The 70,324-nt window shown below is 34.1% G+C and overlaps 7 protein-coding genes across 10 annotated transcripts; 3 read left to right on the top strand and 4 right to left on the bottom strand.

Annotated features, from left to right (window-relative positions):
* Positions 1-14,663: 14,663 nt before the first annotated feature.
* Positions 14,664-15,971, bottom strand: LOC106414329 (GTPase Der-like). The gene is made up of 2 exons (XM_048777345.1): positions 15,493-15,971; positions 14,664-15,413 (listed from the first exon to the last, which is right to left on the bottom strand). The coding sequence occupies exons 1-2, from the start codon at positions 15,739-15,741 to the stop codon at positions 15,240-15,242; spliced, it is 423 nt and encodes a 140-aa protein (XP_048633302.1). The 5' UTR covers positions 15,742-15,971; the 3' UTR covers positions 14,664-15,239.
* A 5,013-nt stretch (positions 15,972-20,984) lies between these two features.
* Positions 20,985-23,644, top strand: LOC106407031 (aspartic proteinase 36). The gene is made up of 9 exons (XM_013847806.3): positions 20,985-21,390; positions 21,490-21,619; positions 21,703-22,172; positions 22,284-22,446; positions 22,533-22,603; positions 22,792-22,882; positions 23,000-23,075; positions 23,183-23,254; positions 23,332-23,644. Exons 1-9 carry the CDS (start codon positions 21,164-21,166, stop codon positions 23,481-23,483), a joined length of 1,452 nt encoding a protein of 483 aa, XP_013703260.2. The 5' UTR covers positions 20,985-21,163; the 3' UTR covers positions 23,484-23,644.
* Positions 23,645-24,827: 1,183 nt separating this feature from the next.
* LOC106411313 (probable protein phosphatase 2C 74) lies at positions 24,828-27,525 on the bottom strand. Its single transcript, XM_013852054.3, has 5 exons — positions 26,729-27,525; positions 26,100-26,474; positions 25,882-25,999; positions 25,487-25,710; positions 24,828-25,367 (listed from the first exon to the last, which is right to left on the bottom strand). The coding sequence occupies exons 1-5, from the start codon at positions 26,984-26,986 to the stop codon at positions 25,026-25,028; spliced, it is 1,317 nt and encodes a 438-aa protein (XP_013707508.2). The 5' UTR covers positions 26,987-27,525; the 3' UTR covers positions 24,828-25,025.
* Positions 27,526-29,021: 1,496 nt separating this feature from the next.
* On the bottom strand, positions 29,022-31,645 carry LOC106407603 (putative ubiquitin-like-specific protease 1B). Of its 2 annotated transcripts, none has more exons than XM_013848477.3 (9): positions 31,030-31,645; positions 30,796-30,872; positions 30,634-30,727; positions 30,460-30,558; positions 30,279-30,365; positions 30,067-30,186; positions 29,871-29,974; positions 29,582-29,616; positions 29,022-29,348 (listed from the first exon to the last, which is right to left on the bottom strand). In XM_013848477.3, exons 1-8 carry the CDS (start codon positions 31,447-31,449, stop codon positions 29,610-29,612), a joined length of 1,008 nt encoding a protein of 335 aa, XP_013703931.2. In that variant the 5' UTR covers positions 31,450-31,645; the 3' UTR covers positions 29,022-29,348; positions 29,582-29,609. The 2 variants fall into 2 exon arrangements, with proteins under 2 accessions (XP_013703931.2, XP_013703930.1); XM_013848476.3 differs by lacking the exon at positions 29,582-29,616 and adding an exon at positions 29,509-29,581 and having other exon boundaries at positions 31,030-31,643.
* Positions 31,646-41,873: 10,228 nt separating this feature from the next.
* LOC125607872 (F-box/kelch-repeat protein At3g27150-like) lies at positions 41,874-45,363 on the top strand. Its single transcript, XM_048777344.1, has one exon. It carries the CDS (start codon positions 43,034-43,036, stop codon positions 44,333-44,335), a length of 1,302 nt encoding a protein of 433 aa, XP_048633301.1. The 5' UTR covers positions 41,874-43,033; the 3' UTR covers positions 44,336-45,363.
* Positions 45,364-60,825: 15,462 nt separating this feature from the next.
* Positions 60,826-62,955, top strand: LOC106410487. 3 transcript variants are annotated; one of them, XM_013850991.3, is made up of 4 exons: positions 60,826-61,075; positions 61,307-61,934; positions 62,021-62,085; positions 62,530-62,955. In XM_013850991.3, the coding sequence occupies exons 2-4, from the start codon at positions 61,328-61,330 to the stop codon at positions 62,758-62,760; spliced, it is 903 nt and encodes a 300-aa protein (XP_013706445.2). In that variant the 5' UTR covers positions 60,826-61,075; positions 61,307-61,327; the 3' UTR covers positions 62,761-62,955. The 3 variants fall into 3 exon arrangements, with proteins under 3 accessions (XP_013706445.2, XP_013706444.2, XP_013706446.2); XM_013850990.3 differs by having other exon boundaries at positions 60,846-61,075; positions 61,310-61,934; XM_013850992.3 differs by having other exon boundaries at positions 60,880-61,075; positions 61,288-61,934.
* A 34-nt stretch (positions 62,956-62,989) lies between these two features.
* On the bottom strand, positions 62,990-69,953 carry LOC106410488 (dual specificity protein kinase YAK1 homolog). The gene is made up of 18 exons (XM_013850993.3): positions 69,334-69,953; positions 68,499-68,698; positions 68,221-68,374; positions 68,020-68,129; positions 67,832-67,901; positions 67,658-67,740; positions 67,492-67,570; positions 67,366-67,406; positions 66,929-67,051; positions 66,510-66,660; positions 66,194-66,308; positions 66,017-66,099; positions 65,839-65,913; positions 65,481-65,555; positions 64,690-65,393; positions 64,100-64,252; positions 63,388-63,680; positions 62,990-63,313 (listed from the first exon to the last, which is right to left on the bottom strand). The coding sequence occupies exons 1-18, from the start codon at positions 69,460-69,462 to the stop codon at positions 63,231-63,233; spliced, it is 2,721 nt and encodes a 906-aa protein (XP_013706447.2). The 5' UTR covers positions 69,463-69,953; the 3' UTR covers positions 62,990-63,230.
* Between the last annotated feature and the right edge of the window lie 371 nt (positions 69,954-70,324).

Here is a 70,324-nt window from a genome sequence, read left to right as displayed (position 1 = left end):
TAATTCAGTCGTCCACTGAAATGTAAGTCGTCCAGAAAAGTCAAACTTCTGAAATAATCCAGTCAAATGCAAAACTAACCTATGACGACTGAAATGTATGTCGTCTAGCTTTTTTGGAGTTTTTTTTAACCAAACAATAGTAGACGACTTATTTTTCAGTCGTCCGAAATAACAGATTTCAAAGTCAATTGCAAAAATAACCTCTGCGTTGACCAGACGACGTATAGTTTAGTCGTCTGGACAACTTAGATTGAAGTTGTCCGCGTCTTCTCCGCTAGTTTTTAAGTCTGCTACGTTAGTTTTTGAATAACTTGTATTTTTAAGAGTGATAAGTAACTTCAAGATATATAAAACTCATATTTACAAAATATGTTCTCTCCCTTAGTTTTACTAAATTTGACTAAGTTTTTCAACGCAAACTTATAAAAAATATGATATGCTTTGACTAGTTACTATTGTTTGTTTCCATCTCTTAAGTATTATTGTTATAGACAATAATGATGACTATTGTTATGAGTTGGAAGAAGGGTTAAAATGCTTCTTAAAATGTTGTATCAATATGAAGCTACCAACATTCTTGTTTATTAAGATGAGAAAAAGGCCATTGGAGTTTATTATTGTATATGAGAGATCCAAAGATAAGAAAAAGGCTACTAAAGTCTATTATTTCATTGATTTGTAAATGTGTAAACACATTGTTAGCACATTTAATACATCTTGGAAAACATTATTACTGATTTTACAAAAAAATCACAACTAAAAGAGTAGACATGCAATTCACAAAACAGACCACAAACAAAACTATTATAGATCATTCCTCTACAAAGACAAGCTTGGACTCCACTTGATATGGAAGAAAAATTTGTCAGAAGACTTCCAGGAAGTCCAGACGACTTTTAAGAAGTCCAGACGACTTCCAGGAAGTTCAGATGACTTTGTCAGAAGACTTTTAGGAAGTTCAGACGACTTCCAGATGACTTTACAGGAAGTCCAGACGACTTTTAGGAAGTCCAGACGACTTCCAGGAAGTCCAGACGACTTCGAGGAAGTCCAGATGGCCGTGTGAGCCTGGCCGGTTTGGATCGATTGGCCACTCCTTACTCTGACTTCTTCTACTCTGTTTCTTTATATATGTTGTGCTATGGATTGTTTTATGATGTACAGGGAAGGACCCATTGATCTTAAGGCCTTGGCCTGATCAAATTCCCATGAAAGTCCCTTGCTCTTGTGTGGGCTGTTCATGGCCGAGATCACTATGATCTGAGCCGATTCTTTTGAATCTGATTATGGGAATATTTTTCTTCTGAATTATCATGAGTTTTCATGAATTTTATTTGGTATTTGGATCTCTTTTTAGAGGGGTCAGATTTGACATTTTTGATGATGGTTCTTGATTAGATTGGATCCGACCATGCAATGTGATTGATTCTTGTTTTGTAATCTAACCTTGCGATTGTGTGTTTGTTTGTGTTGGATCCAGGACCAGAAATAGACCGTGGTAAGGGAAAAGCACCATGAGGACCGCGGCCATGGGAAGATGTGTGGTGATTGGGTTGATTCTGAAAATTGTGTGATTATTGTAGCCTATTGTGCAACTTGTGAACTTATGCGATTCTAGTGTGTATTCTATTTATTAGGATGATGAATGATGTATGAACCTTGGTTAATATCTATGAAATATCTATTTGCACTAGTTGTTGCTTGATTGTTTAAGTGTGAATGTTGGAACCTCCAAAACTCTGAAAAAGACTTAGAATTATTTAACACTTGAACTTGAATATGAAAGATGGAACTGGTTGTGTTGTTTAGTGAGGCCGCGGTCTGGTTGGATTGAGGAATCCAGGATCGGGTCTTACAATTTGGTATCAGAGCATTCTTGATTCTAGGATTTGTTGGGGTTATTGGTTCACCACACACTTGGCCGTTTGGACTCATGGTGAGATAGTTGGGTTCTAAGTAATCTTTTGTACTGATTAACTTAAGAGTGATTGAGGTTTGTGTGTTCAGTTTTGGACTAACCTTTTGTTTGTGTTTGTAACTCCTAAGGGTACAAGAAGGTACAAATCTCGGAAAGGAAAGGAGGCAACTGGAGTGTCTGGAGCAGTGGGGCAGGATGGTGCTGAACAGACCGGGGTGTTACCAGCTGGAACCATTCCAACCACGGTGCTACCCGCTCTGGTGGAGCAGGTGGACAATGCAACCGGACTTCCAGTGGGTCCAACTCTTCCTACTGAGGTTAATGAAACTAATGTGGACGAGCAGCAAGAGCAAGTCCATGGAGACGATACTGGGTCGTCCAATGTTGGTGCTGGGAGTGGCTATAATGTTGATGCAAACAATGTTCGGGTCACTGGTGCCGAGGAGGTCATTGAGCCGACCATAAGGGGCTTGGTGGAGGCTATGCAGATCATGGGAGCTCAGATAGCCTCCTTGACACAGGCTTTCACACCATTGGTGAACTCGTCCGTGGGACAGGCTAATCCCCCGGTTCGGGTTGCTGCTGGAGTGGCTGATGTTGGTGCTGGTCGTGTGGCTGAGGTGATTGAGATAGACCCACCGGTCAGGCCAGTGCGTGGTATGGACTACCTGAAGGTGCTGGAGCATATCTCCAAGTTGGGAACCAAACACTTTGCTGGAAGTGTTGATCCTATGGAGGCGGACGAGTGGAGAACCAGGTTGGTTCGAAACTTCAAGTCCACACGATGCCCTGAGGATTACCAGAAGGACATAGCAGTACACTTCCTGGAGGGAGATGCACATAACTGGTGGTTAGCTTTGGACAAGCGTACCAATGGTACCATTGAGCACTTTGCTGACTTTGAGGTTGAGTTCAACCATAAGTACTTTCCTGCTGAGGCGTGGGATCGTTTGGAGTCCAAGTTCCTGGACTTGACTCAGGGACGGAGGACTGTTCGTGAGTATGAAGAAGAGTTCAACCGACTCAGGAGGTATGTGGGAAGAGAACTGGAGGATGAGAAGGTTCAAGTCCGAAGGTTCATCCGAGGCCTAAGGGTAGAACTTCGAACCTACTGTTCTGTTTGTAAGTTCCACACGGTTTCTGAGTTGGTTGAGAGGATGGCCTTGCTGGAGACCAACCTCACCGAGGAGGGTAAGCAGAAGATGAAGAGTGTGGTGGTATCCTCGGGTCAGAGTGGTGACAAGAAGAGGAAGAGGGACTCGACCGAGGAGGGTAAAACCTCAAGTGGTAGGTCAGAGTGCCCTAAGTGTGGACGATACCACGGTGGAGAGTGCTGGAAGGCCATGGGTGCCTGTACTCGATGTGGTAAGATGGATCACTCAGCCAAGGATTGTCCAAGTCCGTTGGGTGAGTCCAGGACCTGTCACCACTGCGGCCAGAAGGGCCACTACCGCAGGGACTGCCCTAAGCTGCAAGGCAACCAAAGTAAGGGACGTGGGGAGGCTAGCAGGCCAGTCCAGGGAAGAGGCCAGACCTCAACACCTCGTGTGTATGAGCTATCCAAGGAGGTGGTTGGGACTCAGCCTTTCCAAGCGATCACTGGTAACATTCTAGACTACTACTTTTACAATTCCAGTAGAATTGCATGGTATGGAATCTAGGATGGATAGATATACTTTGATGGGTCTTGTGTAGGGACCTTAAGTATTGGTGGTGTGGAAACACACACATTATTTGATACTGGAGCTACACATAGTTTTGTGAGTCCAAGTATGATAGGAAAAGGTTTGTTCCAGTATGGAACATGGGATGGTCCTGAACGAGTGAGTGCGGCCGGAGGGCAGGTTATGAACTCACTCGGTCTGGTTAGGGACATCCCTGTGGTGATCTTGGATAGGCCGATGCCTATAGATCTGATTGTTGTCCCCCTCAAGCATCACGAAGTGATCTTGGGCATGGACTGGTTGGGAAAGTATCGGGCAACTCTAGATTGTCACCGGGGAAGGGTGCAACTTGAGAACGAGTTTGGACCCCCGATCAAGTACCAAGGAATCAAGCCAACCTCTTGTAGTTTGGTGGTTTCAGCAGTCCAAGTAGAACGGATGCTTGGAAATGGTTGTGAGGCCTTTTTGGCTACCATTTACACTGATGAGGTTGTAGGGGCCTGTGACCCAGAGGGTATACCGTTGGTTCGGGAATTTCAGGATGTGTTTGGGGCACTACAAGGCATTCCCCCTGATAGGGCTGACCCATTCATCATTGAATTGGAACCTGGAACGGCCCCATTATCAAAAAGTCCATATAGAATGGCACCAGCTGAGATGGCAGAGCTGAAGAAGCAACTTGAGGAGTTGCTTGAGAAGGGGTTCATACGCCCTAGTGTATCACCTTGGGGAGCACCAGTCCTATTTGTAAAGAAAAAGGATGGTAGCTTTAGGTTGTGCATTGATTATAGGGGTTTGAACATGGTGACTGTGAAGAACAAGTACCCTTTACCCAGGATTGATGAGTTGTTAGATCAACTCCGTGGAGCCAAGTGGTTCTCCAAGATTGACCTGGCCTCTGGGTATCATCAGATCCCCATTGCACCAGATGATGTGAGAAAGACAGCGTTCCGGACCAGGTATGGCCACTATGAGTTTGTGGTTATGCCGTTCGGACTGACCAATGCACCTGCTGCATTCATGAAGATGATGAACGGCATCTTCAGGGAATACTTGGACGAGTTTGTGATCATCTTCATTGATGATATACTCGTGTATTCCAAGACAAAGGAGGACCATGAAAGACACCTTAGGGCGGTGTTGGGCCGCCTGAGAGAACAGAAGCTCTTTGCTAAGCTAAGCAAGTGTAGCTTCTGGCAGAAGAGCATTGGGTTCCTTGGACATGTGGTGTCTGATAAAAGAGTCTCAGTGGATCAAGATAAGATCAAATGTATTCAGGAATGGCCACAGCCAAAGAATGCTACGGAAGTTAGAAGATTCTTGGGGTTGGCTGGATATTATAGGAAATATGTCAAGGGGTTCTCGAGCATAGCTCAACCTATGACTAAGCTGACAGGCAAGGACGTGAGGTTCACATGGTCTGAGGAGTGTGAGGAAAGTTTTGCAGCACTCAAGAACATGTTGACTAATGCACCTGTCCTGGTGTTGCCTGAGGCTGATCAGCCTTATGTGGTGTATACGGATGCATCCATAACTGGTCTTGGTTGTGTTTTGACACAACATGGGAAGGTGATAGCCTATGCTTCCAGACAGTTAAGGAAGCATGAGGGTAACTATCCGACTCATGATTTGGAGATGGCTGCTGTAGTATTTGCATTAAAGATATGGAGATCATATCTTTATGGTGCCAAGGTGCAAATACTCACAGACCATAAGAGCTTGAAGTACATATTCACTCAGCCTGAGTTAAACTTAAGGCAGAGGCGATGGATGGAGTTTGTTGCAGATTATGATCTGGACATAGCTTATCATCCTGGGAAAGCTAACCTAGTGGCTGATGCTTTGAGCCGCAGAAGGGCTGAAGTGTCATCTGAGAGGGAGGCGGATGAACTGGAAGGGATGATCAGGTCCTTGAACCTCAACACCTTGGTTGGTTCAGAAGAGCCATTGGGGTTGGAGGCAGTGAACCAGGCCGATCTCCTGACCAGGATCAGACAAGCACAGGGCCTGGATGAAAACCTAAAGAAGGTAGCCGCCAATGACAAGACTGAGTACCAGACAACTGAGAATGGTACCATCTTGGTCAATGGGAGGGTCAGTGTTCCTAATGATAAGGAACTCAAAGAAGAGATTATGAGACAGGCTCATAAGTCTAAGTTTTCAGTTCATCCTGGACTGAACAAGATGTATAGGGATCTGAAAAGGTACTACCATTGGGTGAGGATGAAATCTGATGTTGCAGAGTGGGTGGCTAAGTGTCCCACTTGTCAACTGGTGAAGGCAGAACATCAGGTTCCCAGTGGTCTACTCCAGAACCTACCCATACCAGAATGGAAATGGGATCACATCACAATGGATTTTGTGACTGGGTTTCCCACAACCAGGAATAAGAAAGATGCGGTATGGGTTGTGGTTGATCGGCTGACCAAGTCGGCTCATTTCCTGCCCATCAAGAAAGGGGATGGGGTCGACAGGATTGTGCAAGTGTACATAGACGAGATAGTGAGGTTGCATGGTGTTCCAGCAAGCATTGTCTCGGATAGGGATCCAAGATTTACATCTTATTTCTGGCAGGCTTTCCAAAAGGCCTTGGGAACCAGAGTGAATATGAGCACATCTTATCATCCTCAAACAGACGGGCAGTCTGAAAGGACAATCCAAACCTTGGAGGATATGCTAAGGGCGTGTGTGTTAGACTGGGGAGAGTCTTGGGAAAAACACTTACCCTTAGTGGAGTTTGCTTACAACAACAGCTTCCATACAAGCATTGGTATGTCGCCATATGAGGCTTTGTATGGTAGGCCGTGCAGGACACCCCTATGCTGGACCCAAGTGGGGGAGCGTAGCATGTTGGGTCCTGAGATTGTAGAACAGACCACTGAGAAAATCAGGATGGTCAAAGAGAAGATGAAAGAGGCGCAGGACCGCCAAAAGAGCTATGCAGACAAGCGTAGAAAACATCTTGAGTTTGAGGTCAATGACCTGGTGTATCTCAAGATGATTACCTTTAAGGGTAGGACCAGGGTTTCTGGACGAAAGAAACTGGATCCTAGGTACTTGGGTCCCTTCAGAATCATAGAGAGAGTGGGTGCACTGGCATACAAGTTGGACTTGCCATCAGCAATGGATGCATACCACAATGTGTTCCATGTATCCCAACTCCGAAAATGCTTGTCTGAACAAGACATTGTCTTGCCTGAGGTTCCTGCTGACCTTGGTAAGAACTTGACTTTGGAAACTTTGCCGGTTCGGATTGTGGATCGGTCAGAGAAAGCTATGAGAAAGAAGACAGTTCCCATGATCAAAGTGGTGTGGGATTACAATGGTAAAGACCTCATCACTTGGGAAACGGAAGCAAAAATGAAAAGTATGTATCCGGATTGGTACAAACAATTTCTTCCTGATGAAACACTTAACATGGATTCGAGGACGAATCCCAAGTTAGTGGGGGAGACTTGTCATGTCCCCGATCCTAGATAGGATCGGCCGGACGGGCCATGGTGCGGGAAGACGCACCAGACAGGTCATTAGACCTTGAGACAAGCGTATCATGGCCCTGAATGAAGGTTAAGGGCATCAGTCAGCTGAGACTTAACCAGGATATGATGGAAACAAGGGTAAAGGAGCTGGGTGAGTGTTTAGGCAGCTGGACGAGTGTTGGTTTGAGTTCAATCAGCTCGGTTCAGCTGGTATTCAGTTCACCATGATCTGTCCAGCTCACAGGAGCTGGTGGACTAGCTCACTCAGCTGGGAACAGCTGGAGGTCAGCTCCATCCGGTGAACGGTGCGTTTTGGTTCGGATCAGTGTGGGCGAGTCCGGGACGGTTACTGGGCGAGCCGATGGTCCGGGTGCAGGACGGTTCGACCAAGTGGGTCTTAGGCTTGGGACAGGGAGTGGGCAAGCTTCCAGAGTGTGAGCTGAGGCTCAGTGATCGATTTTCCAAAGAAAGAAAAGGGGAGAAACCGCCAATGGGCGGTTATGGGGCGGTTATGGGACGGTTTTGGGAAGAAGGGATGTGATTGGTTGGTAACTGTTCGCCCAGGCGGTTGGGGACAGTTTAAATCGTCTTCTCCCTCTCATTTCTGCCATTCTGGTCGATTTTTACTCAACTTGACACAGAGAGAAACACAGAGAAAATTCAAGAGAGAAAGAGAGACACAAACCTTGGATTGGCCGATTTGATCCAAGAGATTGCTCTTGAGTGTTCCTGGTGTGTTTGGGCGTGTGATCAAGAGAATGGATTTGAGACAGAAAGACAAGGAGAAGGCAAAGGAGAAAGAGAAGGAAGTCGCCCCTGGAGACCGAACTCCTAAGGTGAGAGGTGTGGCCAAGAGTAACCGGACAAGGCCGCGGATGATGGCCGTGTGAGCCTGGCCGGTTTGGATCGATTGGCCACTCCTTACTCTGACTTCTTCTACTCTGTTTCTTTATATATGTTGTGCTATGGATTGTTTTATGATGTACAGGGAAGGACCCATTGATCTTAAGGCCTTGGCCTGATCAAATTCCCATGAAAGTCCCTTGCTCTTGTGTGGGCTGTTCATGGCCGAGATCACTATGATCTGAGCCGATTCTTTTGAATCTGATTATGGGAATATTTTTCTTCTGAATTATCATGAGTTTTCATGAATTTTATTTGGTATTTGGATCTCTTTTTAGAGGGGTCAGATTTGACATTTTTGATGATGGTTCTTGATTAGATTGGATCCGACCATGCAATGTGATTGATTCTTGTTTTGTAATCTAACCTTGCGATTGTGTGTTTGTTTGTGTTGGATCCAGGACCAGAAATGGACCGTGGTAAGGGAAAAGCACCATGAGGACCGCGGCCATGGGAAGATGTGTGGTGATTGGGTTGATTCTGAAAATTGTGTGATTATTGTAGCCTATTGTGCAACTTGTGAACTTATGCGATTCTAGTGTGTATTCTATTTATTAGGATGATGAATGATGTATGAACCTTGGTTAATATCTATGAAATATCTATTTGCACTAGTTGTTGCTTGATTGTTTAAGTGTGAATGTTGGAACCTCCAAAACTCTGAAAAAGACTTAGAATTATTTAACACTTGAACTTGAATATGAAAGATGGAACTGGTTGTGTTGTTTAGTGAGGCCGCGGTCTGGTTGGATTGAGGAATCCAGGATCGGGTCTTACATAAGTCGTCCTAGAAGTCTTCCAGATCTGAAAAACGTGCATATTAAATCCAGATCTGAAAAACCTGCATATCCAAAAACGTTCAAATGGCTTAAAAACAGAAAAAATGAGTGGAAAATTAGATAAATCTACCTATACAGAACACACAAAAATACATATCTAAAAATAATAGATCTACCTTTAAATTAGTGGAAGATGAGTACCATCTAATTAAAAACCTGAAAAAAGATAGATTAGTAAGAAAGACATGAGACAAAACTGAAAAATTCATATAAAGTTTGGTGTTTTCAAGTCAAAGAGATTAGAGTGGGTTTGGAGAGTTTTAGTTTGGGAAAAAAGTAAGAACTTTATACAACAAGAAGTTACCAAATGAAGAAAAATCAGACATAAGAACTTACCAAAACGCTCAGATCTATTATGAAAGGGAGACTTTGTCAGAAGACTTCCATGAAGTCCAGACGACTTCCTGGAAGTCCAAACGACTTCCTGGAAGTCCAAACGACTTCCTGGAAGTCCAGACGACTTCCTGGAAGTCCAGACGACTTTGTCAGAAGACTTCCAAGAAGTCCAGACGACTTCCAGACGACTAACAGGTAAGTCGTCCCAGAAGTCTTCCAGATCTGAAAAACCTGCATATCAAATCGAGATCTGAAAAACCTGCATATCCAAAAACGTTCAAATGACTTAAAAATTGAGAAAATGAGTGGAAGATTAGATAAATCTACATTTATAGAACACACAAAAATACATATCTAAAATTAATAGATCTACCTTTAAATTAGTGGAAGATGAGTACCATTTGATTAAAAACCTGCAAAAGAGATAGATTATTAAGAAATACATGAGACAAAACTAAAAAATTCATATAAAGTTTGGTGTTTTCAAGTCAAAGAGATTAGAGAGAGGTTGGAAAGTTTTAGAATGATGAACATTACATTTTTGTTGCAGCCATTTGAATGTATAAATTTTTCTTTATATAGGGAGACAAAAAGTTCAATTAGGTTAAATATTTTTGACTCAGACGACTTTCTGGACGACTTATATTTCAGTCGTCTGGTGAAGAAATTAAAACAAACGACTTACATGTAAGTCCTCCAGAAGAGTTTAATATTTTTAGCGGGAAATTAAATATTTTTAGCGGGAAACTAAAATAGAAGACTTTCCAGATGACTTACAAGTAAGTCGTCTGGTTTAAATTATTTAAGCGGGAAAATAATTTTTTTAAAAAATTTTAGGCGGGAATATTTGGACGACTTACATGTAAGTCGTCTGTTTTAATTTCTTCACCAGACGACTGAAATGTAAGTCGTCTAGACCCTAAACATAACCCCTAAACTAGCTTTTATATGTCCGGTAAATGATCCGGTTAGGTTAATACGTACATTGGTAAAATTAAAGGTTCGGTACAATGTGGACGACTGAAATATACGTCGTCCGAGTAAATTATTCAACAGACGACTGAAATATAAGTCGTCCACACCCTAAACATAACCCCTAAACTTAATTATCTAATTAAACACTTCATAAAATCAAATCAAACTTGAAAGGTGTTTACTATACACAGAAATAAACACATATAGGTGAAAACTAATTTTTGAAAAAAACATTTCAGTTTTCCAAAATCTAACCCTAACAATACATACAATACTACAACATATGTTTGCCAAACTCCTAAACCAAAGTATTTCATGATTCACTACTTCCACTCATCTATCTTCAAAACAAATCAATTTTATCATATATTAATTTATATCACTTAAAACTGTTTATAATTACTTGATTTTTATTTTTCACGCATCAAAATATTTTTTTACAAGATTTATAAATTATTTTTAAAATAAATTGGTACCAGACGACTTACACTTCAGTTGTCCAGACGACTTCCAACATCTCAGATGACTCAGACGATTTACTGGGGCTATATTCGTAAAAATGGCTTCTGTTTTTTTTGTTTGGTCACAAGGGGCTGAGCTGTAATTTCACTAGGCTTTTAGGTTAGTTTTGCATTTGATTCAAGTTTGGGTATAGGTTTGGGGTTAAAATCAAGTTGTGGGTTAGTTTTGGCAAAAACCCATTTTATTTATTGTTTAATATGTCTAATATTTTGTTCAACATACTTTAGTGAAAGAAAGGTAAAAGGCCTCTTAACATTTTTGAACAAAATATCAAAATATATAATATTAACTTTGAAAAATAAAAAAATTTCCACTTAAGTTTAAAAATTTAAAATAATTTATATAAGAAAAATGTGTGTAAATAAATTCAAAGTTTTAAGCATATTTAAGATCGTATAATAATAAATATTTTATTATTTATATTTTAGTAAGATATAAGTTTATTAAAGATATGATAAATAAAAAACATGTTAATGTATTTATATAAATCAGAAAAAATTGTCACCAAAATTTTAAATTGGATAAGATGAAGAATAATAGTAGTTTATATAATTTCAAATTTGTAATATTATTTAAAAAGTTACTTTTATCTAGTTGTTAGTGTGCCCATTTGAAAGGGTATCACAGCACGGTTTGAGTTTCGGAATGAATATATACTTTTTGAAAAAATAGATATATATATATATATATATATATATCAAAACGACGTTGTCTTATCTTGTTAACGGTTGACTAACTTATGTTAGAGTCATTGTAGATTTATGCACGTTTTAAGAAGTTCAGGTAGTTTTTCTTAAATTATAATTAAGTTGAGGTCGGTTTTGGCACTGACCATTTGTTTGGGTCCTATTTGGCATGACTAAAAGTGTTGGGGTCAAAACTGGCACTTTTCTTCGTATATCAAAACGATGTCATTTTATCTTGTTAACTATTGACTAACTTATGTTAGAGTCAATGTAGTTTAAGTATATTTTAAGAAGTTTAGGTAGTTTTTTCGAATTATAATTGAATTAAGATCGTATTTGGCACTGATTAATTGTTCGGGCCGTATTTGGCACGACCTAAATTGTTGGGGTCGAAATTGGCACTTGTCCCAAACTAAAACCTACAGCTTTCTTCAACACCTATGAGCACCAATAGCTCATGAACCTGTAAACAGACCAATGGAACATAACTTTAGTTTTTTAAAACAAAAATCATGACTTCGAGTCTTCATTGCTATCATACATATATTAATAACTATTCCTCCACAATTCCAATGTTCAATCACGTTCTAATTGGTATCGTATTATTGTAACCTATAACCGGGATAGATACATATTTGTTTCTTTATGAACGAAATCAAATCATCTATACAAATCGATTTTTTAATCTTTCTAAACAAACCAAATCAATAAGTTCAGAATCAAAACATGATATCTTTTATTAGTCTATCCAAACCTATAATCAATGTCAGAATATTTATTATACCTATAAAATATAGAAACTATAGCCTAAATTATCGCTATCTATTATATTTATGTAAACTAGAGACCTTTTCCGGGCTACGTCCGGTTTTTTGCATATTTTAAATAAATTTTGATGTATTTTTTTGTTTGAGTATTTAAATGTAATATAATTTCCTATATATTAATTATGAAGTATTACAACATTTTTTGGTGACCACGTATCATATATGAGAATTATTCTCAGAATTGTTAAAAAAAAAAAACAGATTGGTCCATTTACACATATATTATGTTTTTTTAAACTAACTATTAAATTAATTAGTAGAGTACCATTCTTTCCTTAAGCAAAAACTATGAAATTACCTAATATGATAATATATATATATATCATAATTAATGATTATAAATAATAAATATTTCATAGCAATTTCTTATCCTCTATTTATTTTGTTTAATTTTATATAATAAATATATAATAAAATTTTATATATTACATTAAATATATAATTAAAAATTATATTTTTTCCTATATGTTATAATTCAAATTTTTTAAAACGACTATAAATTATTAAAAATAGTTAAAAGTCTCACATTTAAAAATTTATGATTATTGGTAACATTTTTTTAGTTCAGCTCATCGTTTTTAATGGGTCTTGAACAATAATGATTAACTAAATAGACCACATACAGAGTATAAAATGTTTTGGTTTAAAAATTGTTGCATACTCAAAATAAATATGAACCATCATCAGTTTCGTTTAAAATTATGTTACAACAAAAAGTATAAGGTTGCGTAAAATTCAGAATCCAAATAACCGAACCAAATCCAATCCAAAAATTCTGGTATCTAAACCCGATCTGAACCGAAATATTTCAGGTATCTGAGTTTATTTGAACCAAATTTATATACTTAAATATATTAAATTATTTTCAATTTTAATATCTAAAAGAATATACAAAATACATAAGATGTTTTTAAATTGTCCAAAATACTTAAAAATATAAAAAATAGTTAAAACTATATGTTTAAAATAGATAAACTTACACAAAATACCAAAAATACTGAAAATATCACTTGATTTTCTATACAAATATTTAAGCTAAACTAATTTTTATGTCAAGTCTAAATATTTTAACATATTTTATTCAAATTTATATGCTATATATTATTTTTATTTTTAGATTTTTAGAAATTTAAAGTATATATGAACTTTACTTTAAAAATAAAAATAAATGAGTTATTCTAACCTAAACCTAAACCGAACATGCAAAAATTTGAACTAAACCCGCAAAGATCCAAACAGTACCTAACCGAACCAAATGATGCCCGAATGCTATCCCTAATCAATTGTAAAAAAAGTGATTAATAACAAAATATGAATTGTTTATAATATTTAAATACAACATATTTAAAACATATATATTATTCCGCACAAAGCGTGGATTATCATCTTGTAATTATTTATTTGTTCATTTGCCTAAAACTCTAGTATGAAGGCTACCGAACATGAAATGGACTGTTGGGGAGAGGAAGACGGTTTTATTTCCTTTGTTACGTTTTCTTTATCAAAAATGTTTTAATTTTTATAATTTTGAAATAGTTCACCAATAAACTAATATGAATAATGTTTAGTTTTTGAATTTTATTAGTTGAATTGATTATTAAGTAACTGAAAATTGTTTTTAGTTACATTGAAGTGATAAAATTTATTTTAAAAATTTTTGTACTTTATTTTCTTTTAATTTAAGTTTGTTCTCTTAAGCTGAAAATATGTGTGTTTGTTAATTTGTTGTCTTTAACACTTTGAGTATTTAAGATTAGTTAATTTTTCTTTGTTGTATATTTTTATATATTCATCTAATGGTATTGGGTAAGGGTGGATGTTTTGCTATCCGTTCGGGTTCGGATCAGATATTTTGAATTTTTGAGTATTTCGGTATAGAAATATAAAATCCGTTCGGTTATTTTTATTCTTTGGATCTGGTTTGGGTTTTTTAGTTCAGATTCTGTTATTTTGGATCGGGTTTGGATATTTAGATTTTTTAAAAGAAAATATTCATTGCTCAAGGTTTTTAGTATTTAAAAATATACCTTTAACTAAACTGGGGTTTTAAAAGTTTAATAGAATAAATGATTAATAATTTTGAAGATAATTTTCTTTTAAAAAGACACTAATTTGGTTATTATAATTGAAATTTTGGATACAATTTTTGTTAATGCACAAAACAAAGCTTGACATGTTTTTAAAGTGAATAACAATCCATAATTATATATATTATCTGATATAAGCTTATATGTAGCATTAATATAATTATTTTGAATAAAATAAAAGAAATAAACTAAAAATATAAGGTTAAATATATATATATATATATATATATATATCTTTGATAATCTTTGGATATCCATTCGGGTTCGGATATTATTCTTTTGGGTTTGGATATCTAATCTCTCCTAACTCAATATCCATTCGAGTTTTGGATCGAATTCGAATGCGGTTTTGGATATCGGATAAAGTACCCAACCTTAGTATTGGGGAAGGTAAATATGATTTCACATATTAGTTCAAACTCGAGTTTTTCATTTTTAATGTTAATAGACTATGAATTTCTATGGGATATGTAAGTTACAATTATTTAACAGGATATTAATGATTGATATAATATCTTTGTGATTCCATCATCCTTAATTAACCAGCGGTTGAGGCGTCCAGTGAAAGTCTAGAGCACCATCTCGTGTATGTGCCAATGACTTCGTTCATTACTTGTAAACGTTCATTACTTGTAAACGTCCTCTTCCCTCTAATGCATAGGTGAACACAACAGGGATTCCTGTCTGTAACCAAAACATTATGTTTCTCATCGCTCAAGAACCTCAAGAGTTCACAAAAGATCGGTTTCTTTCTTTCAATTATTACTAAGGAGTAATGACAGATCAGATAACCTGTGGAATAACTGCCTGAACTTCAATGGGAACAGCTTCTTTGATTTTCTTGTACATCTCAGAGTTTTGTTTCCCTCTTAGACAATCCATTTTGTTAACGATAACGACTAAACCACGTCCTTCTTCTACATCCCGTCTAGCTATAACTACTTCTGAATGTGTCATACTGCGTTGAGATTTTATGATCTGGAACAAAAAACATGTCATCGCTTTAGTTTTGCAACAGAAAGAAGGCAACTATGTTTGAATATGACAGAACCTCTTCAGCATCGAGAACTAAAGCGACAATATGTGCACGCATCAGACTCTTTCTTGACTGCATGATACTTAAAGACGCTGGTCCTTTGTCTCGCTCTGTTCTCTCTAACCAACCAGCAGTGTCAACCTTAACAAACATCCAATATAAACATCAAACGAAGTGAATTAGTGAGGCATGTCCAGCTAATGAGAATCTGTAAATGTACCATATAGACGGTCCTGCCCTGAAACTCGTACTGAACTCTCACAGCATCTCTAGTGAGACCAGCTTCTGGACCCACCAACACACGCTCTTCTTCCAACAATGCATTGAGCAATGTTGATTTCCCAACGTTAGGCCTACCCACAATAGCTAACTGCAATGGCAACTTGGACTCGTCTTCTTCAGAGAGGTTCTCATCACTTGGAACATCATCTTGAGTACATCTATCTGAATATACGACTATGAGGTTCATCACTAAAGAGAGAAAACAAAGAAGCAGCTTCTTCTAGTCAGCAGAGCCTTGCCGTCGGGGTTCTCAGATTTCATAGCCATTGTTTGGTGTCGTTGAAGCTATGTTTGGGCGAAAAAGTTTATTTAAAGAGAGTAAGGAGTGGAGTCGGATTGTGAACGTCTTTGGTGTTGCAAAGATTAATAAAGGGAATTAAATGTAAAAAGGTGGAGATGGAGTTAACTACAGACGGCAGAATGATAACAATTATGGAGACGATGAAGGTGAAGAGTCGGTAATTCCACGTATTTTCGTCCAGTTCAATTGGACACAGTAATTAAGTGACATGGCATGAAAGTGATTCCTGATTGGTAGATTTTATCGTCCGACATGGACGTCCTCTCTAATCAATATATCCTTCTTTTAGTATAGGTTAGATAATATATTATCTATGAATTTTTTCCAAATCAATTCTTCATCCCTTGACTAGCGGAAGAGTCAACAGCAAATTCAAGATTTTTTGAGTAATTTGTATCCCAGCAATAACTTTCTTTTTATAAAATATAAGCCCAAAATAGTTTGTTATATGTTAAATATTTGTTTAACACATACAAACTGATAGTTTTCTATTTCTTATGATTTCAATTCAGTAAAGTGTTTTGGATATCTATCATAATTTCTAAACTCCTATGTAATATTAAATTTAGTAATATTTTTACCATTAGATTCGGAAAATCTTTTTAATATTAGATTTTCAGGTATTTTAATGCTCGAATTAGACACGAGCTTTAAAATTTTGGGCCTTGAACCATTAAAGATTACCCAAACTAATATGTATCTTAATACAAAATTAAGCTCCTAAGTCATTTTATTATTGTTCAAATTGTAATCTAAATGTATATATATATTAATTTTGTTTTTCAAAATTTAAATTATAATCTTTTCTTAGAAATGCTATAACTAATTTATCAATTTTTGTATACTATACTAACTCATTCTTCTTGAGATCTGATATTTTCTTAATTCGAAAAAAAATTGTTTTCTATATATCGTATAAATAAATCTCATTATATATACATGTTTGATTTGTTTATATGATACTAAATATGAGTGATACAATAGATTATGAACACAGAAAAAATAATCAATGTAATACGACTAACTTTTACAAATGCATTATTTTGGTACAAACAAAAAAATAAAACAAAAAATTAATATCCACGCGGTCGCGCGGGTCTAGGTCTAATCTTTATTTAAATAGGGTTATCGATTAGAATTAAGGGTCAAATTTAAGTTTTAATAGGTTTGTCATTAGGAAACATTGATATCACTCAAATTACCCTCAGGAGTGACTTTACTCTCTCAAATAAGAGGTTCAATTGTAGTATTTAGGGATTGAGTCCACAGAGAGCTAGGGCACACAATAGATATAAACAGTTTATGATTAAGCTAGGCAAATAAATAGGAAAGCAGTAAATAAAACAAATAGGATAAACAACGTAGTTGTTCAGTAGATAGATGGAGTTTGATGGAAGGAGGGTTTGCTAGATCTAGATTTTTTATTCAGGTGATCAGGATTATAATAATATAGAGACTAATTGTTGTATGCAAGATATTATAGAGCTCAACAGTTAAGAACAAATCGATCGGCTCTCGCTTTCTAGATTTTTCTATTGGCTAGATCTAATGATCTCAACTATCGTTTGTCGATCAATTAGAAAGTGTCGATCGATGATTCTAGAATATCGATCGATACACCTTTCACGACATCGATCGATTATTCTATTGGAATATCGATCGACACGCTTCTAGCAAGATTTGCGCGCGGATTGATAAAGTGATCACTTGTTTCTAGCAATCCTAGTTCAATGAGGATATATTTAGAGAAAAGACCAAGCTATCACTTGTGCCTAATGATTCTAAAATCAGGGTTCTAGTTCGCGACTCTAGAACACAAGCAGTAAGAACATCCTATTGATGAATATCACAGCCTAGAAATTATATATTTGCGGCTAAGCCCTCATAACCTATTTGAACCCTAAACCTAACAGGTGAATTTATTCAAGCATGAAGTTTGTCACATAAATCAACATAAAATATTAATAAAACCAAAACCAATGGAGTTCCATGAGGACTATGAAGTAGTTCCTATATTCTCTCCTAACCTAGAACTATGAATAAAATAAAGCTTAGCCGTCAACAATGGCTTAGAAAACACATAAACAGGGTTTTAGGTCGTCCAAGGGTGTTCTGGTAATTTGTGGTTACTTCTGGGCTTCAGTCGGTCATAAAATATGCTAAGACCATATTCTGGTATCACCGTCGACCGATGTCAAGGGTTCACCGTTGATAGACACTCCTTCATCTCCTCGACAGCTTCCTCTCGCGAGGCAGACTGACCGCTCTTCAGTAAAACGGGAATAACGTCTGCTATAAGATCCTGATCGACCTCAAACCGGTGGCATTAGAAATCTAACTCAAAGCTCTATCTTGTGTCAAACTATGGGCGCAATCTAACGGTAAGAAGGTCTCCATCCATAGCTAGACATCTGACGCGTCTGTGCAGTTTTGCACCTCAAAAGGCTCCAAAATCACCATATTTCTCCAGAACGTACCTAGTACGGCCCTGGATAGGCTGTAACTCCCTGGATCTCTTGTAGGTGGGTAAACGCTTTGATAATCTTTGCAAACAGAGAATCAAATACTCGATCTGTATCAAGGCGTGTGGATTGATGTGGGACACAAGAGAGATGGCTCGCCTCCTGATACTCCAAGGCTTCTGGGCTGGATATGACACACCAAATCAGAGAACCCAAGCTGGATATTACACCAGTAGAATTTAGAGAAAACTCAAAACAAAGAAGATGATAAAAAAACGTTGACTGATTGATTTCCCAGCTGCATACAATGATAAATTGAAACGACTAACATACCCTAATCCTAAACGAGAATGGTGTAGTTTAATTATAATCCTAATCCAATTCGAAATTGGTTTATTACCTGGTCTAATCCTAATCCTATTAAAACTTGGTTTACATTGATTTTGAATTACAAATAAGAAATTAACCAACAAGCTGGTTCTTCTTTGGTTTCTTCTTGGCCACGACTTGAACTTGATCTTGAAGTGTCTCCTAATGTTCTTTAGATCCTCCACGTCCTGTTGTTCTTGCAAGAGATAAAGTGGATCAAGCTTCTGGTTGCAATTCTCTTTATGGGCCGAAAAAGCATTATTTCGCCAACTTCAAATCTAACCCAATCCATCTCATTCCTGACGTGTTTGCCTTGTTTTTCATGCATATTAGGAAGATAATTGAGGTCTCTAAAGCTCAGCTTGAGTTCAGGTGCATTGCTCTTGATCTCTTCTTTGTTTCTCACCTAACCGGCTCTATCTGAAACAATGATCAGCTTCTCTGCTCCTAGTTTAATCAGCTTCTCTGTTCCTGGTTTGTACAGCTTCTCTACTCCTGGTTTGATCTGATGGTTTAATTCTTCTCTTTCAAGTTGTTGCAAGGCTTTATCAAGAGTTCTCATTCTCTCTATATCCAGAACTTCATAAATCATTCCAATGAGACCTTGAAACTGCCCATTCAGCCAAGCTTTGATCAGTGTATTTGCTAGCCCATTCATTGGATCCCATCCCTTAAGTTTGAGCCTGATCAGGATCGCACCAGTACATGAACCTGTAAATACTCTAAATAGACTCTATATAATAGTAATTAGTTATTAAAACACTTATTAATCATGTCTAAAAGTAGATAAAATCCATGGTCTATCAAACATATTTATACAAAACTAGATAATAATCCACACTACGCACGCTTTGGAGCCTTTCTTATCGCTTAAATTTTTATACTATATGATTTTATACTATCTAATTTTTATGGTTTGATAAATTAAAATTGATAAGATAAATAGTAGGAAAAATAGGAGACTCGGCCCGTTAAACCGGTCCAAAACGCCAGTTTGAGTTGGCGGCTCCCGACCAAATAACCACTACGGCTCCCGACCAAATAACCACTACGGCTCATCTTTTTATTTGGCGCCACATAATTGCATCAGATTGGCCCAAAAAGAGATTGATCGGTCTGACCGTTCGGCCTAGCCATAATAAGCCAATTAGGGCGAACCGACCTAAAATAGGGTGAGAAAGGAGCACCTATATAAGAAAAGAAAGGAGCAAGAGGTGGATCTGAACGTACACATACACGCTTGGGGCTAGAATTAAAGTTTTGCTCTTTTATTTTCTTGTTGATTTGTACTTTCCTCGCCAGCGTTCCGAACACCGGCTTACTTTCCGATCAAACTTTCCTTATTTATAATCGAACATTTCACCGATCTAATAAAACACCTTTGAACTAACCCACCACGAATTTTGTCTCTATTATCGATATCCGACCAAATTCGGTTCAAACAGTTGGTGTCCACCGTTTAAAAATATGATTAATCTTAAAATATATTAGTCTAAATCAAGGTTAAAATATTATAAACTAAGGTTTACAAGTTGACACAAAATTTAGAGATCCGGCAAAATATATGGCTTTTAGAGGATATTCAATATTTTTTCAAGTGGATGTATAGTAAATAAAAGGATTTCGACAGAATAATGAGACTTAAAAATATTTGAACGAATTTATCCATTCTACATGCAAAAATTTAAGGTTTTAATTTGGTAATAAAATATAGAATTATTTTTTGGCAAATCGAAGTAGATTTAAAATTACTCGTAGTTGGTGGAGATATTGTACACCGGTGGAATGACCAGTTGTTCAGTCTATTTGAAGAAATTTCAAAAATGCAAAAGGTCTTTTAATGTTTTCACAAACTCACATGTTCCAAGACAAATACTATATGACATACATGTTCTATACGGAGTACACGAGTTCAGATAACATATGTTGTTGAGTGTTGACATAAATAAAAAGGTTTTTTACCTTTGATTTCGTCATAAGTTAAAGAGTTTTTGTATTGTTGAAAACAAAAATGTTGTTGAGAAAACGAGGAAAACGTTTTGATCCACAAAGAAAAGCGAAGGAATGAAGAGATTCTTGCTGGAATTGAGAGAAACAAGAAAAGCGAAGGAATTTAAGCAATTCTTACTATTACTAATTTTAAAAGTTAATTCCGTTATTTTCTTAATCATTTTTTTAAAAGAAAATAGTATTATTTAAAAAAGGGTGTCACCGTTGGAAAGGCGTGGCTTTCGCTTGCGTTTCCCTCCCATCTCGTTCCCATGTTCCCCCTCCCTCCCTTCCTCTCTTGCTTCCCTTTACTTTATGTTTCATATTCAATTTTAATCTATTAGATACCAAATCAACAAAAATACATTTTTCAGAAAGAAAGAAAAAAAAAATACAAAATTTGAAAATTTCTTGAATTGAATATTGTTGTATTTTTCTTTCGGATTTGATATCGATTTAAATCTCTGAGGTTTACATCAAAGAGGGTAATGGTGGTGGCGATGGATCTGAGTCTAAGTTTACGCATCATAGCGGCCGTTTTAACGATGGTGATCCAGTTTGCTTCCGGCAGTTTCGTGTTCAATGTGACGCATAAGTTCGCAGGAAAAGATAAACAGTTATCGGAGCTCAAATCTCACGACACCTTCCGTCACGCTCGGATGCTCGCCAACGTCGATCTCCCTCTCGGCGGTGATAGCCGAGCTGACTCGATCGGGTTCTCACACTATTTCTACGTACATCTTTGAAAAGCTAGAGTTGAATGTGATCTTTAGATTCAATCTTACATTTTGGGTTGGATCATATTCATATGCAGTTTATACTTCACGAAGATCCAGCTAGGATCACCACCAAAGTACTATCATGTTCAAGTTGATACGGGAAGTGATATACTTTGGGTCAACTGTGCTCCTTGTTCCAAATGTCCTGTCAAAACTGATCTCGGTGTAATGTTTTTTTTTTCAAACTTTTTTTTTTCAGATCATTCTCATTCTCATTCTCAGCTGGTTTGTTTTGCAATGCAATGCAGATACCTCTGTCGTTGTACGACTCAAAAGCTTCCTCCACTTCCAAGAAAGTTTGGTGCGACGACGATTTCTGCTCCTTGATTTCGCAATCAGACACTTGCGAACCCGAGAAGAAGCCCTGTAGTTACCATGTCGTCTATGGAGATGGAAGCACCAGTGACGGTGATTTCGTCAAGGATAACATTACTCTCGATCAAGTCACTGGTAACCTTAGAACCGCACCTCTTGCTCAAGAAGTTGTCTTCGGGTGTGGAAGCAACCAATCAGGGCAACTTGGGCAGACTGACTCAGCCGTTGATGGCATTATGGGATTTGGACAAGCAAACACCTCTATCATTTCACAACTCGCTGCCGCGGGAAGTGTGAAGAGGGTTTTTGCACATTGCCTAGACAATGTTAATGGAGGTGGGATCTTTGCTGTTGGGGAAGTTGAGTCTCCAGTTGTGAAAACAACTCCTTTGGTTCCTAATCAGTAAGTGAGAGACACCATCTTTGAATGTAGAATTCTTCTTTCTTTTAAGGCATTTAAGCTTGTGGTTATTATGTATAACAACAACTTTATCCAAAAATGTTGTTTGTTTAGGGTACATTACAACGTCATTTTAAAGGGAATAGATGTAGATGGCGATCCTGTTGATCTCCCACCAAGCATTGCTAGTTTTGGCGGAAATGGAGGAACCATTATTGACAGTGGTACAACTTTAGCTTACTTACCTGCGAATCTCTACAACTCCCTACTTAAAAAGGTGAAAACTCTTTTACACTCTTTAATTTGTTTCTAGTTTTTAGTCGTCACAACCCTGACTGATGATCTGTGTAAATATAATAATAGATTACTACTAGACAACCGGTGAAACTGCACATGGTACAGGAGACTTTTGCGTGCTTCAGTTTCACTTCAAAGTAAGATGACTTGCTTTGTGTTTCTACACTTTTTGTCTCAACCATTTTTGACACCAACAATGTTATATATATTTGCTTTTAAGTAAAACATTCATCACAGATACTCAAATTGCATGTGTAGAAACAAGAAGATCTATAAGATGCTTTGGCCAAGGATGTGCTAATAATATTCTTTATTGTACCTGCAGCACAGATAAAGCATTTCCGGTAGTCAATCTTCATTTCGAGGACTCACTCAAACTGACTGTTCACCCGCAAGATTATCTTTTCTCACTTCGTGTAAGTCAATTTCTACTTTGATGTGTTTGTATCAGACCGAATATTCAGAGAGTCCCTTCCTCTTGTATACATTTTTGTCTGTCTCGTCCACAAATTGAGCTTTTCCATTTCTTACAGGAAGACATGTACTGCTTTGGTTGGCAATCTGGTGGAATGACGACGCAGGACGGATCCGATGTAATCCTTTTGGGCGGTAAATTTCAAATCTTACTATCTGATATTTCTCATCTTTAAAATCATCTGTGTTTTTATGGTCTCCCATGTGTATCAGTCCTCAAATTGGGTTTTCTTCATATGTAGATTTGGTGCTTTCGAACAAGTTAGTAGTATACGATCTGGATAATGAGGTCATTGGATGGGTAGACCACAACTGTAAGTATCTAGAACCTGAAAACTAAACTAGCTGAAAAGAAGAAATCAAACAAATATGTTTTTTTCTTCTCTCTCAGGTTCTTCAAGCATCAAAGTGAAAGATGGATCAGGAGCTGCTTACTCACTTAAAGCAGATAATCTCGTACAATCTGCTTCTTCGGTGATTAACGGAACACTTGTAACGTTATTATCGATACTAATTTCGATTTTCTATACTTTTACTTTATAGTTTTGCTAAAAGGATATACATTGTTTTTTTATAACTCATTTGAAACTCTTTGTGGTTGCGACTTGGCATTTCGAGTCATGTAAGTTACATAGACAACTGACTTGCTCATTCTTTCGTGTATAACTCTCAAAGATAAATATATATTCTCTTGTTTTGCTCTAGTTTTTGGCCGTAATTTATACAAAAAAGGTTTACTTCTCAAAAATATGTTTTGGGAAAGAAGACACTATTATCTGTTCAAAGAAGTAGGAATGCAATATTGTCATGCGATTAAAAATGACAAGATTTTATTTGTTTGTGTATCGCCTGCTCGGTCACTTAAGGATTTTACACAGAGATTTGATCGACTAGTCAATGGACTAGAGTGATTGATCAAAGGACTATCACCTAATCAGTCTAAACAATTGGAGTTTTTTTTTTCAATCTCTATAGAATTTTTTAAATCTTCAGCAACTTAGCCTCCACCTACAAATGACCAAGAGCTTCGTATATTTCATTGCTTTGTTCTATTTTTTTACCTGGTTCATTGGAAAAACTAGATTGCATACACTTTTCCCAACCAGATCATCATCGAACACAGAGTTTGTGTTCTATGCACTCTAGTTAAGTAAAATAACCACCAGAGCTGCCAAAATTCAGTTGTACTAGCTTAACAAACCACATATATAATGTTTAAGGGTGTCAGCTGACCCCCCTTTCATACAAATGATCATAACTCTTAAACTAAAGTTCTAAATGAAGCTCCGTTTTGGGCTATAGATAGACATATGAGTGAAGAACTTACCCTATAGTTTGACTTCGAAATTCACTGATTTTATCATCCATTCTTCTTTTTCCAAAATATATTTGATGCGTTTCTTATCCTTTTTAGGTGGTTATGATGACTTTTTTTTCATGGTGGCTATTGAAGGTGGTTCGGATGTCATTCCGGTAATAATTCACCACTCCATAAGCCTCTCTTAAAAGTCATCATGAAATTTCTAATTAAATAGAGAAAACTTGTGGTTTCTTACAATTAAACTGGGTCAAAAATTAAAAAAGTCGTTAGAGACACATATCATCTGATTTACAACTATTTGACAAAGATTCCTTGGCATGCCACATTCTAGATTTACTATTTATCTGATCTCCTGAAACGTTGATGTTATCTGAAAAAGGATCAAGGACTCTTGCCTTGGATTTATGTGCCTCAGCATCCCAACCAAAATAAAGCATTAAAGGCACAAAAGCAGAGTAAACACTCTGAACAGTACTTTGGTTCTAAAGAGCAGATGCGGTTTTTTTTTTTTTGGTCAAACGCAGATGCGGTTTATAACGTATAAAAATTGCTCAAACAAACACAAATGCGGCTTCAGAAATTTATTTACAAAAAAGGGGGAAAAAAGAGAGACCGTAGTAAAAGTATTGGCAGAGTTATATACAAACATAGACTTTTGGCGGGAACATAGAGCATAAGAGACATTGAGACTAAAAAAACTGAAATGGAGAGAGATAGACAAAGTCTAATCTCACATTTACACCTCCTGCCTCTGTTCTATCTCTCTACTCTTTGGTTGGCACGTGCATGTGCAGATTCACGATTCTGTCGACTCCATTGAGCTCAGGTGATTCGGTTCCTGAGCCTGGAGTTGACGTTGATGCTGTGTCCGGTTCCGAAAGGCCATTGCTGATGTGTTTATCCACTGAGAAAGAAGCAGTTGATAATTTGTCTGGTTTCGAGTCAAGGAAGAGGCAAACTACAGCGCAGTCATCGACTTTTGAAGTAGGAAACTTCCATCTCCAATTCCTCACTGCAGCTTCCACCAAGGCTCGACCAGCTGTGCAACGTGTTGGTGCTTTCGCTACAATCTCCACTACTTCTTCATTCGTCAATACATCCCAAATCTAGCAAAAATTTCAAGATAGAAAAACACTTACACTTAAAAGACCAAATAGTTTTGCACATCCATTATGCATTTATTCAAAACTACTAACACTATGTCAGACACTGTGATGTCTCTTACCCCATCAGTTGCCAGGACAACAAATTCATCTTTCTCAGTGAGGCGTCGGTAAGACACGTCAGGCACAGAAATGAGACCAAAGTCCTTAAGGCAAAAATCTCCAAAAGCACGCGCCATGGCCAGACCAGGTGAGTTGTGGTTAGGAAGCCAGAGGCGGGCAACCCCAGGTTCATCCCGGAGAGCGAATATACGTCCTCTGCATCTCTTTATCCTTGCTGCTTCAGCTGGGAACAAGAAAACTCCAACTTTAATTGATAAAACCAAATTATCTTTTCAAATGTCTAAATGCTTAAACTAAAGTTTCATCACTAGTAGTTCCGTAAGAAGAACATAACAACGATGGAATTGATCAAGCGTAAACGGTTTCAAAACCTTTATTAAGAGTGGTAAATAACCTGGAACATCTGGTTTGAGATCTTCAGTTAACTGAAAAGGAACAAGTTTATTCTCTTTGTTCCTCGTACCCAATACCGCTCTTGAATCCCCAATGTTTCCAACAACAAGATGTTGACCCTACCCAAAGAAGAAAAAGAAAAAAAAAAGAGTACAAACAATCAAGAATTCGAAACAAAACTCAGAAACAACATGAGATATTTTGGTCCAAACTAACTACCTGCTTAACCATAGTAACTGCAGTAGTTCCACTACAAAAACAATCAACATCCACTTGCATCTTCAATTCCTTGTCCATGAATCTGTAGGCTTTAACAATTGAGGTCAAGAGTGTCTGAACCATATCCTGATCCTTATTGTAGACTCGGGATTCTCCATTAGCAGATATGTGGACAAGGCTTTCAGAGGTCTTTCTGTCAGCAGTGTTGAGGCTGATCTCTTTAAGAACCTCCTCGCAGGAGACATAGGACGACTCCAAGTGAGAGCCTAATTTGAGCGGAAGCAAATCCCTGACTCTCTTTGCTATAACGTGACCATAAGGACCATGTCCATCAAATACACCACAAAAAACAGTGTCCGCCATCGACCCAAAATTCTGAAACATTTCAAAACAAATCAAATATTCAGCTGAGTGACACTAGGCGCTATTCAACTAAGGATCTCGTCAACTAAATCAATAGTTGCTTGGAGTAAAACATTTGATGGCATACTTTTAGAAAGGAAATGAAGATAACAAGAACTATATTGAAGTAATACATTATGATGAGAATGTACACGACATACTAATTACTTTTCTTGGGAAAAAAACAACAAAATTGGTTTTTTTTTTAACAGCACAAACGAACGAACCTCCCAGACAATCATGGCGTCCTGGTTAGGACCTTTCTTGCCCTGTTGGGAGAAGAGAGAGGCATGATCGGTAGAGCCATTCAAGAACATCCTTCCAGGGATCCTGTGGAGAAGCGGCTCATCTTCTCCTCCCGTGTTGTCGAAAGAAGAACTGCAAGATCTCCTCTTGGAACTGCTCTTCCTCCTCCTCCTGTTGGAACCACCAGGAGGAATGGATCTCCTCCTCCTGGTTTCTCCTGAAGATAAGCAGGACCCCATATCAAGGGCCCTGAATACGCTTATCAGGCACTCCAGACCACCAACGCAATCGAAATCGAAACTAGTGGTTTCCGGTGAAGGAATCTTCAACCTCAAGCTACCTTCGCTCAACGCCAGGATTGTATAATTCAACAACAAGACACCGATTTGGTGATGATGAGAAACAAAACAAATTCAAAGTATTGATGATCAAAGGGATCGGCTCTATAGCTCTCTCTCAGATTAATGCAAAAAGTTTGGATAGAATCAGAAGAGGAGTCGTAGTTGAAGGAATAAGAAGAGAATCAGAGAGAAGAGAATGAGTTTGAGCAGTCCAGAAATAGAAGATGGCTTTATCCACAATCTCATCCACAAACACAAATCCAAAAGAGAATCTTTTTCCAAGAACAAGGAGAGATAGATTCGGATCTGAAGGCGATAATCAGAACCTGCTTTCAAGGAACAACCACATACTTCTTACGATTATGCTGCTCTCCTTCTCTCTCTCTCTCTCTCTTATTTTATTATTTAGGATGCCTCTTTTTATTTTAAAAATATGTTTTACGAAATCCTTCACGAAAATACTTCTATTACTATTTTCTTTTTACAAACTTATCTCATGAAAACGGGAGATTAGCAATGAAATTTTTTTATAATCCATTGTGTAATCAAAAATAAATTCCCATGATATTCTTTTTTTAATAATATATACGTTTTATCTTTTCAAATCAATCTTGATTTTTATTTCATTTATTTTGGTTATTTATAATTTCAAATACAATAACCTGAATATATTTATTTTAATAAGATATGTTTCAGATTGTTAAAAAAAACATATGTTCCAACATTTTGATGTACAATTTAAAATAAGAATGTTCCACACAAAATACATTTTTTTTTACAAAAATAAGACAGTTATATTTTGAGAAATACTCTCAAATAGTACTAAAACAGGTTTTTATTTCAAAATAATAAATAAAAAAATCCGTAAAATTTATGTACTGATTTTTTTAGTGTTATCTATGATATTTATCATTATTTAATATATATATTTATTATTACTAGGTGATTTTATGTGTTCATGCATAGATATAAATATTTATAAAATAAATATAATATAATAATTGATAAATATTTTACATTTAGTTTATATAATTGTATAATTTTTATGAATGATTTATATTATGTTCACCTTTGTTGCTCTTGGTTCGATCTTCTTGTTGGTTCATACTTTGTGGAGAGAAAGAAATGGCCGTAGGCATGGAGAATAACCACACATTGCCAGCATGATTACTAAGTTTGTGGATAAAGCAATTCGTCTAAAGCTTCTCATGGTGAAGGGGCTGGGGCACAAAATACCTCGAAAAGGGGTTGATCGCTTGGTTTGAGACTAGGGAGTCAAGACCATGAGGTTTTTTTTTGGTACAGATTCTTTAAAGTTTTTTTCTTATACACAAAACTAGAAGCACTTGATGTACAAAAGTTTGTTTTAAATAAAATTTTACATTTATTAAAAAAAAAAAGATATAAAGGTTATTGTGGAGAATTGAACCCGAGTTTGTGGGTTCAGTGGTGCAGTTTCACAACAATTTTGCTGTAACTAACTAGTTAACATGGTTTGTAAATCTAGTTTATATAATTTTACTGGTGCCAACTGACCCAACACCTCTCAAATGGTTCGTCATGATGAAGTCAGGAGCCACAGGCTGAAGAGGAATCCATTATCATTCTACCCGGTAAATATATTATTGTCTTGCTAACGAGCTTTGTTTGACATTTAAAATAACAGATGGCGGTTCTGGCAGGTCGAGCTGCTGCTTAAGAACTGGTTATGTATCACCTTTGCGGTTGATACTGATTACTGACCTCATCATAAACTGATTTTCCAGCTAAATAACTTAGCAGAGAGACACTCCAAAAAGCAGCCATGAGTATTAGTACTCTAAAATAACGCTGTTGGAAACACTGTTGCAAGATAATCAATTATAATAACTAAGCTTTGGTTCTCTTTGCAAAATAAAAATAAAAACGAGTAATGCCAAGACGCAATCATGACTATGAGGTTCTCCCTAAGTCCCTCAGAGAAAGAAAATTAGATTTTGCTCAAATGCTTCCGACAGTAATATTGTTGGCTTTTACAATATTCATCACTGAAGTAAGCTACAACCCCTTTAACTCTATTTGCCAAAGAAAAATTAACCGATAGCTCCTAAAAAGCAGCCATGGTGATAATGAGATATCTTGGCATTCACCATAGCCAAAGCAAATTAGATTTCACTTGAGAGGTTTCTAAATATAACATTGTTGGCTTTCTAAAATTCTAATCGGCTTGCAGTCTCAGTATCTCCTTAGCTGTTCTTACCCTGAAGTATGGCATGTCCGTCTGAAAACGATAGAAATAAGACAAAATGAAAACAGGAAACATGTTTTTATATCAATCTTCGCTCATGTTATCACCCAATACTCATCTTCTCTATAAGAATTGCTGCCTAGGGTATCATGTCCAGAAGTAAATGTAAATCTTGATGATATATTTTTATTACCTGGCTAAACTTCAGCCCCAGTCCTCTACTGTAAAAATCTATGTATTTAAGCATAAACATCCCACAGTCGTACCTGGACAATTGGCAAGAGAGGATTATCATCAGAGACTGCATAACACAAACTGCTATAAGAGAGCGGTTGAATTTAGTTGTAGCTAGTCATAAATTAAAATGAACAAAACAAGCTATAAACTATGGTATCACAGAAGCAACCTAGGTAGCAAACTATTAGAAACCTTGATATATTATGTTGACCTGAACAGAACTCATATCAAGATATAAACTGGCATAGCCAAAGAAAGTATGGATCGTTCTACAAAGGAGGTTTTTCTAATAAGATAAGCAACACTAAAATTTTGTACCCGTTCTGTTGTAGCGGAAGGTCTTTAACGTATTCCATGTCCCATGAACTAATGTCAATAGTTTTACCATTCTTGTCCTTCACTTCATCCACAAAGTACTTAGCCTAAACCAATTCAAGTCCCAGCATTACTTAAAACTATCACAGCATTGTAAGAAAAAGTAAATGGGTTTAAGTTTATGATCATGAAACTATACCAGGGCAGTCAAAATTGTAGGATCAGATCCATTAAGTGAATCAAGATACATGAATTTGCATTCCCTTATGTTAATCACTGCAAGGGTCCAATGTACAACACCATGGATAGGAACAAATATCTGCACAGGTTCAACATCAAAATCAAATCGGATGATATTAGTAAGATTTACAGAAAGGAAACCAAAAGCTTTAGGTTCTGAAAAAAGCTCACTATGTCACAGTCGATAAGATTATATCCGAGCCTTTTATGTCTGGTCCATCTCCTGACAGCTTTGTAATTGTAACTGGGTCTTGTTAGCTGAACAAATTCATTTAAAGGGAAATATGTATAAGCCCGTGAATATTAATAAACATCAACAACTGTCGCAGCCATTAACGGACTAAAAGAGAACCTTGACGTAAAAAAACGTATTGAAGAAATGGCATTTGAAGTCCCTTTGAGGATCTCTAGTTTCTCTTTCTTTCAGCAATTCGAGATAGAGATTGATGACCTATAAAAAGAGAACAAATTGAAACACCATGAATCATCAATGCAACAAAAGGAGATTAGAAAACGGAATAAGCACATCGTCGTTAAGCCAAGCACACGGTTTGAGGCATTGCAAAGTCTCTCCGCGAATTTCAATGCCGGAATTTTTATGCAAAACCAAGACCTTCATCCTGAGAGGGGAATACGATTGGTCAAATTCCTAAATAAATAGCATGATGACATTGTGGTGGAAGCTTACCTATTTCTCACAGAGAAGGCACTTTTGACTTGAGCATCTTCCTCTTCTTTGAGCGGGATAAAGAGTTCACGAGATACCTTCAAATAAACAACAAGTTTCAGAAACAGAACACATGACAACCGTTCGTAACCAAACTAACAACTTGTCACAACTCTCTATAATAAACATCCCTCAGTAGATACTCTATAACTGTTGTATTCATTCCATAAGACAGGAGCAAGAAGAGTAGTGTACCTCAGCGCGCTTTTTCTTCAAACGGGGAGATCGACGTATCAATGGTACGCTCAGATAGCTACCCTTTGGAGCACGGGGAGGAGAAGGAGAAGAATATTCCTTAGCAGCTTGTTCAATGCTTGAATCTTCTTCATCAACCAAATCAATCACTTCATCTTCATGTATGGGTTTGCTTGAATCAAACTTGTAACCAAATAAATTGCTTGCTTCATGATGACTAATCCCTAAGCAAACACTTGTTGTCCTCCTCTTGTTACGACGAACCAGTGATCTGAATCTAAGAAATCCTCTGCAACGGGCGTGAAATTCGCGGACTTTATATCTAGAAAGCCTGGGGGGTATTGTAGAATCGGAAGCTGGCTTGTCCGAGAATCTGTCTTGCCTCACGCCGCGCTTTCGTTTGGTCGCTGCATAAGCCATGGTGGGTGGGAGAGTAAATCAGCCCTCTGTGAAACCCAAGCAAGCCGTTCGTCTTGTTCGCAGAGCGGCTAGGGTTTATGAGTCGCCAGCGTCACGGGGCGAGAACGAGAAGGGCAGCCATTTCCAAAATTCAAAGCGTTTTGACCAAACAGGTTATTTCAATTCGAGCAAGCTAAAGTACAATGTTACAATTGTCTTTGATTGAGACACGTTTAATATTGATAGGAGAAAATTACATATACACGATACTTTTTAATAATATTGGTTCTTACATTTCTTTATAAATTAATATTAGTTAGTGTTATATATTTTATATATTCCCTATTATTTGAGAAGCATTGCAACATTTTTTTGTAGCCACGTGTCATCACTAGAATGATTCTTAAAATCCTTAGAGAAATAAGTTGGTCCATCTAAATATATAATAAATTTTTTATTAAACCACAATAAATACATTATTAATGTGCTTCATTATTTCCATAAATAAGATTACGGAATTGCCTAATGTGGCTAAAATATATATGACAATTAATGATTTTGAATAATAAAAATTTGATAAAAATAAGTGTGTATTATAATTATATTTGTTTAATTTTAAGCAATTAAAATAAATTAAACAATCATAGTAACCATATAATAAAAATTAAAAAAATTATTTATATATTATATTTTGAAATTTTAAAAACTAGTATAAATTACTAAAACTGTTAAAAGTTTCACATTCAAATTTTGTAATCTATGATTTAAAAATTTTGTTATGACATGATACAAATAATTAAAAAATAATATAAGTTGAAAGTCTTATTTAATAAGTATCAAAAATAAAAGATATATAAATATATATATCATTTTAAATTAAACTATATGCCATATAAAAATACATAAATATCTTAATTTTGAAACTTTCTTTGAATATTTTTTTTGATAAAAAATTTGAAAAAATATCGATAACTTAATTTTTAAAAATATTATAAATTACTTAAAAAATTAATCCCGTAGTGAAAATTTTGTTATCACTAATTTAGATTTTTTGCTATAACAGATACATATGATTAAAAAATATGAGCAAAAAACATCATCTAATAAATATAAATATTAAAATATATCATATATATGTTATTATCATTTAAATTTAATTATATATCATATCAAATATAAAATATTTTTTCGATTTATAAAATTTATTTACATGTTCGCAATTATATAAGTAGTAGATAATGACTTTTTAATTATTCAATATATATTTATTATTTCACAATATGTTATAAACATATAATATATAAAATAATTTATATATATAATGTTCATTCGGTGCAAGGCGCGGGTCTTAACCTGGTATCGTAATATAACTAATTGTATTCAAAATATTTGGACCAAATTAGGTAATATGATTATTTTTGGTACAAATATTCTAACTCGTTTCAAATACATTTGTTATTTAGATTTTTTTAGATTTCTATACATCAGAACTGAACTCATACAGATCCATAAAGACTCGACTCAAAACCCACACATCAATTCATAATATTAAAGCGAAGCCTAATTTCAGAACGAAACGAAAAATAATATCTGAAAGGAACAACATATACCTAAATAGATAGTCTATGTTAATGCCTAACTGATTTTATAAACTAATAAAAAATTCATTCTATGTGTTTGGCTAAATTAATTGAAATAAAAAGAATTTTTATTTAATAAAATAATTATATGGAGTGAAAAATTAAGTGACAATAAATGTAATACATTTTTACTATTTTGATTTAAGTTACTATTTTATTCACAAAAACATGTATTTGAATTATGTTTTTGGTTACACAATTTTCCACCGATTGAAACTAAAATATTAAAAAAAAAGTTTTAAGAAAACAAACTAAACTGAATGTTTAACCATATGCAAAACCCAGTTATTTTACATTTTAATTTTATAATTGACACAAATTTACTTTTGATTAACTAATAAATAAAAATATGCACTATTATTATTATGGTAATATAATTAATGATGTGATGTAAAGTTAATGTAATATAATTAATGATATTATTAAACTAAGTGAAATATGGAAAGACAATTAATGTAATTATATAAAGGAAATTATTAAAAGAACATTTATGCCTTTTTTTTATACAGCTATTCATGTTTCCAAACAATTCTCATTTATATTGTTATCCATGTTTCCTAATAGTACCAAAATGTATTTCAGTTTTTTTTTGGTCAAAAATTATTTCAGTTATAATAATAATAATAATAATAATAATATAGATTCAGAAACAAATCAGGGAGTATTCAGAGATTTTTTTTTTATGTTAACTTTTTGTTTTATTAAACGAAACCCAAAGGGCAATTTCCAAACAGATTCAACTATAATATCCGGCCCAAAACAAAACCCTTATAAAACAATCAAATAAAGATGAAAATATGGTTGACACATGGTCAATACGTGGCCGTGTTTTCTCAATCGAGAAAGAAGAAGGCGGTGCCAGAACCTTCGCCAGAAAACCAACAATGTCCATCTCAAACTTACTTGAATATGCTTGTATGTTCTTTCACCTTTAATCGCCGCTAATCGAAAATCTTCTTCTCGAATTGTTAGATTTTATCAAGGGAAGAGTTTTAGAAGAAAATGATAGAAAATTGTTGGAATACTAATCCTTATGGCAGCCCCAACTCATCTAGAATCTGTCCTGAACCTCTGAAGCTTGATCTAAACCTTGTTTGTTGATCTTCGTGGAGACTGCGCCTGACACGAGCGAAGCTTGATACCACCTCTGAATCAAGATCTAAGCTTCTCTAACAAAGAGGAAATTCAACCTCTCGAACGGTTTAAAAATTAACCTCATACTTTCGATGTGTGGAGGGAACCATTGCAAATTAACGCAGAAGGAGAAGAACTCATCCATAGCTTTATTTATGTTCAACATGTCAGAGACAGATGAGAGTGATAATCAAGCTCTGGTCTTGTTGAACTTTACACTTCAAAATCGCTGACGCGAAACAAGAGATCCCCTATGCAAATAGAAAATCGCCGAGGCAAATAAAAGAGATTGGTTTGTTGACCGAACTATATTACAAACAAAAGTTTTAGATCTGCATCCCTTTAAAAGATGTATTGTTTGGTAAGAGGGAGAAGAGAGAGTTCTCTCTCTAAGGAAGAGAGAGACTCATTCAGAGATTTTCTTTTTAAGTATTTATCAAACTTTATATAATTTTTATATTGCTTAACAACATAAACATTTAGCTAGTCTAGTGGTCTTGGTGGTCCTTTCCACAGGTTCGAGTCATGTTGGTGTCAGTTTTTGGTTTATTTTTATTGTTTTAACGAGTGGTAGATCTGCAATTTTGATTTCATCTGCTTTCCCTCGTCCTATAGTCTAAAACGGCAACACATATTTTAACTTTTGAGAACGTTTATATGAAAACACGGCCAATTATTAACCTGAAACGCATAGCCTGTTTGATATTAGCGAAGCTTAAATTATAGAAAGTCAAAAGGAAATCACTGTCAGTTGGTATTACATGGTGAAAACAAAGCATAGCGACTTTTCGGGCGGTGAATCATGCAGGCGTCCGCGTTATAGAACCGAACTTTTAACTAGTATCTTGACACTTTAACATACTATTTAATTTGCCAAAATTTTAGGACACACTGAAAAAACATGATCATCATGATTAAAGAATCTCATGCATGGTCAAATTTCACAACAAAACTGGAAGCGATAAAGACTTCCAAAGGCTATACAAGATTTCTACATTTTTCGAGAGTAAAATAAAAATTCAGATTCTCTAGTTAGAACTACAAAATATTTTTATAGAAAACTTTGCTTTGTTGCTTGTTATATACTAGTCTGGTTGACCAAACCATCTCTAATTTGAACAATAAAATGGCCTGTAAGAAAAACAATTGAACATACTTTCATCATGTCAAACACTTCATGCTTCTGAATTTCTTAAAATGACTTCCCAACTAAAACATACTGAAAACAAAACTTTTTATCATTTACATCTGAAACATTTCCTCATTAACTTTTTTTTCTTTACGATTGAATCCTTAATCCGCTGCATCTCATACACTTCACCGGCGACTGAAGGGTTAAACCGGCAGCGACACACAAAGTCTAACCACTGAAGATCCACACTTATCGATGGCTCATGCTATCTCGCTTCTCCGAACGAATTTTTTCATGGCTCTGGCTATATATCTCACTTCTCTGGCAAACTGTTGTATAATTACGGCTTGACGATGAGACACTTTCTCCATTTTACTCTCACAACCGCTGATTAACAATGAAAGGTTTGAATTTTCATCACTTGTTGTACTTTTCTCTTTCATTGTTTTGATGTTTCAAATCCTAAATCAGGCGATTCATATTCATATGAACAAATTTTTCTTCTTGTATAGTTACCAGAATGTCCACATCGGTTCCGACCACATACTACTTAACCATGTCCATTACAAAACTTCTTCCATTTCCATGAAATGCACTAAAAATATTGTAATGTTCCTACTGTCCAGGGCTAATAGGCCTCCCACGCCCACTCACTCGGTTTGTGGACCCCATTTTGTGTGACGGGTGGTGCGTTAATTTTTCGGAGGATCGAAAGTTTTGTTTACCGACTCTGCAAACACCACATGACCTTTATATGTGTTTTGGCCTCACTTACACGATACCGTGAATGACTTCCGGATATCTCACATATTATTTCACTACTCCAGCTCAAACACGCTTAACTCTAGAATTCTAAATAGATGTTTGCCCAAATAGGCAAGTGCACTTTGATGGCATAAGTATCCAAATCAAATCCTGTTAAATATTTTCATATATCACTAACCGAGATGTTACAAATATTTTGTCCACATGAATTGCAACTATATAAACCTAAACTAAACAGTTTCACTAACACAAGTCCTAGACCCAACCTCACTGTCAACGTCATCTACCACTTTCGTGTCAACGGTTGTTACAACCACATCCTACTTAACCTAAACACACCTTGAAAAGTTTAATACGATTTCTTTTTCTTAAATGAATACATTATCGTTTCTATTTTTTTTATGTCTAAATGTTTAAAAATACAAATATCATATATTTTGTTTAATTTTTTTAGTGAAATCTTACATTGATCACCACATAATCTGCCAAACTATCTAAATCTGTTGACGTGAGTGTCACATCAACAATTTTATTAATGTAGGTGCCACGTGTAAAATGATATTTTATAAAATACGCGTTCTAAAAAAAACAAAAATTCGAATTGTATTATTTCATAAATTTTAATTATTTTAAATAAAAATTAAACTTACTAAATGGAATAAAATTTATCTAATAGGAGTTATATATTCATTGATAATTTAGTCCTAACACTTCTCTCGTATTACTCTCAATAATATTGGCTATCTTGTTTTCATTAAAAAGAATTTTGACATGTTGTGTAATCATGCTACTAGGATAAGACATACGTCTTGTGCATAGTAAATTTATATGAAAATTATTTAATAAATATATTATAGAAAAATAAAATTTATATTCTTGATCGAATTAATATTTTTTTGTTAATTACATAACTTGTTTACTGATGAGCTGATCCCATTTTTAAAAATATTTTAGATAAAAATTCACTTATCACATAAGAACCTAACGTTTAGGCCAAAAACTCTCATGTCTACTATTTGGTTACAATGAAACTATGTCAGCTCGGTTTATATCATGATTTAGCAATTTAAAAGTTAATTACAGTTATGAGAAGTTTATGTTCACGTGCCAATCTTATCTCTATCTTCAATACTTTTCTCATTTTTGTGTTGTTTTTTTTCATTTTGGTTATTGCTCGATATAAGTATTGATTTTGAGTTTATTCTAATTTTGTTATTTTGTTTTCTCCTGAGATTTAGAAAATATTAAAATTTAAAATTATTAAAGAGATACTTACTTAGGTTAAGATCCGCGCGTTATGCAGAATAAATATTTTATATTTATTCCCTTTTTATGGTTTTGAATATTATAAAATAATAAAATTATAATTGTATATTAAATAACTAAGAAATCAGTTACTATTATGTAATAAATTGGCGTGCGCATATAAATCAAACGACCGCTCTTGTTTATTCGCAATCATTTTAGGGTACATAAATCAAAACAATCAATTTTATCTATCGTATACGATATATAATTAAATTTAAATGATACTAACATAGATATATAGTATATTTTTAATATGAATATTTATTAAAAAAGGTTTCTACTCATATTATTTATGATTATTTGCTTATTTTTGTAACAAAATTTTATACCAACGATTTTTTTATGTTGAATGTTTAGTGGCTTCAATAATTTATAATCATTTAAAAAATATTGAAGATTTCAAAATTAAAATATTAACTTTTCAATATATGTTCAACGTAGATATCAAAATATTAGTATGTATTTTAATATTATATAGTTTATATTAAACGATATGAAATATATATATATATTTACATAAACACCTATTAAAATAAAATTATTTATTCATATGATTTTATAATCATCGTATCGTATTGTAAAAAAAAATTTAAATATTGATCACAAAAGTTTATGTGAGACTTTTAACAATTTTAGTAATTTATATTCGTTTTAAAAAATTTAAAATACAACATATACAAAAAAAATCTAAAATTTTATTATATAATTAATGTAACTCTGTAATTTATTTTAATAATGAATAATTAAACAAAAATGATAGAATACAGATTGTTAGCAAATATTTATTATTTAAAATCATTAATCCCTTATATACTAAAACAGAAGTCACATAACGAATCAAATACTGACACATGACATTTATTTACAAAATTAATTTAAGTTTGATTTTTAAAAATTCTGATTCTGATTTTTTTGAAACTGCAAATGCTTAATCCTTAATTTTGCTCCCTTTATCACCACTATGTTAACTTTGAAACTTTTTTATATTTTATTTATTTTACTCTCCTTATCTTCTTTGCTTCATTCTCCTTATGGTGAGTTCTTCGTCTAATCAAAAAAATAATCGATACAAGTTAGGTATTTATGATGATGTAAATTAGGTATTTATAAATTTGTTTTTTCTAAACCTTATAGGCTTGACTATTTGGCAAATCTGTTTTTTTTTAAGCAGAGTATCTTATATTATCTTACAAAATTTCTACTATATAAAAGTTGTCTATTTTCCATACATGCATGTAGGGGTGTCAAAATGGGTAAACCAACCCAAACCAAACCATATCCAAATGGTTTTAAGCTTATATGGGTTATGGTTTTAACCAATCCATTTGTCAAATAGATTGGGTAAATCCATAACTCATTTAAGTTAATGATTTAATGGTTTTAAATGTTAACTCATGAAAAATAATTTTATAGCTTAAATGGTTACTAAGTAAAAATATTACTTTGGGGCTGAAAACAAAAAGAATACTTAGAGTTTTGATAAATACAATTATATGGTTTTGGTGTTAAAAACAATTATATTATTTTAGCAGAGAAGATAATTTTGTGATTTTAGTGCGAAAACTACTTTTAACATTTTTGCGGGAAAACAAGATTTTCTGTTTTAGTAGAAATACAATTTTATGGTTCTGGCAAGAAAACACAGTATCACGGTTTTGGCCGAAAAATACAATATTGCGGTTTTGGTGAGAAAAGATGATTTTGCGGTTTTGGCGAGAATAATCAATTTTGCGGTTTTGGTGAGAAAACTCAATTTTACGGTTTTGCCAAGAAAACATAGTATTAAGGTTTTGGCCGGAAAATACAATATTGCAGTTTTGGCGGGAAAACATGATTTTGCGCTTTTGGCGGAAAAAACCAATTTTGAGATTTTGGCAGGAAATTTCAATTTTGCGGTTTTCGCGAGAAAACTCAAATTTACGGTTTTGGCGGGAAAACTCAATTTTACGATTTTGGCAGTAAATTCAATTTTACGGTTTTTACGAGAAAACACGATTTTGCAGTTTTGGCGGAAAAACTCAATGTTACGATTTTGGTGGGAAAACTCAATTTTGCGGTTTTGGCGGGAAACTCGATTTTATGGTTTTGGCGGAAAACTCAATATTACGGTTTTGGCGGAAAAACTCAAGTTCACGGTTTTGGCAGTAATTTCAATTTTACGGTTTTCACGAGAAAACACGATTTTGCAGTTTTGGCGGAAAAACGCAATTTTTCGATTTTGGGAAAAAAAACTCAATCTTGCGGTTTTGGCGGGAAACTTGATTTTATGGTCTTGGCGGAAAACGCAATTTCACGATTTTGGCGAGAAAACTCGACTTTGCCGTTTTGGCGGGAAATTTTTATTTTACGGCTTTGGCGGGAAATTATGTCATATGTTCAGTTAAAATCGCTATATGGTTTCAGTTTATTTTTCAAAATTTTAGGTTTGTAAAAATTATAACACATAAAAATCGTATCTTAATTTATTTTTTTAGTTCGGATAACTAGAGTTTTTAAGGTCATTTGGCTTTTAACCATAAACTATGGTTGTATCTACTTTTATTTAAAAAATCCCTATTTTATTTTATATGGTTACATAATGGATTTTCTATAACATTTTACTAAAACAGAGAATAAACTAATTTAGTTTTGGTAATTTTAACATATCATTTTATCGTATTTTCTGTGAACCCAATATTTATTATTTACACAGAGGTGCGGAAAAATAGTGTAATAATGGAGTTGTAAATAGTTAGAAATAAAAGAGCAACATTTATGTGGAAGCACCCTAGCCTATTGGTTAAGGTTTAAAGGTTTCTACACCCATGTCTGGGGTTCGAATCCCAGACTATGCAATTTCTTGCAGATTATAGAATGCAAGGCTTTCTGAGGTTCCAGAGTACTGTAAGCAGAGCCGTTCGTTGTGGTCGCTTGTTGCGGTGAGAGCCTGTCCATCGAGGATGTCGTACATGCAGAACCGTCCATGGTTTTAAGTGTTTCGGGGAGAGCTTCATCGTGGAATCATTATTCGTGAAGTTGTTCATCAATATCGCATATGTTGCAGGTAGTTGATAATCATATGTAATAGATTTAGATATTATATGATGATGTAATGTGTTACCCAACGTTTAAAAAAAGAGCAACATTTATAAATATGTGCTTATTTATCTACAAATAATAATAAGAATAAGGTTGTTATTTCTTAATATGATTACATATCAGTTCGATATTAGCTGCTTGATCTCTGTAACTATTTATTAGATCATCCCAATTTCAAAACTCTTTATTGTTTATCCAAGATCAATGATTTGAGTTCACAATATTTTATTTCCTTGAAGCCGATTTAAAGAACTCTCTGAAGATATAGGAGCATCAAATTTTTCTTCTCAGAAGTGAACATTGTAAGCTACTTAAAAGTTATCGGAGAAACAATAAATATCCGTTGCATTGTAACATAAAATCATTTCTTTATATTCTCAGTAGGGGTGTTCAATCCGGATATCGGTTCGGTTTCGGTTCGATTTTTTTTGGTTTTCGGTATTTCGGTTAGTAAAATATAACTACCATTCTAAATCCATATTTACTTCGGTTCGGTTCGGTTTATATATCGTCGGTTTTCGGTTTATTCGGTTTTATACCAAAAAACATAATTATTTTGTTTGAGATCATATTATATGAATTTTAGGGTCATATTGTCAACACAGTCATTTATTAAAAATATATTAAATGTTCAAATAAATGAACAAAAAGTAAAAATACTTCTACCATCAAATAAAATAATCAAATCTATAACTAAAATCAAAGTTTGAAATTTTGAAAATAAAAATATGAAACAAAACAGAAACATGAAAGAAAAGTTTTTTCACTCTTCCATATTTAGTGTTCATTAAAGTCATGCTTTTTCATTTGAAAATTTTCCATTAATTATTGTCCATCAAATTTATAATCTTCATATTAATTTAGTGAAGACTAAAATAAATCAAAAAGATCAAAAAAGACTTAGAAAATAAGATGTATGAATTGCGATGTATTGTTATTTAGTTATAGTTCAAGTGTTTTACAAATTAAGGTTTTTTATTACTATAAAATTATGGTAATAGTTATTAACACAAATTTAACTTATGTAACAAATAGATTTTCATGTATTGTTATAAAATAGATACATATTTACATGTTTCTACTTTTAATCGGTTTTGTTCGGTTTATTCAGTTTAATCGGTTATATACCAAACCATATCCAAATCCTACGGTTTTTATAAAATTATATCCATTCGGTTTATATGGTATATACCAAAACCAAACCATATTGTTTATTTCGGTTCGGTTCGGTTCGGTTCGGTACGGTTCGGTTTTACCATATTGAACAGCCCTAATTCTCAGAGTAACCAAATACAGTTTGGTTCGAATCAGGTTAATCATAGGGTATTAAATTAATATTCGACTTTCAATTTATAAATTTAATGTGTTATATACACAAATAGACTTTGATCAAAGAAAATATACAAACTGGACTTTCATTATAGATGGAAAGTAATCTTTTATTTTAAAATGGAACTATTTTATTTCGCAAGTATCAACTTTGTTATTTATTGTTCTTTAGTAATGCATATATTTAAAAAAAATTGCAATGAAATAAAATAATTAATTTAATTGAAAGCCAAAAAAGTATTCAAAATATTTCTTTGAAAACCTAATAAATATTCTCAAACAATTAACAAAAAGTTAGTCAAAACTGCAAACAATCACTAATTAGTAGTCTTATCGTGTATGGTAAAGATTTAAATAAACTCATAAGAGTTTAGTCAAAATTTCCAGATAATTTATTACTTGTATTTATGGTAGAAGGTTGAATAAGGATATTGTATTAATATGGTAAGAAAATTAAACAGACCATTATAATATGGTAGAGCTAAAAATCAAAACACATATGCTATATATATCTGAGTAACTTAGTCAAGATTTCTTATGCATCTTTTCAACTAACTAAATATAACTGAGATTCAAGAGAGCATTCAATAAAGAATTTCTATCAGTTTTTAAGGTACACATGCAAAATTTATGATAAATCTAATCAATACTGATATTATTACATATCAGATTTTTATATTGCAGCACTATCACAGAATATATTAATCTTTGTCATAATATGCTTAGTTTTGAAATTATATTGATTTACTTATAATAAATAATACATATTCCCAATTTGATATTTTGAAATTTCTTTAAATAGAAAAATTATAATCGTAAAAGGCCGGTAATTATATGTTTTAGAACAGCGCTTGTTCATTTCCGTCGTGTTGTATAACTTTAAATTACATTTTTCTAGTGGCTCACATTATTGTATAGACTAAGGAAATATTTTTTTCTTAATCTCTTGAAATATTAAATTTTCAAAACAATAAATTATATAGAAGCATTAATTAATTATTTGCTTGCCATTTTTGAGTTTATATTACTTAATGCAATTTTTGAGTCTCTTTGATTTCCCAGTTCATATAACAGAATCTCATTATTGTTTCTTTAAATAAAATTTGGGAGTTCAAATACTTAAAATTGTTTGTAATTATATGTAGTAAAAAAAATTCTGTTAGATTTTTGGAATTGAATGTTGTTATTCATAGTATTATTTTGAAATTTACAGGAATTGATGTCAAAAGAGATGGCTAAAATAAATCGAGATGTGCTAATGCTAAGAGAAGATCAGGCTCCTAAAGTTGGAGCAAGCTTGAGCCAATATGAACCAATGAAGATGTCAATGGTTGGCATTAAACCTCACATACCTGACTTGAATGTGAAACCTTGTTCTGATTCTGACGAGGAAGAAAAAGGAGAAATTGCAAAAGAATTTCAGAATCTTGCAGGTTTAAAAACTCATGATGCCTGTTACGTTGATCATAAGCTTTTGTACGAGCTTGTGGTCGAGATCATTGCTCGTCTACCATGCTTTGAATACTGGAAACTGCAGTTTCTTAACAAGAAATTCTTGCAGTTATTAAAGAGCTGTGAAATTTTCAGGGTGAGACAAGAAAAAGGACTTGTGAAACCCTATGTGATTTTGCATTCAGGGGCTGTATCTAATTGGGAAATGTTTGATAAGGATTTTAAAACCTTTCGGAGACTTCCTAAAGTTCCTTCTTCTGACTATTGCTTTTTCCACAGCGATAAGGAAACAGTTAGTGTGGGTACTCAACTAATTGTCATAGGGAGAGAAATAGATGGAATTGTGGTGTTTCGCTATGAGCTAGAGAATCATAAGTGGTTCAAAGGTCCTTCAATGATCACACCGAGGGCCATGTACGGTTCTGCGAGCCATGGTAAAACCGCATTTTTTGCAGGAGGCATTAAAATGGATGAAAATGGGAACCCTGTTGTTGTGCAAACTGTAGAAAAGTATAATGCTGATACAAAAAGGTGGACTATGATTAATGCAATGCATAAAGCAAGGAAGTTCAGCTCAGGATGTTTTTTGCGTGGAAAATTTTACGTCCTCGGTGGCCGAGATGATAATGATAAACACCTTACTTGTGGAGAAAGTTATGATGAGACGACCAATTCGTGGGAGTTGATACCTGACATGCTAAAAGACATGACAGTTATTGCGCATTCCCAATCTCCGCCCCTTATTGCTGTGGTTGATGACAATCTATACATGTTAGAAACATCTTTGAACGAGCTTCGGGTATATGATATAAACACAAATATTTGGAAGAAACTTGGTGTTGTCCCTGTGGGCGCAAACGCTGCCTTCGGTTGGGGGATAGCGTTTAAATCGATGGGAGACAGACTTCTGGTGATTGGAACTTCTCACTATTGGCATAGTAAGACAGTAGTTCACTCATGCCGTCCTTCTCCAGACGTGAAAGAGCAGCACTGGGAAGAAATAAAACATTGGTGTGTTGGTGCTGAGCTCCCACAGTTTATTCATAACTGTTGTGTGATGTTTGCTTAAAGTTTTCTCCAAGGAAAACTTGGAAACTTATTTGTTTTTGCATTTGTGCTTAAAGTTGTTGCATTTGGTTTTTAGTTGTTTGGTTTGTGTTTTTCTGATTTTTTTGTTTTTCATTTGGGATAAAAATGTTTTTGTTTTTTGTTTGTTTTAAGTGCTTATGTTTGTGAAAAAATACATATATTGTCTATGTAATGGTTATTTATTTATTTTGGTTTTTTTTCCCTCTTCAGCCAAAAATGTCAGTGACAAAATGGGTAAACCAACCCAAACCAAACCATATCCAAATGGTTTTAAGCTTATATGGGTTATGGTTTTAACCAATCCATAACTCATTTAAGTTAATGGTTTTAATGGTTAAGCCATGAACAATAGTTATATAGCTTAAATGGTTAATAAGTAACAATATTACTTTGGGGCTGAAAACAAAAAGAATACTTAGACTTTTGATAAATACAATTATATGGTTTTGGTGTAAAAAACCATTTTATTATTTTAGCAAAGAAGATAATTTTGTGATTTTAGTGAGAAAACTACTTTTAACATTTTTGCGGGAAAACAAGATTTTCTGTTTTAGCGGAAATACAATTTTATGAATTTGGCGAAAAAAACAGTATTACGGTTTTAGCCAAAAAATACAATATTGCGGTTTTGGTGGGAAAACACGATTTTGCGGTTTTGGCAAGAAAATTTAATTTTGTTGGTTTTGGTTGGTAAACTCAATTTTACGGTTTTGGCAAGAAAACATAGTATTACGGTTTTGGCCAGAAAAATACAATATTGCAGTTTGGCGGAAAAACTCAATTTTACGTTTTGGCGGGAAAACTCAATTTTACGATTTTGGCAGTAAATTCAATTTTATGGTTTTTACGAGCAAACACGATTTTGCAGTTTTGGCAGAAAAACTCAATTTTACGGTTTTGGCGGGAAATTCGATTTTATGGTTTTGGCAGAACACTCAATATTACAGTTTTGGCGGAAAACTTGAGTTCACGGTTTTGGCAGTAATTTCAATTTTACGGATTTCACGGGAAAACACGATTTTGTAGTTTTCGCGGGAAAACTCAATTTTTCAATTTCGGCGGAAAAACTCAATCTTTTGGATTTGGCAGGAAACTCGATTTTATGGTTTTAGCGGAGATCTCAATTTTACGATGTTGACGGGAAAACTCGATTTCACGATTTTGCCGGGAAAACACGACTTTGTCGTTTTGGTGGGAAATTTTGATTTTACGGCTTTGGCGGGAAAACTTGATTTTTACGATTTTGGCGGGAAAACACGATTTTGCGGTTTTGGCGGAAAACTCAATTTTACGGTTTTGGCAGAAAAAACACGACTTTGCGGTTTTGGCGAAAAAACATGATTTTGTCGTTCCTGTGGGAAAATGAGATTTAGCGTTTTGATGAAAAAAAATCCAATTTAGAGTTTTGGTGGAAAACTTGATTTTATGATTTGGCAAAATTTATGATTAAATTTGGCTTATTAAAAAATCAAGATAAAATAGTTTTATATATATGAAAAGTTGGGTGTTAACAAATATATATATATATAGGGCAATTCTTTTAAATAGACCATTTTCAAATCTGCATCATTCTTTAGCACCGTAGCAGCAGGTCAAAACTCAACAACTATAATGATGCAAATTTGGTATTTAGGCAAATCTGTTTTTTTTTAAGCAGAGTATCTTACATTAGCTTACAAAATTTCTATTATATAAAAGTTGTCTATTTTACATACATGTTTAATGTCATGGTTTTATTATATTAATACTAAGTAAATTTTATTTGAAGTAAACTTAGCTACAAAAAAATACAGATTTACAACTACTTTTGGATGTTCCGCAAAATCCTTGGTATGAGACCAAAAGCTCTACCCTTTTTGAAAATCTCTGTGAGAAATGGTGATTCCACTTTCTTTTGGTGGGATCCTTGGACACCATTTGGGCCTCTATTCACCTACCTGGCTTCAGATGGTCCTTCACTGTTGGGCATTCCCGTTGATACTACTATTGCTGATCTACAGACAACCTCGGGCTGGCTCTTACCAAATCAAGATCAGATAAACAACTGCTCTTATTCTCGTACATCTCCTCCCTTCAGCTTCATGAGGGGTCAGATGGAGCATGTTGGTCAACTGAAGACGTACCTAGTAAATCCTTTAAATCAAAGATTGTCTTCAACGCCATACGGACTCAACGTCAAAGGAAGGCTTGGGCACCGCTCATCTGGCATAATGCTGTGATTCCTAGACATGATAAAACAGCATGGCTAGTCACCCTTAACAGGAATCCAACTTTCGACCGCATTGCTTCCTGGAGCTCTGATGTGGAAACTATCTGTTTGTTGTGTGGAAGTAGCAATGAAAGCAGGGATCACCTTTTTTCACATGCTCTGTCTCCTCTGTTGTATGGAACTCTATCATGTATAGATTCGGCATAGCAGACTGGCCTTCATCTTGGTCGGAGGTCTTACTATGGCTGCCTCATGCTCCTAGTAATAACACACAAAAGACGGTTTTTCTTCAAGGCTGGCAAGCATATATCTATGAGCTTTGGAGAGAAAGAAATAGGCGTCTTCATGATGGCCTTACATGGCCTGCTGCTAGGGTGGTAAAGCTCATCCTTTCTTCTTTGCGGGATAAATGCTCAGCGATGGAGGCTCAAGGTCTCCCGAGAGGTCCCTTGTTGGCTTCCTTTTGGTTTGACCCACCATAATGCCTTTTCTCATTCTTGAATTCTGGTTGTATATCTGGCCTTCATCTTGGTCGGAGGTCTTACTATGGCTGCCTCATGCTCCTAGTAATAACACACAAAAGACGATTTTTCTTCAAGGCTGGCAAGCATATATCTATGAGCTTTGGAGAGAAAAAAATAGGCGTCTTCATGATGGCCTTACATGGCCTGCTGCTAGGGTGGTAAAGCTCATCCTTTCCTCTTTGCGGGATAAATGCTCGGCGATGGAGGCTCAAGGTCTCCCGAGAGGTCCCTTGTTGGCTTCCTTTTGGTTTGACCCACCATAATGCCTTTTCTCATTCTTGAATTTTGGTTGTATATCTGTTCTAAAGCTTGCTTCTATTCTTTGTTAATATTAATGAAAATCCTTTTAACAAAAAAAAAAGAATGTATCAATTATGATATTTTTAGGTATTATCTAACTCTAGAAAAATGTGTCTAAATAAGTTCAGTTGTGATAAAAAAAACAAAATTGTTGCACTTTGATTTTTAAAATATATAATTTAAATGCATGCAAAAATTTTACTCGTGCTTAGCACGGAATTATATACTATTTGCTATATATATCTTAATCACATTTGAAAAATTTGTAGGTTTTATTTAAGGAAAGAATATATAATAGTTTCATTTTGATAAATGAATGGTCCATGACATACTATATACTATAACATTCTCTAGCAATTTAATTTTGGATTAACAAAGTTTTCGATTGATTCTCAATCCGCCACAATAAGCAAAATTAGCATTTCAATTACATGACAATTAACCAGAATATTTTTTTTATTTAGTACAAACTATATGTTATAACTTTTTAAATGATTTTCTATTAATATATAAGGAATTAGATTTGTTTTAAGAAAAGACAATTAATATGGATCTATTTTAATTAGTTAAAACAATCAACGTAACAGATAGCAACAAGAGAGAAAGTTTTAGGATTCAAACATTTTGAGCGAGGATACAACGTATATAAATAACATTATTTATGTTGTTTTGTTAAATTTATTTAAATAAGTTGAATTTATAGGACGAAACATGATTAAAATTTTTTTTTTGAAAATTTTAATATGTGAATCCTCATCAGGAAAACTTGTTGATGTTTCATCTATGTCTAGGTTTCGTCGTTTTATCCCAAATTGAAATCTCGACCTTAACACAAATCGAAAAAATCAAAATTGTATCCAATTAAAAAAATATCCGAACGAAATTTAAGAATTTAGTGTTTTCGGATTCGGGTACAACCCAAACCGAAATCAGAAATAGATTCGAAAATATATAAAATTAGTTAAATATGTTAATGTTCACATATATTAAGTTAATTTAGATACTTTAGAGTATTTTAAAAAACATTGCAGTTTTATGTGTTATTTTGAATACTTTTAGTTTTTTTAGGTAGGTTAACAAGTTTTTATTAAATTTTCGGATAATTTATTTATTTTGAATATTTTTGTTATTTTAAAAAAAAAATTAAAAGATATTTCTGAACGATTTCAGATATTGGTTATAATCTGATCCGAACCGGAAATTCAATCAAAGCGACCTGAAAACTAATATGACCCAAATCCCTTAGACTATATTTGCGAAGTGATTTTGCCATATGTCCTTTCTACAATCAATTTCACAAAACAAATATGACATGACTAATGAAATTGATGACATGTCTTTTAGCTTAATATTATACTAGGTGACCGGCCTGCACCCTGTGCGGATATAACAAAATTCAAAATATAGAATAAATAGTGTATAATTTTAGAAGTAATGGATTTTACATCTTAATACCACCGTCTTTGCGAGATAGCATCAGTCATGGAGAAAAGCTGGTACTCAATATTTGACATAGACGAGAGGGAACAAAGTAACTTCAGTATCAAGAGGCAGTTATTGTGTATATGTATAATTGCAACGTCCCAAAATAATTTGTGTGTTTAAGAAAAAAATTTCAAGAGGGATTTTATATTGTAATAGGGTAAGTCATTACAAACGAATTAAAAATTTAGAAACATTAAGGTAAATTGGCATTTAAAATTTCAATAAATGTGATAATAACTTGGGCAAGAAATGTTTAAAATAAATAAGTTAACTTATATTTAAACTATTCATAAGTTACTTTGCAACTTGCACATGTCAAATCAGAAAAAGACATTTGACATGTGCAATAGGAAAAGAGCTGAAAAAAAAAAATGATGATATAGCTCACCTTCCCAAAGAACATATAGAACCTCTTATTATAATTTAAAACATATGATAAGCCAATATAAATAATTTTATAAATTTATTTATAATTTAATAAATGATTTATAAAGCATGCATGGAATTTATTAGACATTAATAATTATTATGATACTTTATATACAAATATAAGGCTTTATATACGTATATAAAATCATTATATCAATTCAAATAAACGTTTTTGTTTCTTATTTTATGTAATTTATAAATATATAAAAAATTTGATCACATTATTACTCTTTCATAGTTTCAACAATTAGTTACCATAAATAATTATTTCTAAAATTATGTAGATTATTTGGAAAGTGGTAAATTGCCACTAATACCACTTTCCTAATACCACTTTTCAACTTTACACTTTTCAAATTTACCATTAAAATTTTAATGGCTAAAGTACCATTATACCCCTAACTAATTAAACCTAAGACTAACTCTTCTCTCCTACATCTCACGATAATTAAATCTCATCATCTCAGATTCAAATCGGCGACGGATTCCGGCGATGACGAGTTCTCCGGCGAGATCCGACGACGCTGCAGAGTTCTCCGGCGAGATCCGACGAAGCTACGGCGAGATTCAACGAAGCTACGAATAGAACCGATGAAGCTACGGCGAAATCATACGAAGCTGCGGCGAGATCCGCCGAAGCTACGGCGAGATCCGCCGAAGCTACGGCGAGATCCGACGAAGCTACGGCGAGATCCGACAAAGCTACGGTGAAATCCGATTACTTTGCAAAGGCTTCGAAATCCGACAAATCTACGGTGAAAGCTACGGTGAAATCCGATTACTTTGCAAAGGCTCCCATGGGCAAAGATGTTCAACGAGTCTTCTAATTTGTTCATTTTCATCGATGTGAGCCCCAACTTTGCTTTGATTTTCAAATTAAAAAAATAGTCTCAGTCTTTGATTTGATTCTCTCCAATCATCTCATCTCTTCTTACAGCTTCCCTTGTCTCATATTCCACTGATTCCACTTCTTTCATTTGAGATCTTGGTGTTTCTCACATTCTTTTTCACATCCATAAGAGTTAAGGTAAGTAGTAATATTTATAAAACTAAACCTTGAAATGAGTTTGTTTGATTCTGATCACAAGCATGGTCTATGTACAGTCTACAGAGAGGGTGAGACAATATATCCCTTGTTGAAGGACGTGGCTCTTTCACCAGATATGCCAGGAGGAAGCAACGCAATGAAACAAATGTTCACTTTTGCCTTGAGATCAGCTAGAAAAGTATTGTTACAGGAAATCATGTTTTAGCCGAGCAAGCTACATCAATGGCTATCTGGTGTGTACTATAATTTATAAATGCTTGTAAATAATTATAAACTCTTATTAATGGATACAATTTTATAAGATGTTATAAATAATACACAAAAGAGGTTCTTCCAGTTTTTATTAAGAACGATCTCCAAGTGGCCTCCTTTATGAGCAAACATAAAGAAAGTGGAGTACTTCTTCATTTTTGTGCAACAATTTCTGAGGTTAACTCTTTGGTCATGTTTTATTATAAGGCTTTGTTATTTACTTCGACACAATCACTAGCTTCGTGTTTTTATATTGCAAAAATACATGTACACACTCTCTTTGATTGTGCGAAACAAGGTTGTCTATGGTAATGCCCTTGAGATATTTAGAACTCCTTTTACATTTTCATAAATACTTAAAAAATTATTGTATAGAAATTATTGAGTTCATGTTTTTATGTTGCAAATGGAAAGGCTTAGATCACAATTAATTATGTCAAACATGATACATACACGAAATGAAGTTTCTAGTACTCAAGACTTTCTCATTGCTGGAAGAGCAAAATCTTTGAGGTGTTTATTACAATTTAATACTTTCAAGGACTTATAAAATAATAGTCAAAACTTATTCATTTAATGTTTGAGATTTTATTACATTGTTTACATTTATAAAGACTTATAAAATAATTGTAAAATTTTATTAGTTTCATGCTTTTATGTTGCAGATAGAAACACAAAGTCACCACTGATAGTACCAAATATGATAGAACGCGAGATGAAGTTTTTAGTACACAAATTTGTCTATTCCTGAAAATAGTAATATTCTTGAGGCATGAAGAAACAAATTATTTATAAGTGTATATAAACAATTTATAAAGGCATGAAGAAATTAATGATAAGTCTTTATAAAGGTTTATAAAACATTTATAAAGTCCATCCAATTCTGCAAAATCAATAAGCCTTTATAAATGGTTTATATACTCTTACAAATAATTTATAAACATTTATAAATGATTTTCAAATTTTATAAATTATTTACAAACTTTAGAAACTGTTCTTTCATAAACTTCATCTCGGGGTTCTATCAGGGTTTACAAACTTTATAAGGGTTTATAAAACATTCACATACTCTTTATAAAAGGTTTATAGACTCTTTAATTCTTTACAAATTAGGAATAAGTCATTATAAATGGTTTCTAAACTTTATAAAAACTTTTATGAACTTAATAAATGTTTTATAAACCCTTAGAAATTATTTACATACCTTTAAAAACCTTATAAATTATTTTACAAACCTTATAAATTGTCTTATAAGCCTTTATAAATGGTTATAGACTCTTATAAATGATATAAACACCTTCTAACTGATTTATTTTATAAACATTTTAAAACGGTTTATAGACTTTAAAAACCTCTTTATAAGCCTTTATAAATGGTTTATATACTCTTACAAATAATTTATAAACATTTATAAATGATTTTCAAATTTTATAAATGATTTACAAACTTTAGAAACTGTTCTTTCATAAACTTCATCTCGGGGTTCTATCAGGGTTTACAAACTTTATAAGGGTTTATAAAACATTCACATATCATTATTTTTGTATATAATATTTGTAAACTGATTTAGAAACCTTTATAAATTACATTTTTATAGATTTATAAGTCTTTATAACTTTTAAATTTCCCTTTATATTTCCTCGTATTGGTGTTTACATATCATTATTTTTGTATATAATATTTGTAAACTGATTTAGAAGCCTTTATAAATTATTTTTTTATAGATTTATAAGTCTTTATAACCTTTAAATACGCCTTTATATATCCTAAACTCGATTGATTTTACAAGAGGTAAGAAACCAGTTTTTTTTTTATCTTATATAAATTTATATGCCCTTATACATTATTTTATACATATTTATAAATTATTTTGGTTGTTTATACAACTTTATAAACCTTAATTCTTTTTTGTTTTATGAACTGATGAGCTTTTGAAAAACGATTTATAAATCTTTATAACTTTTAAATACTCCTTTATATATCTTAAACTCATTTGATTTCACAAGAGGTAAAAAAACCAGTTTTAATAAGGTCTTATAAAGCTACTAAGATATAACTTTTGTAATAAACCATTTTGTTTTTATTTTATAAGAGGTTATAAACTATTTGTAATAATATGTTATAAAGCTACTGAAATACAAATTTACCATTGAACTTTCTAAATTTAAGCAAAGCCATAAATCCAAGTCATAAACTCATAATACTCATAATACTTAGAACAAACAAAGTTTACCAAACACGCATAAAACAGATAGTTGTTCACACATAACAATAAGCAAGCGATAAAGTTTTTGTTCATTCCCACATTAGTATTCATTGTAATTCCGAGAAGATATCAACCGCCAACTTTTCTCGGATGATTGCAATTTTTTCTTCACTCAGCTTTGTCAAGTCCACTATACGCATTGCATGGCACTCTATCAGCTTCAATGCATAAACTCCACTGTCTTCTATTTTAAGAACCTTAAACAAAAATGTTTTAGTAATATATTAGCAGATAAATTATAATATAAGTTATTTGATCTTAAGAACCTGGATACAAATCTAACATGAAGATTTATAAGCGGTTATAAAGATGTTACCTGTGGGAAACCTTCAGATACAATTTTTATCGAGAACTTGCTTGTATCCATGCTGACATCGTTGAAGAAGTTGCGAATCATGAATGGGAGAGCCATCGCATATGCATTAACGTAAGGGACCAAACTCGCATCTGTGAACTTCATTGCTGCACAATTGAATGCTGTGATACTTCTCTTCTCCAAGTTGACTACAACTCCAAGCCAATACTTCTCTGTTACTGCAATGGCCGAATAGAGAAAATTGATATTTTTTTCTATGTTGTACTTGTCAAAACCTGTTCCAAATTGGAAACTTTTCTTGTCATCTAAAAACTCATCATAAAGCTCATCTATTTCTTCAAGAAACTTCACTCCAACAACTAAGGCAGTTTTGTTCAGAAACAAATCTGGATTGTTTATCTGTTTCAGTTTCAGCAACTCAAAACCTGCTTCAATATGCTGAAACAAAAAAAAAACAAATATTCAGAAAAGCGATCATATAGTTTTATAAAGAAGATTAATATAAATTTATAAGGGATTATAAAGAATTTTTGTTCAAATATAGCCTAACCGTTTTTGAAAGCTTTTTTCCCGGTGTTTCAATATCTGAAAACCACTTTGCGGTTACTATCTCTTGATTGATTCTCAGTTTCCTACATTGTACACTCATACTTATTATATAGGTATCTAGTTTCACCTCATGAAATATATAGTTTTTTATAAAATAAAAACTTACTTTTTTTGTTTGACATTTTCCATTCTCTCATCTTTTCTTTTCTTGTTTTATCAACTTGCTCAAAAGGATGGATAATCGGATGTTTCTTCCTTGCTCCTGTAAACGGTGGCTGTGTATGAATGGATGGTATTTGACCTCTTTCACTTCTTCTTAGTGGAACATTATCTGTATCAGTTTTAATCTTCTTTTGAAGTGGAGGCTCAATATCTTCGTTTACCTACAGACAAAAAAAATTAGTTTTTGCAAAGGGTTATTATGTCTATAAAATAAATCAATATTCATAAAGTTTGGAAAACAAACCTGGCTGTCTTGTTGTACCAATCTCTTTTTAATTTTCATTAGAGTTTGGAAATCAGGAATCTCACAAACATCTCTCATAAGAACCTGATTCATGCAAATTGTTTAAGAGGCCTTTATCGATCATGAAATATTTTATAAAGCTTTATAAAATACCTCATTTGTACCCTTTCCACTACGACTTTCTTGGGAAAGGAGATCAAATTTAGGAGACATAAATGTTGGAGTAGGCGATGTAACCTGCAAACAAAATATTTGAAAATTAGATGTTTATGATATATACATTAAACTTTACAAGGCCTTATAAAACTATATTAATTTTGTACCCTTGTATCAAAGTTTGGAGTATTGAATGTTGGAGTAGGCGACGTAACCTACAAAAGAAATAAGAAATTCAATTTGCCAAGCACTAAATCAAAAAATTTATAAACCTTTATATCCTAGTTTAGATTCATACCTGCGACGTTTGTTTCAAGCAACTTTCTGATTCAAGTTTTTCTGTGTCTTCGTCTTGAGTGATTTTTTGTGTAGTCTAATTTTCCCCAAGTATATTCTCTTCTTCCCTTAGATGATATGTACCAGATTTTGCTTCTTCATCACATATCTCTTCTTCATTTTCATCATCTTGTGCACTTTTTTTATCACCAGAATTTGCTTCTTCATCAATTGTATCTTCTTCATTTTCATTAGCTTGTGCACTTCTTCTATCACCAGAACTAGCTCCATTCTCACAATCTTCTTTGTTTGGTGAACCGTCATTAAACTTCAAAAAAGTGAAATCGTTAGAGAGAGAATAACACGTGAAATTTGATAAGTAATTGGTAAAATTCAATTGCTTACCTTAACTCCTAAAGTATTCTGGATCACTAATACTCGCTTATCCAAATTACGAACCATTTGGATAAGCTTATCAAGTTTCTCGCTGTCAGACATGGAATGATCTTCATCTTTATTTTACTCTTCATCTTTCTTTCCTCTTCTTCTTTTTTTTCCTCTTCATCTTCGCTATGGTTCAGATCTTCACCATGATCTCCATCTTTGTCGTTTGTGTTGCGCTTTTGACCTATATCTTCTGTTGCAACAAACATATCCACAAAACCTTGCACCCAATCGTTTCTCTTCATTTTGTATCCTTGTTGAACTAGTTTCACAACACTGTGAAAGTCAACATCTTCTATATGTGTTGCCCCCACCAAATGTTTGTATTCCTCACCCAATCCAATCACTGTGTTAACCTCAACCTGTAGAATAAATAAAACAAATCTCTGTAAGTCTCATATATATAAATTTATAAGTCCTTATAAAACTATATTTACAATCCATTATAAATAAACGTCACATTTACAATCCCTACAAGACACCGATTTGTGGACCTTTTCAAGGAGTCTCTACAAATCCATTTTTCAAACTATACAATACGAATATATTTATAGATGTTTATAAAACTCACATTGTTTTTCTTCTCCAGCTCTAACAATTCAGTTATTGCCGGAGTGCTTGTTGAGTCCCAATGTAGACACAATGTATCTGAAGAAGAGGATGTCTCGCATGGTTTTCCCAAAGATTTACCAAGCACATTCACTGATGACATTGCCCACAAATTTATGGCTAGCGCAAAACCCTTCACTTCATAACTATCTTCTGCCCAGGAACTTACACTCAAACTTTTTACACTTCTCATCAAGATTTTATAAGCAATTTTACCCCAAGCCACCTTGGGTAAGCGATAGTTCATATAACGCATCAACCTGTCTTTTGGGATTTTAGAACTCGGGTTTTCTGCCATAATTACCGCTTCTGTGATTATTGCTGTTCCAAGGGATACTCTTTCTAGTGTTTCCATTCTTCGTGCCTTCTCTCTAAACATTTCATACAACGTTGTTACCATAAACTTATCACCCTTGGACAGCATCCAAAGGTATGGCTTCTTCTTTATTTTGAACTGCGGCTCTGTTATTGTCTGATCTTCCTCACAACGTAAGCCTGCTATCAGATGAAATTCCCTTAGTGAAAACCTCATAGGCTGGTCCGAGAAAGTAAACCAGAGATCCTCTCCTTGCGTCAATACTCTTCGCTGCATCAGAAAATGGAACAACTCTTCTGAAAATTGAATCCTACTCCTTTTAACCAGCTTCAAAATGCCCCCAATGTGAGAGTTCTCTATCAAAGATAACTCTTTTTTTCCTAATATTTCTGCTACCTTCTAGACATAATCAATCCTTGAGTGATGGATTATCGCTTTGGAATTATCTGGTGGTTCTCCAGCTTCATAAACCCTCATAGGCAATCTCAATGTTGTACAAAACTCGTTGCTATCTAACTGCAATACAAGACAACACTTCTTGAGTTCACACGTCTTATAATTACTTGAAACCCAAATTTATAAGGGCTTATAATGTTTCAAAACAAAACTTAATGTTCACTATCAATACTCTTTCTCTTAGATCTAACTAGGGACATAATCCTCAGCCAATCTTATTCTATTTTCTTATAACAGAAATAACAAATTCAATAAATGACTTGAAACAAACAAAAAGATACACAAATTTAGGAAATTACTTGTAGAGAATCGTGAAGAGGAGATTCGTGAATAGGAGAATCGCTAAGAGGAGAATCGTGAAGAGAAGACGACATTTTTGAGATGAGATTTTTGAATCGGGATTGTTATTGTCGCGATTCCTCGTCACCGGTTGCTTTTTCCAGAGAGATGTTGTGACTCGTGAGGGAGAAGACCTTTTCTCTTCTTCGTCATGAGTTTCGCCGTCGTGACTATCGTCGTCCGCCGTGAGTATCGCCGTCCGTCGTGGAGATTCGTCGGGGGGGGGGGGGGGGGGGAACCAAAACCTTATCTCTTTCCCTTTCTCTAATTTAGTTAGGGGGTACTTAGGTCATTTAACCATTAATGAATAAGGCATTTATAAAAAGGTCCCTTTAGTTGTGGTATAGTTGCAAAATGTGGTATCCAATAAAGTGTAAAAGTAAAATTTCCCCTTGAATTATCCTTTCTTTTTAGATATAATTATAATAAATAAAATCCTCAAATCATCGGCCAATCAAATTATAAAAATTTGAAGAGTTCATTTATCATCGACGCGTAATAAAAAAATCACTTATATGACTTCTCAATCAATATGTAGTAGGTTTATATTTTTATAAATAATTTAGAACATTTTATAAGTTATTTAAAAATTCTGATAAATTTATTCTTTAAACAACAATAAATAATTTAAAAATAATATTAATAAACATGTTTGGATTTTGTTATATTTAAAATAGTTATTATATAACTATATTCGAATACAATTCATCAAGTAGAGTATAAAACTATTATAATTATCTTATATAAAATTTTGTTCATTATGTTTTATATTTTATAAATATTGAAAGTAATAGATAAAACATTATTAATCTTTCTATAATTTAGAGAATTAGTTTCCATAAATTGTTATTTTTAATATTCTTTAGATTATATGGCACGTGATGTTAAATGATTTTAGACTTACCTTAAATTTGTAGATCTAAATTAAATAAATACAAATTAAGAACAATCGACCAATCAAATTATAACAATTTCTTGAAACTTCACCTATGAGCGACACGTCACCATAAGTCACTTCCAGAAATCACTAAAGTGACTTCTCTTTCAAAATATGGAATAAATAGTGCACAGCTTTAGAAGTAACAAATTTTATATTATCATTAATTAGAATTGTATTGTATATGTGTTGTAATTCTTTATTTTAGGTGAATAATATTATTTTTACATAAATAATATCAAAAATTTTATGTAGACATATTAAAAGAAAATATAATAAAACTGAAAATATTATTCATAAATAATATAAATTATGAAGTACAATTCTCGATAAAGAAAACAAAATCCATTAGAAACCTGCAAAACATTTCTTAAATTTTGTAAGCAGTTGGACGGGTTAACATTATTTGATAGATCTATAAGTTTCTAAATTTTATTGAATAGAAAATAATATTAAATTGACATACCGGCATCGAAATAGTCGAAATACTTGATTCGTAAGCTGTGAAGGTATACCGCGCATCCGCAAAATAGTTGAAATATTAAATTGAAATAGTCGAAATATTAAATTGACATACCGCGCATCTCCGGAACTTCACTCGGAAATTCATCAGCTATTCCAACAAAATTTGTTTGAAAGAAGCCAATTTTGTACGGATGCGCGGTTGTCCGATAATCACCAATACCATCGTACAATTTGAATAACTGGACGACCTTCGCATCGCCCTCGGTTAGTTTCCCTTCAAATTGTTTGATGAGCTGTTCACCAACTGAAGCATGAATTCTTGTCCCCTACACGAAGATGAGATAAAGTTATATGAGTTGGATTGAGAACAAAAGACTAAAGACGATTATGAGTTGTAAAAAATGTAGTAGTCTACTTACTTATTTATCAACAAAAACCATTTCGATGGTATTTCCGGAATCTTTGTTGTAATTTCTCCACAAGTAAAGAATTCTAACCTCAATACGTCATGTATCTTTACATGGTTTTAATTACCTAATAAAAGACACTCAGTTTTTGGGAGCTTGAACTATTACCATACTGTTTTTAAAAATTTGATATCTTCACAACACTGTATTGTATTGTAGGTAAGACCTTGAGAGTATCTTTATATATAGTCGACTTTTCATAATAAATGACGTTTGAATATTTATTTTCCGCAATACATATTGAAATAGATTAAAGAAAGATATTAACTCTACATTGTCATAAGTTGGTTTGCATTTAATATATATAAGAACTTGTGCAAGTAATGCATATTTAAAACAAGGTAAGTCATTAAAAATGAATTAACAATTTAGAAAGATTTAAAAGTCGAATTAATGTGATACTAACTTGCGCAAGAAATGCTTATTCTGAATATGGCAACTTTATATTGTCGATCTTTCAAAAATAAATGACGTTGCTATATTTATTTTTCACAATAAATACTGAAATAGATTAAAGAAACTTATCCCCTTATTACCTATTTCACCGGGAATTTTATATTGTAATAAGGTAAGTCATTACAAACGAATTAAGAATTTAGAAACATTAAGGTAAATTGGCATTTAAAATTTTAATAAACGTGATAATAACTTGGGCAAGAAAATGTTTAAAATAAATAAGGTAACATACATTTAAACTATTCATAAGTTACTTTGCAATTTGCGCGAGAAAAAAAAATTATTCATAAGTTACTTTGCAAAATAAATAAGGTAACTTACATTTAAACTATTCATAAGTTATTTTAAAATTCTGATAAATTTATTCTTTAAACAATGATAAATAATTTAAAAATAATATTAATAAACATGTTTGGATTTTGTTATATTTAAAATAGTTATTATATAATTATATTCGAATACAATTCATCAAGTAGAGTATAAAACTATTATAATTATCTTATATAAAATTTCGTTCATTATATTTTGTAGTTTATAAATATTGAAAGTGATAAATAAATCTTTCTATAATTTTGAGAATTAGTTTCCATAAATTGTTATTTGTAATATTCTTTAGATTATATGGCAAGTGGTGTTAAATGATTTTAGACTTACCTTAAATTTTTAGATCTAAATTAAATAAATAAAAATTAAGAACAATCGACCAATCAAATTATAACAATTAAATTGAAACTTCACCTATGAGCGATACGTCACCAGAAATCACTAAAGCGACTTCTCTTTTAATATATAGGGGGATGGGCAATTGTATTTAATGTTAATTTATATTTTTGGTAAACTTTTTAAAATATGGTAATAACTCATATATTACATTTAATGTCAATTTATATTTTGGAAATTTTTTTAGAATATGGAAATATTCATAAATTATCATTAAAATAAATATATTCAAATATGGCATTATAAATTTCGAAATATTATTTAATTATATATTTTTAAATTATACAATTTTATTACTAAAATTTTCAAAAATGTATACAATCTTTTTAGAAAACTATAAAAAATTTAATTGTAAAACAATTATTTTTTTATATATCTACAAATTTTATAAATATTGTTTAATTTTATTTTTTGGTAATTATGCAAATTTTACAAATTTATTTAATATATTTAATTAAAATAAATAGATAGAAAATTCTATCAAAGATTATAATTTCAAATATATACATGCATATTCTCAAATATAATTTTTATGTTTAATTAAATCAAATTTATATTAAAATATTGATACGAAAAAGAAAATTTACAATATTAATAAAATATTATTTTAAAATATAATTTAAATTTATCTGTTAAAAAATATTTTAAAGTTTTTTATTGCACATAGTGCAGGAAGACATCTAGTGCTTATAAGCGTATATAGTACGGAACATTTAAAATCTAAATTAACCAAATCGAACCGAATCCGGCAAGATTCCCAGGCGTATCTATGTCAATAAAATTTGATATACGATTTCACCAATAGTTATAAAAATATATAATTTTAGATTTTAAAAAGTTGCGTTTTTATTTACATGACAGTATAATCAGCATACGGCAATGTGTTGAACATGATTTTACAATTTTCTAAAAAAAAACTGTATTTGTAAAGTTCAGAAGAAACATAATAATAATAATTAAAAATTAGTAAATTATACTTTTTGAGAAAAAAGGATGTGTATTTATTCCAAGTTGGAGAAGGCGACCATTGACTTCAAAATCTGAGGAACAGCCACGTTAGGGAACGAAATCAACAATTGCCATGCAACCTTGTGTGGTGCTGTCCCAATCACAACACGTGTCACTCTGCTGCTCCTGCCGCCTTTAGTTGGAGAGGTTTTCGCAGCTCTATGAAGCTTCGCTGAATCTGCGTGACAATTTAATTTTGCTTATCCTCGGTCATATCGCCTAATCAGGTTTGAGTCTTTTGTTTTCTTTTTTGAAAATATGATGTTTAGGTTCACAAGCCAACAAAATTCTTAGTTAAGTGTTTTTATTAGTCAAACCATCACTAGTTTTATTATCTCATAGTCTGTTGAATATACAGATGAATAATGAACAAGGGTTGGTGACTTTTTTTGTTAAGGTTTTTTTTCCTAGATAGAACCATATTTTGTTCCAATGGCAGTGAATGTTACTAATTTCAGCAGTGTTGGGAAGCAAGAATAATGGGTTGGCTTTGGAGGAAAAGGGTAAGTTTGGGTAAGAAGGAGGTTCTTGCAGCAGTTATTGTCATGTTTTTCGCACCATTCCTTGTTCCTCCACTCATTGTTGCCTCCACAATCGCCTTGATCGCATCCCTTCCCTATTGTTTTCTCTTGGCGAGCTATGTTTGTACTGAAAATCTGATGAGAAAACTGCTTCCTGCTAATGCTTTTGGTGGAAGAGGTGATAAAATGTTGCTACCCCACGACAAGGTTGGTCACGGTGATATATATGATGATGGCATGGCACGAGTGGCTATGAGTGATCCCTGTTGTGTGAAGGCTGAGAAAGGGGGGACTGCTACAATTTGTTTCAAGGAAGATGACATTGATCACATAACACCCTTGAGAGTGACTAACATTATGCTTGATGTGTATCAATCCCCTGAGGATATCAAAAAAGAGTCAAAGAGCTTGTTAGAGAGTATTAGAGACGATGAGAGTAGTGCCAATCAATCCCTTGGTAGAGGAATCTCTGAGAAAGCTTTCGGAGAGGGAGAGGACAGCAAAGATTCGACAAGAGTTGAAGATCTATCAAGAAAGAAGAAAGTGTATGGAACTAGAATTGAAGGTGGTTTTATAATTAAGTGCAGGTTGCAGGTTTTAATAATATATGAAATTAGCTTATGAATCTTCAAGCTTTTCTTTTATTTGCAGGGGCACTTGAATCTACTAGAAAAGAAGCATCTAGAGAGAAGGATATGGAAAAATCTTCAAATGAGGTTAATTAGGATGTTTTTCATTCATCATATGACTTAATTACTAAATGACATCATATCTTTCATGAAGGTAAACTGAACGGAATAGGTTATAGCTTCTTGAAATCACTTTTTTTCTGTGGATCCATATGTTATTCACTTTGATTTGCCTCTCTCATTCAAAAGAATAACTCAAAGAGCCGTTCAACTTAACTGTGTCATTCATAGTCAAGAAGTTTTGTCCAAGCATGAACCCTGTAATGCAATGTCCGAAAATCAATATACCATATTGTAGGAGAACTTCTTTAAGAAGCTTGTGAAGAGTCTTTTCTTTCTTGATAGATAGTAGCATGTTAGTTGTGATTGTGTATTGTTGGATACCCAAGTCATTCTGAAAGGGCTTTTTCTTGTCTGAAAAGGAAACCATACAAGTATTGTTTACTGATAATATAGGTTTTTGGGATGTAGATGAAGGTGTTGTATAACGAGGAGCAGATATGGGCAAAGATGGAGGCACTAAGGAAGATAGTAGGATACAGTGTTGCTAGGAGCACGACATATTCTGAAGAATTGAAGGCGCTCTATATGTTTATGGGTGTGGAACTGCCGACATTGATGATGTTGGAGAAGGAGAATCAAGATATTGCACATGTTAGTGAGAGACTTTGCGTTCTACTGTCTGTTATTGGAATAAAATGAGAGTATTTTTGTAAGCTTCAAGACTCTGCTTTTGGACTGCTCTCAGTCATCGTTTCTTCCGTGTTTAATAACAGTTGAGAGATGTTTTCATTAATGTGTTAGAGAAATTAAGAGATACTACCACTTGTATACAACAGAACTTGGAGAGAAATGCAGATAAATCAAGATGAACAAGAGAGAGACTGATTTAAACTATCAACGTCTTTTCCAGAAAAAAAGATCCGTTCAATATCAAATACGAAATTCCTATTAATAGACCAACAATATCAGTAACATTTTTTTTTTTTTTTTTTAAGGTTTATTTGTGCAACAGGCACAATGAATGAGCATCTTCTTATCAAAAGCCCACAAGCCATGAACTAGTATTTGTTTCTTCTTTGTCTCCGTACAAACTTTGTACCCAAACTTCCAACAAGAAGATTTGCACACCAAGAGAAAGAACAAAATAAATGAGAGTTGAGAGCGCGAAATTAGGCAATACTTCCATAATCCATCCTTCCATGAGACGTCGAAGGAACATTCGGGACATGATGGTTGTTAGTCCTACGTCCTCCTGCAAGACAAGACCAATCAAAGGCTGTATGACAAGAGAACGTTCTAGAGAAAGTTAAGAGTGAAATTAAGTACCCCAAGGGACACCATTGGTATATGAGCTACTTCTGGGTGAGCGTTGACCCCCATAATTACTGTTGGACGGAGGAAGCTGCGCATTGATGTGATTCCGATCCATCGGCCTTCCAGCATTTGGTCTCCCATGATAGACCCGTTGAGGCTGCTGCCCTAAGCGACTTGGAGAATTCTGGGAGACATGAGGAGTGAATTGTGATCCTGGCATAAGTTGGCCAAATCTGGCACGCGGATCATTACTTGGAGGGCTGCCATTCTCTACTTGCGAGAACGCTTGATTGACACCATATCTCCTGAAGTAGATTCAAAGTTACAAGCCATCAAGAGTGAAACGAAAAAAGAGCATTAAATGATTTGCATGAGTATAAAAGTCAATTTTCCCTATCAGAGCAAGTTCAAGTGATGCCTCATGTGCAGTGTGTCTACCATTACTACTAGAATATAGCACCGTCCTATCAAGATGCTTAATGTGCACAAAGATACAATCATACAATCAAGTATGGGAGTTTCTGCGTTTCTAATATAGCTCTGAAACTCAAAGCTACTACATCGTTTGTCCTGGTAAGTTAATACTTATGGAAGATGTAAGATTCACCAAAGTTAGTGGTGGGGGTATATGTTCGCGCATTCTCATAGAGCTTCAACCAAAAAATAAAAATAAAAACAAAAAAAGTTGCAATATACACTCCGCAGGATGTCTTTTAGGTTATACCTTTGGGTTGCCAGATTTGATGATGAGGCTGGGGCATTACTGTTGAACCTTCTGGAGCTGGAGGCATCTGCTGAACCAAGTTGCATACTTCTGCTGAATGCATTAGCAATGACACTCTCATCTGCGCTATCTTCTTGTAGAAGCAATTCATCACTGTACATATAACAAAATTGTGCATATTAGAACTTCCATTCAAAGGACTGTAGGTAAACATGTATCTTATGTGACTGTAAATAGCAAAATGAAAAGAGGTTAATATCATATTAGCTGAAATAACATCAGGTAACAAAGCATGATTGCCCATTCAAATGGACACTATAACGTGACTGGTTCTAGATAACACTCCACTTATTGATTTTGATGCCCATAAGTTTTTCCAAGTTTAAAACTCAACTACTAGTTAACAGTGGTGAGAAATCAAGGGTTGTGACATGCATATTCCAATACTGTTCAAACTAAGGCAATACAGAAGCATAACATCACTCATATTCTGTATAAGTCCGGCACATATACACAACATACATTCACAGAGAAAAAACCTTGACACATTCTATATAACTTGTAAAGTAGAGAATACGTTGTTTACTTGCCTGTAATTTGGGTCCCAGTCTCCTGGATCAGGCACTGATAAGGTATTATCCGGATTTTCAAGCTGGGGTCCAGTACTGGAAGGGTTATACGTATTGGACCGGAGGGATGAGCTGGAAATGTTATGTGTGGAGTACCCCTCACTTTGATTAAAATTATCGATCGCATGCCCTTGCGCTCGTGATAAGGAAAAATCCTGAGATTGAGAACCTCCAGAATATCCAACGCCCTTTCTTCGGTTGAACTGACTGAATGCAGCCATTTTTCCTAAGGGAGACCCGTGACAACTGTTTCTTACTGGAGATGTCGGACCATGGTGTCCAGGAGAGCCAGCAAAAAATTGATTGTTTGTATTCGGTGGAGTAAACTGTGACGGACTAGTGCCAAGAGGTAGAGGAGCAAAATTTCCAGCGGATGGACTTGTACCAAGGCCATGTCCGTGTGGGTACTGCATAACCCTACGTCTGGCATCAGGACTAGTTCCAAGCATTGGGACACCACCTTGGTTTTGCATGTATAGGCCAGTATGATTCACAGGAGAATAATAGGCAAACATATTGCCGTTCTCTCCATAGCTATTTCCCTGAATAGTGCCATCATTGTAGCTACCATAGCTTCCGATACTCCCATAACTATTTGCATGTGAATAAGGAAACATCTGAAAATGGGGACTATTTTGCATGGGCATTCTGGTTATCCCTGATACCTATCAGAGAAATAAACAACTTTGAAAAGGAGGTCCACTAAATACTTGAAGGTGTTACAAATACTCTAAAAGAGACAAGAGTCATACATGAGGAGAAAGACCAGCGGCAAACCAGTGCCCTCCACCTGGATGGTGGTCCACTTTGATATTTTGAGCAACATGCTATAAGGAAAATGGAAAGATAACAAAACAAATTTAGTGAAAATAGGGGATTTTTTTCACACGTCCCTCCACAAGAAAGAATCTCAATTTTCTTCAGCCATTTTTCTGCAAGATCTTCGAAAAGAAGACTAAAATATCGGAAAATTTTGCTAGAAGAAAAAGTATCTTCAATCCATCTCGTGATTGTTTGGTTTATGAAATGATGAAATAAAACTAATCATTGGTAAGACAATAAGGCCACACAAGAAGTTTGAGACCTGGAAAGGAATTTCATCTGACTTACCACATAAGGTGTTTCTGGAGGAGGGTTGTACGGGCACGTAAAAGGTTCCCCAGTGATAAAAGGGTGCTTAGCAGCCTAAAGAAATGAAAAGTAGATGTGTGTCCATTACGAGTAGCAAGATAATATGAAACCTTTAATAAATAGATATACAGATGACGTTAGCCAGGAAGTTCAATACCTGAAAAGGTGACCAACGTTTTGTTGGATCAAATTCAACAAGTCCTCTCAGAAAGTCAATAAGAGCTAACCGGATCTGAGTTTCTGTGATGGTTCATGAAAAAAAAACAGTCACCATGGAAGATAGTCCAGTGATTATCCCTGGAAACTTAAGCACATTAGAGGGTCCTGACTTTACCTTTGGCTACATCGTCTTCAGGCAAGTTTATCTTGTAAGGATAGCCTTTAACAATTTCTTCAAGGTTCTTATGGCGGAAGTACTCTTTCCCAATTTCTGGCTTTTTCTTTTCTCTCTGAATTAAAAGTAAAGAACGGCACGAGTCATCCAGAGAACAAAATTACCAAAGTCAAAACTTAATGACTATTTAAAATAAAATTAATTTCCTCAGGTAACAGTCTAAGCCTTCCTTTGTTTATTGATATAATTATTTGTCCCGAGTTTTCAATACTCATTTTTATACCACTGTCACAGATGTAAATCAATAATTACTTACAGCTTCAAATTCTTCTTCCGTCAGTGCCATATAAGCACTTTTGAGGCCACCATAAGTTCCACCATTCCCCAAATTGTGGACACTCCCAACACATTTAAAGAATTTATTCGTATGTTCTGCTTCCTTGAGCACATAATCAGGTGGTTGCTTCCTGAGAACATTTTTGACATAATATCGAATCACAACATAAAAAAGGCCACTGCCAGAATAAGAAAAGTTCCTCGTTCCTAGATATCTTGACACTATAAAAGGACTCCATAGTTGCACAAACGTTGAGAAGCTAAAACAAGGACTGCTGAATACAAAGGGAAATGAAAGAATGACGGTAAGCACCAAGGGTGCAGACACCCAAAAATCCCCTGAATACTACATATATAGACTGATTGCTCATTTATCAATTTCATAATAAAAGATCATACCCCAGTATTTCAATCATACGCTTCAAGATATCAAATTCTGAAGCTCCTGGAAACAGTGGCAATCCAAGAAACAGCTCAGCCACGATGCAGCCAAAAGACCACATGTCGATAGCAGTAGTGTATCTATATAGAGTGGTTAAGCCTCAACATAGAGACTCAAAATATTTTAAGATATCATGTACTATAGGAAGCATAAAGCAAAGAACTTTTGTTTGCAGTCAAATTAATGCGGGATAAGAAAGTAACAAATGGCTGGAACTATAGCAACTTAGTTACCGCAAGTGTGTTAAATAGATCAATAAGAGTCACAGACCAAACAAGATTAATGTGAATACATGCTAAAAAAGCAAATCTCAAAGACAGTGAGACAGTGCAGTACCAACGACTATGAGAAAATATTCTAACTTAGTTTATTATATTTAAACTAAAAAGGATACCGGTACCCAAGTAAAACTTCCGGCGATCTGTAGTAACGACTCTGTAGAAAAATGAATTAGGCAACTTAATTCAATTGCTTGGTTTGACAAAATAGAATAGAAAGATAAATAGGAAACAAGAAGAACCTGAATATATGAGTAAATAGTCTTAACTTCCATGCACGCTGATCCAAAGTCGATTATCTTAATTTCAGTTGGCTTCACACTGATGCAATTGAAAAAAAAAACTATTCAACTTAATTAAAGTTGTTGATTTCAGTTGTGTGCATAGGGTTGATGCTACAAAGTAGACCTGGTACACAGAAGGATATTCTCTGGCTTCAGATCACAATGGATTATGCCAGCATCTTTCAAAAGAGCCAAACCAAGTAAGATCTAGAGGACACCATAGAAAACGGTTGATATAGTAAATTCGGACGTTAAGACAAACAAAATAGAGAAAACACATTTCTAGAAATCTAAATACCTGCTTAGAAAAGAGCTGGACTATGCTTAACGAGAGGCCTCTAAATTGATTTATCTTTATGAGCTCATACCTGAACCAGAAATTACCAAGGGCATGGGAATTATTATCAACAGTTCGAACGAAAGAAAGAAATACACGGACAAACGTATAGTGCGAAAAGAGAAGAATACTTCAGTTATACAACTTACAGATTCATGTCGAGAAGTTCAAAGCATATGCATAAATGACGTTGATGTAAGAAGTAGTCGTATATGCGAACAATATGGTGCTTGTCCTCTGGATCATACTTCTTGTTTAGCTACACACTCAAGCAAAAAGTATGAGACAGACCTCAAAATTTTTTTGAATACTAAGACAAAGGATCATTCAAGTACAGAAGAATCACATACCGTTGTCAAAATAGACACTTCAACCAGCGCCTGCTGATAGTATGCAGGCTTGTTTTTTATTACTTTCACAGCAACAAAGCTGTTTGTCTCAGGAACCCAGCATTTAGCAACCTGACCAAAAGTCCCATGGCCAAGAAGATCTTTGACAATGTACCTAAGAAGTTAGACCAGGAGTGAGAGCTTAATCAAAAAGGCATATTTTGTGAATAGGAAGTGGTTCAAATTTTATGCCGTATCAGTGAAAATGAAAACTGAGTACAAATAAGGCAATGACAAACCTATGCCGTGAATCTGAACTGCAGAAATCATCATTTACAGCCAGAATTAGGTCGGAGTTGACATTATCAAAGCCATCATTGAGCACACCAACCGATGGAGTAGTCAAGTACCGCTTGGGATTCAACTCTCCTCTATATTTGAACTGTGGATTGCATGTTTTGTATGTCTCAACCAAGCCCCTAGTGAGTCTCTCCACTACCTGCAAACAGAAAAATACATCCAAGCTAAAATTTGAGCACTGGAAAGTATTGCAACAGTGAAAAAAATCTCGGCTGTTACTATCTGAACGTAGATATACATTTCTAAAGGGTTGATAAGGTAAAGTCATGGCAAGAAGACAATAACATATAGAAGTAATCATCCACTACATCTACGATTAATGCACACTCGTTTGTTACAGTGACAAACACCGGGTAAAGATGTATCCAGTCATTCAAGGTAACATTTTGCATCATTTTCAGGAATGAGCTCTATCCCTAAAGACATGGAAGGGCAGATGCATTACTAATGACATGTTTGATGAACTATAATCATTTATCTAAAGTACTATGGTAAATGGTTTGAGCTGTAATTTGGGTACAGTTAAGAAGTAAAAACATTTTCTAAGGCAAAAACCTACTAGGCTATCTGTAAGCGAGAGAACATGCTAGGCTATTGGTAAAGACTGTCATGCATTCCTGAACCTAGAGCTAGTTCTGGCAGCTTTACAAACAACAAAACAACCCTTGCCTTTTCTTTATGCGTTCTCACTATACCAAATCTAAAAGCTGTTATCTTAGCAGAATGGGAAAATCAAATCCAATTACACAAACACGAAGAAAGGGGACTACTCACCGCCTTCTTCTTCACAGCAGCACGCAATGTCTGAGGGAAATAACGCTTGAAAACAAGCTGAATTGGCTGCCACGGTGTTGATGCACCTCTAGAGCCCATCTCACGAGCTCCACCACCAATGTCATCCATGATCCGTACGAAACCAAAGTAGAAGCACCCGAAACCTCAATTGACCACACTAAACTTTCTCAGAGAAACCCGATTGAGTATAGTCCCATGCCCCTTTTCTTCATCAAATCAACCCCAAGTCAAACCCTAAATCGGACCATAGAACTATCGATAAATCAACACAAATGTAGAGAAAGATTCCAACTTTATGTCTTCGGAGGAACGCCAAAAGAAAAGGGTAAGAGAGATTCCGGACAATTTCAACTATAATTCAGAGGAGAAATTGAAATGGGAGGACGAACGAATCTAACCACAATGGTACAAGATTGCGAGAAAGGAACGATAAAAAAAGAGGAGATCAAGAGAAAAGTGAAAGCTTTTGATTTTGATTTTGATTTTGGTTTTGGTTTTGATTATTTCGTGTGAGGAAGATGAGTCGATGTGTTTCGTCTTCGAAACGACCACTCCTGATTTTTGTTCTTTCCTCTCCTTCCTTCCATCTTTGCATTTTGTGTCTAGTGTTATTTATTAATAATCCATACAATATTATTCAAATATTTTATTCTGCGAACTAGGATTATTTTATCCTAGTAAATTTTTTTTAAAAAAACTATCATTCTTTTAATTTTTTAGAAAAAAAATTCAAAAATTTTAAATTTATTAATCAATAAACTATTCTCTTTTTTACAACAAAATATTCTGTTATCGTTCAAACTAGAGGTGATAAGAGAATATTAAAGATAAACTTTAACTAAAAACATAGTACAATTCTCCTTAAAAAAAATTGATATCTTATTCACGTTTTTGGTATGTATGTGATCTCGAATTCCTAAAACCTTCTCCGAAGAGATGTCATCTCTACTAGTTTTATAGAAAAATTTAG

This window comes from Brassica napus, chromosome A4 (genome assembly GCF_020379485.1).
Source record: "Brassica napus cultivar Da-Ae chromosome A4, Da-Ae, whole genome shotgun sequence".
NCBI classification, from domain to species: domain Eukaryota; kingdom Viridiplantae; phylum Streptophyta; class Magnoliopsida; order Brassicales; family Brassicaceae; genus Brassica; species Brassica napus.
Note: the sequence above shows the minus strand (reverse complement) of the source record. Positions and strands in the feature narration are given on the sequence as shown.

What these genes read in the sequence shown, in the direction of transcription:
- LOC106407603 (XM_013848476.3), bottom strand. Translation starts at nt 31,449, where the DNA reads ATGGCTTATGCAGCGACCAAACGAAAGCGCGGCGTGAGGCAAGACAGA. An exon ending in GCCTTCTCTGTGAGAAATAG is followed by an intron (nt 30,728 to 30,795) that starts GTAAGCTTCCAC and finishes TTCCCCTCTCAG; the next exon opens with GATGAAGGTCTTGGTTTTGC. An exon ending in TGGGGCTGAAGTTTAGCCAG is followed by an intron (nt 29,349 to 29,508) that starts GTAATAAAAATA and finishes TATCGTTTTCAG; the next exon opens with ACGGACATGCCATACTTCAG.
- LOC106410488 (XM_013850993.3), bottom strand. Translation starts at nt 69,462, where the DNA reads ATGGATGACATTGGTGGTGGAGCTCGTGAGATGGGCTCTAGAGGTGCA. An exon ending in AACGTTGGTCACCTTTTCAG is followed by an intron (nt 65,914 to 66,016) that starts GTATTGAACTTC and finishes TCATTTCTTTAG; the next exon opens with GCTGCTAAGCACCCTTTTAT. An exon ending in GACTGGGACCCAAATTACAG is followed by an intron (nt 64,253 to 64,689) that starts GCAAGTAAACAA and finishes TTATATGTACAG; the next exon opens with TGATGAATTGCTTCTACAAG.
- LOC106411313 (XM_013852054.3), bottom strand. Translation starts at nt 26,986, where the DNA reads ATGGGGTCCTGCTTATCTTCAGGAGAAACCAGGAGGAGGAGATCCATT. An exon ending in CAGTTACTATGGTTAAGCAG is followed by an intron (nt 26,000 to 26,099) that starts GTAGTTAGTTTG and finishes TTCTTTGGGTAG; the next exon opens with GGTCAACATCTTGTTGTTGG. An exon ending in TTGTCCTGGCAACTGATGGG is followed by an intron (nt 25,368 to 25,486) that starts GTAAGAGACATC and finishes AATTTTTGCTAG; the next exon opens with ATTTGGGATGTATTGACGAA.
- LOC125607872 (XM_048777344.1), top strand. Translation starts at nt 43,034, where the DNA reads ATGTCAAAAGAGATGGCTAAAATAAATCGAGATGTGCTAATGCTAAGA.
- LOC106407031 (XM_013847806.3), top strand. Translation starts at nt 21,164, where the DNA reads ATGGTGGTGGCGATGGATCTGAGTCTAAGTTTACGCATCATAGCGGCC. An exon ending in CTGTCAAAACTGATCTCGGT is followed by an intron (nt 21,620 to 21,702) that starts GTAATGTTTTTT and finishes AATGCAATGCAG; the next exon opens with ATACCTCTGTCGTTGTACGA. An exon ending in TGGATGGGTAGACCACAACT is followed by an intron (nt 23,255 to 23,331) that starts GTAAGTATCTAG and finishes CTTCTCTCTCAG; the next exon opens with GTTCTTCAAGCATCAAAGTG.
- LOC106410487 (XM_013850991.3), top strand. Translation starts at nt 61,328, where the DNA reads ATGGGTTGGCTTTGGAGGAAAAGGGTAAGTTTGGGTAAGAAGGAGGTT. An exon ending in GTATGGAACTAGAATTGAAG is followed by an intron (nt 61,935 to 62,020) that starts GTGGTTTTATAA and finishes TTTTATTTGCAG; the next exon opens with GGGCACTTGAATCTACTAGA. An exon ending in TGGAAAAATCTTCAAATGAG is followed by an intron (nt 62,086 to 62,529) that starts GTTAATTAGGAT and finishes TTTGGGATGTAG; the next exon opens with ATGAAGGTGTTGTATAACGA.
- LOC106414329 (XM_048777345.1), bottom strand. Translation starts at nt 15,741, where the DNA reads ATGAACCTCATAGTCGTATATTCAGATAGATGTACTCAAGATGATGTT. An exon ending in AGGGCAGGACCGTCTATATG is followed by an intron (nt 15,414 to 15,492) that starts GTACATTTACAG and finishes ATGTTTGTTAAG; the next exon opens with GTTGACACTGCTGGTTGGTT.